Below are 72,089 nucleotides of genomic sequence, written 5' to 3'. Positions count from 1 at the left end.
GATGGCAGAATCCTACTCCTTACCTTGTTTTTCTAGAAGGGCAGTTGGGTACCATCTTCCCTACATCCAGCTCTTTGTGGGGGTTTAAGACTGGCTGGTTTGGTTGTTCCTTAAACTTAAATCTCTGGAAAGACACGGTGGGCAGGTCCCCACATGCAAAGGTGTGCAATTTGTGGCACTGCAAACTGCTTTGTGGCACCAAAACCAGCAAGTGCCTAATGCGAAAACATGCACTGACTTCCGAATTTGCAGTGTGGTGGCAAAATTTGCTACTGGGAAATCCTGGTAGCAAAAAAAAAAGTTCCCGGGGAAAAAGCAGTGCAGAGTACACATCAGTAATGTGCTCTGGAAAAAATGGAGGTCTGGCTGTCCAGAGCAATGCTGCTGGCCAGGCTCCATGATGCCAGTTCTGCAGCCCTGCTGAACCAGAACACCAGTAATAATGCTGAGGCCAGCACAAGTGCTGGCCCCAGCCTCCCCTACCCCTGCCTGGGACAATTTGTTGCATGCTGAAGCACACATGCAGGAGCATGCAATGGGGCACAAAGCAGCGGCACAAATATGTGCTGTGGTTATTTGTGCTTCTACAAGTGCACGCCCCTGAACTTGTAAGTGGATTCAGGGAAGTAAACTGTCTTTCTGCTCATCCTTCTATTCTCCCATTTCATGGCTATAAAGAGAACAAATCAGTGCTCAAATCCTTCTGGTTGTAAGAGATTGGAGATGAGGCTAAGGGATGAAGTCCCATGGCTCTTCCCACCTTATTTTTCAAGGGAAAAGGAAAGGGTGTATGAGAAGAGGGAGGGCCAGAAACAGAACCAGCTTTTGCAATTTGGGGAACTGAGTAAACTTTAAGCTGAGTTTGGGGTCAACAATAAAGAAACCTGAGCAGGTGTGAGATTATATTATAGAAATGTATGTAGTTTCAACCAGACAGAGAACATTGTGAGAATATATCAAAGCAGAAGAAAGTCTCCCATCTGCCTAGCTCTGTGTACTAACAGTTTTTGAAATCTTGGAAAAACTACTTCTGAGAGCTAATGTTGCCCCCAGGTAGCTTTTCCTTGCACAACCAGCACTTACTCAGCAGATCTTCTTAGGTCTTTCAGACCTTGGCAATACTACAGGGGTCACATTTTCACATGGCTGAACTGTTCTTGAACAATTTCTCCAATGAATTAGGTAGAAATGTACTTTCCTTCAACATCAGGTCTTATCTCACCACCTGTTTTTTCCTCCCTCAGCAATAATATTTAATGTACATGGGAATGGGGGCTGGGGTGGTGCAGGCACTAAGCTGCATGCTTGACAGCCCAAAGGTTGCAAGTTTGTAGCCCATAGCAAAAGTGCTCAGGGTCTGGACTATCAGATTCTAACAAATCTGTGAATTTTGCTAAATACCTTGCCGCAAGGACATGAAAAAGGAAAAAATAGCATGGGAAATTCCATTCTCCATTTACGTGCATAATCATGAACCTCCTCTGCCACCTAAGAGGGTTCCTAATTTCAGGGGAAGTTGTTTTTCCTTCCCTTCAGGAATCTTGTTCAACTGCTGTTTCTTCAAAGTAGTATCACTGATAGTGCCATGCTTACCTAATTGTCAAAAGATAAAAATTAATTTTTCTAATTTTGTCAGGTAAGGATACCTTGTGTACTCTTGTCTCATTTATTTTGTGAACATTTACACTCATAGCAGTGTGGCCTTGGAGAGACCAACATCAACTGTAACAGCTCTGAATACACATATGGTCAAATGCTGCTTTGCTTGCTGGAGAGAATAAGGTAGGCAGGGTGCAGTCAGTGATAGGATATTTCTCATTAATTATTATAGTTATTATAATTATTATAATAATGCCACGGAGTTATTTGGAGCTAAGATAATATAGTATTTGCAAGACTAGGCCCAAAGTTTGGAAATCTTGTGATGAGAGGAGAAAATAGCCTTACATTTTCAAGAATTGCTGCTCTCTACTTCCCCATGGAATAAATGAGAGAAACATTTTATGTGCAAGGTGATGCAAAAAGCATGCTTTACACATGAATGCTAATTATGCTCCTTCTCCCAAAGAGAAAGTCAAGAATTCCCAGACCCGTATCTCAAACATTAATTCTCTACAGAAATCAGTGCCCTGTTCTGACCCAAGCTGTTAGGCCTGAACTTTGTTCTGCATGGCCATTGAATCCATCCTGGGCATAAAAAGGTCAAAGGAATAGCGCAATGGTCCCGTGTGAATTAGAAAAGACATGGGAAGCCCTAGACTAGATGTTTTATTTGTATGCTGCATAATCATACTTCATGATTTTGTAACTTTACTCTGCCTTATTTATGTTTAATATTGTTGCATAAATTGCTAGTTTCGTGCCCCTGGAGGCTTAATCCAAATACCTCAAGGAGGGAGTCACATGCTCAGACTGGGTCCATTATAAGTTTATTGATTGCGCAATCGATTGACAAAGGGGTTCAGTAACCCAAAGCAGAGTCGACCCCCAGGCACTGTTTGGGGGTCCTTTTATAGCTTACCTAAACAAAGAACCGTGTTGTGTTATGCAGCTATTGGTTGTTTTACAACTTCTACAAGTTTCTATTATTTCATCTAAGTTTCCGCACGACGTCACAGTTTCCATGGTTATATCTAAGTTTCCATAGGATGTCGAAGTTCAAAGGTGGCTATGCTCAACTTATTATGGGATATGTGGTCGCACCTGTGTGTGTTGCACAGGGGGTACTGCGGTAAACTTGGCCTCTAGTAACCCTCTGTCTTCGTGTAACTCTAGGTCACTTGAGACAGTCTTATATGTTAAGCAGGCCTTAATCTATGTGCGAAAGTTAATGCAGAAGCTATTTGCAAGCCATATTGGATACAGAAGCATGTTGCAAAAATAAAGCATTATGTCTAAATTTAGGCATTGTGTCTAAAATCTAGCGTTTTTGTGCTACAACTACTCCCCCCTCAAGATGCTTTCTATCTCTACAGATTTTGAGAATCCTCAGCGAGGGCTAGCGCCTGATAACGTATAAGCATTTCATGATTGACGACCAAATGAGCAGTTCGTTTCGCAAGGGTTAGGATGCAGGGTAAAATACAGGGAAGCAGACAAAGCCCCAATATTAGTAGACAGAAAGCCATTATACCCCCCTTTAACCATCCAAGCTGGGGAAACCAGGGTGAAAACTAATCAAATTTCCACCTATTCCATTTTTAGACCGGAACGTGTGCTACCTTTTCCATGTCATCTGCCAAGGCTTTTATTAATTCCCCATTATCATCAATTTTGACACAGCAATCGGACAAATTTAACTTCTTGCACACTCCTCCTTCACTGGCCAGTATATAGTCAAGAGCTAACCTGTTTTGTAGTACCGTAGTGCATAGCTGAGTGAGCTGATCGCCGATCAGGTGTAGGGCTGCGGCTGTTTTGTTGGTAACTATCTCTACTATGGCTTGGAGTCTTACGATGCGGTTTGTTAAGTACGTGGGCTCTCTACCAACTACGTTCGGTTCCCAAGTTGCGGGACCATAGTACTTAATAATCCTTTCTGCTGGCCACTCATCGTCACCCCATTTTTGGCTTCCGCCTTTGGCTATATTCTCAAAGGAGTTATCAATGCTGTGTTTAGCGTGGTGAGTATTGGGAGGTATTGTCTTAATACCAGCGGTTGTAGACTGTGTCATCCAAACACCGGGAATCAAAGCTCCTAAATAACAAGTCCCAGTCCAATTGGAGGGAAGTTGTCTATATGCCCACTGCCCGCAAATCCACCATAGCCCACAGGCTTTATTGGTGATACTAGAGTGGGAGGACATTAAATCTAAAGTTAATAAACCTCTTTGGGTACCTTTTCGTAGGGGCACGGAGCAGTTCCGCCAAACAAATGTATGCTTACCCTGAATGGAATATCGGAAATGGTAGTTGAAGAGTGTCCATAGGCAGGCACAATTTTTATATGTATTGAATGAGGTACTACTACATTTCCAGGGGCCCTCTTGAGGGGCCGCTTGTGTAGAAGTCCAAGTATCTTGGCATTTTGATTCCCCTACTTTGAATCCCCCTCCCTTTTGAGAAATACATACAGAGCCCCTACTTTTTACCACTCTAAGTCTTTCTGAACCGTCGTACCGACCGGAGAAATTGAACTGACGGTTAAAGCCCCAATCCGATAGTATACCTGTCTTGTTCAGGGGGATGGGTACAAAGGGGACTCCTTCCTCACTAGAAGTAGGAGTAAGCGCACACAAAATGCAACTGTGATTGCTTAAAGCCCGGGCCGAGTCCCTGAGGAGGGTTACCTAGGAATTTCCCGCCCATGGGTTTATAGGTGGTCCCCCATGTTTTGAAATGGCAATAACTGAGGGGCCACTTATGTTGTTGTGAACAGGCTGGAGACTTGAAGGTTGATATTTGAGGATTGCCCTCCAGAGTGCCTGGTTCATCTTAACACACCTAACCTTGTGGCCTATGGTAACTACGAATTCTATCATAATCTCTTGCTGAGGGCAGCAGTAAGAGATGGGAAATAAGTAGGCTTTAGAAATTAAGGACCTTTTAGCCTGTTCGTAGGCGGTTGTAGAGAAGGGAATAGTGTCGCGGCGTTTCTCACATTTGCAACAGTGAGACACAACCGCTGGGTTTGATGTACCTAAAAGAGACAAGAGTGTCAACCAATAGGTTAAGGTCCACATCTTTGCAAGCGTAATTTTAAGTCCCCTACTGGTTCGCTTTTCCATTGGCTGGCTTCTTGTTCCCGGGTGTCCTCAGCTTCCGGAGTGATTACACCCTGGGAGTTGACGTCCTCTTGACGAAAAGCCTTTATCCTTGAGCAATGAGTCCACTTGTCGTTGTTTGCTAGACAACAGCTGTGTTTGTAGTCAACAACACCTGGAATGGTCCTTCCCACCGTACTGTGAGGGGATCCTTTTTCCACCTCTGTACCAGGACTTGGTCACCTGGTTTAAAGTTGTGGATGGGTGTATCCAGCGGGAGGCTCTGGAAGGGTGCCGCAAACCTGTGTAGGGAAGACAAAACAGACTGCAAGGCAATAACATGTTCCCAAATCTCGGATTTGCTTATTCTATCGTAACTGGTTCCCTCCATCCTGCTGGCAAGACCCTGGGAGGCATACCAAACATCAGTTCAAAAGGTGACAATTTAATCCCCCTACGTGGTGTGCTACGAATACGAGTTAAAGCCAGTGGGAGTGCCTGTGGCCATTTCAAATGAGTCTCAATACAGATTTTTGTTAGCATAACTTTCAGTGTTCTATTCATGCGCTCCACCTAGCCTGAACTCTGGGGTCTCCATGGGGTATGGAGTTTCCACTTGATATCTAAAGCTTTGGACACTTCTTGTACTATTTTCCCCACAAAATGACTACCTTGATCTGACTCAATAGATTCAGGCAACAGAAATCTGAGTATTATTTCGTGAAGTAGCACTCGTGTCACTGTAGATGCAGTAGCTGTTCTGGTGGGGTAAGCTTCCACCCACCCAGTCAATTGATCCACAAGTACCAGTAGGTATTGGTACTGACCGGATCTAGGCAGTTCAGCGAAGTCAATCTGCCAAGCCTGTCCAGGATACTGGGCCCAAGGTCTCCCTCCCATGGGGGCCGGCGTTTTTGCGGACCTCGGATTCACCTTTTGGCAGGTCGGGCACTGAGAGGCCACTCTCTGGGCTTCCAGGTAAAGGCCTGGGGCTACCATCTGACGAGTTAACAAATCTCCCATCGCGGTTCCTCCCATGTGGGTGGAAGAATGCAGCCAGTGGAGTATTTCTCTCAATAGGCCTCGAGGTATTAACACTTTCCCTCTAGGTACGACCCACCATCCCTGCAAATTCTTACTGGCTTTAAGCTCAGCGGCTAGCTTATCTGACCCTGGACCATATTCCACTTTACGATCCTCTAAGAAAAAGGGCACATCATGGACTGACCCCTGAAACGCTGCTTCTCCTCCCATTTGTGCCGCTTCTTTGGCTGCTATATCAGCCTTTGCATTCCCTTTCCTCTGACGCTCGTCTGCAGCGTTGCCGTGGGCCTTCACGTGTACTATGGCCACCTCTTTTGGTAATCGGAGGGTGTCCAACAGCTTCACAATTTGTGGCCCATTGGCAATTCTTTGTCCAGAGGCCGTGATGAACCCACATTCCTTCCACAACAATCCATGGGCATGAACGGTGGCAAATGCATACCGTGAGTCTGTAAAAATGTTCACCCTTTTGTCCTTTCCTAATTCCAATGCACGGGTTAGGGCAGTCAGTTCCGCTGCCTGCGCTGACCAGTTTGCAGGAAGTTTCTCCTTCCACACAGTCTCAGTCAACGTCACCACAGCACATCCCGTGTGTCGCTTACCATGTATCACACTACTTGAGCCATCTACGAAAAACTCCTCCTCTGGGTCCTTGAGGGGGTCATTTGTCAAATCAAGACAAATCAATACTGTTTGTGTCAATGCCTCTAAGCAGTCATGGCATGGAGGTCCCGGTTCTGGTATCAGGGTGGCTGGGTTTAGAGCAGTGGTGTACTTGAAGGTAAGGCCTGGGTTAGATAGGAGAAAGATTTCATATCTGGATTGTCTGGAGGGGTTTAAAAATTTTCCTCCCTGTCCTCCAAGCATCTGGGGAACCCCATGTGGGGTATGTATTTCCATATCAGCTCCCATAACAATCTTTTGGGCCTCCTCCACAAGAGTAGCTGTGGCGGCGACAGCCCTCAAGCATGCAGGCCACCCCTTTGCCACTGGGTCTAGGACCTTGGAATAGTATCCCACAGGCTTCCAAGTTGGGCCTACTGGTTGAGTTAAGACCCCTGAGGCCACCCCTTTATTCTCATGTACATACAGTCTATAGGGCTTGCGTCCATTTGGAATCATCAGAGCGGGTGGTTGTAAAAGGGCAGCCTTCAGTAACTTGAACGCATGCTGATTTTCCTTAGTCCATTTCCAATTGGCGATGCCTTCCTTAGTGAGAGACTCATATAGGGGTCTGGCTTTCCCCCCATAGTCAGGAATCCATAGTCTACAGAACCTGGTTAGGCCCAAAAAGTTTCACAGTTCTTTGGGATTTTTGGGGGCAGGCATATCCTGTATTGCTTGGATTCGATCCTTACTCAAAACCCGAACCCCCTTCTCAATCTCGTATCCCAAAAACGTAACCTTTGGTTGGCAAATTTGAGCTTTCTCCCTTGACACCTTATATCCTTTCTTTCCCAGGGTATTCAGCAAGGATTCTGTTGCCCTTTTTCCGGTTTGTACATCGGGACTTGCTATCAATAAATCGTCAACATATTGTAGCAGCGCCACCTCAGGGTGCTTTTCTTTCCATCGTTCTAAATCTTTTTGCAACACTGTTCCAAAGATATGAGGAGACGAGACAAATCCTTGGGGCAACACTGTCCATAGCAACTGAGTCTTATATGTGTCCGGGTCTTCCCATTCAAAGGCAAATAATTTCTGGCTTTCCTCATGTAGCGGAATAGAGAAGAAAGCATCTTTTAAATCTAGCACCGAAAATACGCTGGCTTTGGCTGGGACTTGGGTTAGAATGGTGTGAGGATTTGGCACCATTGGATGATCCACTAAGACCTTTTTGTTTATTGCTCTCAGGTCTTGTACTAATCTGAAGGAGATGCCATCGGCTTTTGGCACACCCAGGATCGGGGTGTTAAAGGGGGATGATCCCTCTATCAACCACCCACACTGCTTGAATTTTTCAATCAGTGGTCTCAAGCCTGTCCGGGTAGATTTCTTCAGAGGGTATTGTTTTACACATACAGGACCCTCTCCTTCTTTCAGAATAATCTTGACTGGATCTACACATTTTGCCCAGGCAGGGGTCCCATCTGCCCCCACACATGAATCAACATTCTCTAAAATCTCATTTTTTTTTGTTTTGGGTTCTATCTTGACTGTTCGAAGGGCCATTTGGTAATCTGAGCCCTGCTTTACTGGCAACTGTACCACAATCTGATCCTCACGGAAGAAAATTTCAGCTTGCAATTTTGTTAACAAATCTTGCCCCAGAAGATCTACTGGGCAGGCAGGTGATACTACGAAAGCGTGCTCCAACATATTATTCACAATCTTAGTGAGGAGGGGCTTACATACTGGTAATCTGGTTTGTCTTCCCTCTATCCCTTCCACAGTCACCTGCTTTCCTCTTTCCTCAGCTAGAGGGGGTTTCATGGGGATCATGGAAAAGGTTGCTCCAGTATCCACTAGAGCCTGGTATTTTCTGCCACCAACCCTTATTTCTACCATGGGATCCTTTCGGGCATTTGGCCGCAGGGTGGTGGTCTTGGACCCCGGTTCCCTTCAACTAGAGTCTTCCCCTGAGGATTCCACCCGCATCTGGTGAATCAGGGGTTGGGTTTCCTTCTTTTTGTCCTTTCTAGGACAATCCTTCTTCCAATGTCCCTTCTCTCAACAATATGCACATTCATCCGGCTGAAGTCGGCCTTTTCCTCTCTTTTGCCCCCCCTCAGGTGCCTCCTTCCGTCCCCCGCCTGAACTTGGGTTCTTGCTCAAGGCGGCTGCTAGCATTGCCATCTGCTTCTGCGCACGTTTTTCCTCCTTCCTCTCCGCTACCTGATCTCGATTTCCATAAACTTTGTACGCAATTTCTACGAGTTCCGAAAGAGGTTTCCCTGGTCCTCCTTCAGCCTTTTCCAGCTTTTTCCTTATGTCTGGGGCTGCTTGCCCAATAAACAGCATGTTTACCATGCGCTGATTCTCTTGGGCCTCAGGGTCCAAGCTACTAAATTTCTTAAAGGCATCATACAGCCGTTCCAAAAAACGCGAGAGAGATTCATCCTTTCCTTGACAGACCTCATATAATTTAGAGAGGTTTGTTACTCGCGGTACTGCTTTGCCTAAAGCTTCCACTATAATTCCTAAATACCTGCTGTTTCGCTCTCTTCCCTCCGGCGAATTGTTGTCCCAATCGGGACTCTCAGTAGGACAGATATTTCGCATATCTTCTCCATGCTTTATTTGTCCCTCAGCTATCCGATCTGCCGCTCCCAGTACCAATCGCCTCTCCTCAGAGGTCAGAAGGGTATGTAACATCATCTGAACATCAGCTCAGGTGGGACGATGAGTCTGCCCTACTGACCTGAACAAGTTCTGCATTTTCTCAGGGTCCTCTCTAAAAGACGGATTTTGATTCTTCCAGTTGAATAAGTCTGACGTATGGAAGGGCACATAGACAAAGGTGGGTTCTTCTCCCTGAACTGCCACTTGTCTCATCGGACACTGGTATCGGGGTGCCGAATTGTGGGTTGAACGAATGGGTCTACGTCGGGGTGGTACTGGTGGTGGTGGTGCCAGTGTCCACCCAGTAGTCGCGACACCAATCCGGGGGCCAGCAGCCCGATGGCCAAGGATAATCTGGATCGGGATCTGGGTCAGGATCCTGGGGTTTGTCTTTCTCTTTTTGCTCATAAGGAGGAGGGGCTGATGCTAAGAAATTTCTTGGGCTTCCTCCCTCCTCCCTTCTCAAAGTATTAAGGTCTGCTTGAGATGTCCCGGGGGAACTCTCTGAGCTTCCCGGTCCTGGACTACTGGAGGTCGTTGGGGGCGACGCCTGGGAACTCTCCGAGCTTCCCCCTCTCGAAGAGTCGGTGCTGGCCGGAGATGATGCCCTATCCCTATGCCTTGGTCCCTGAGTCAGATCTACCTCACTACCAGAATCGACAAGGACTCGGGGCTTTTTCCCAGTGTCTTTTGCCAGCAACATTTTACACATTTCTCCTTTACATTTTTGGACCCACGGGGCGATGGGAGTCATTATAGATGTAACCCAGGAATCTATATATGGGTATTGATCCCAATGACCATCCCCCGTCACCACCTTTAACACTGCATTAGCTACTTTTACATCAAAAGAACCGGTCTCTGGCCATCCTACTCCGAATGTCGGCCACTCTAACTGACAAAACTTAATCAAGTCATCCTTCGTCATCTTTATCCCATATTCCCCTTTATATTTACTAAAGTTCCTTAACATGCATCCTAATGGGGTTGCAGAGTTTTCTTCTCGGGAGCTACCCGAACCCATTGTGTCAACCAGTATACACACTCACTCAGAGTCCTGTCCGCTGAGTCACGAGGTTCCAGCTGCGCCCCCTTGCGTTTGATGCTGCCTTGCTAGGCAGAATCGGGGCGGCTAGACTCAGCCTTAGTCTCAGACTTGGTCAGCGGCTCATGTCTCTAAAGGAAGTTTTCGGGTCTAATGTCCACTGGGTCATGAGGTTCCAGCTGAGCCCCCTTGCGTTCGACACTACCTTGTCAGGCAGAGTCGGGGCGGCTAGGCTCAGCTTTAGTCTTAGACCTGGTCAGCGGCTCATGTTTCCCATTAACAGAGTCCCCGGGGCTGATGTTCAGACCGACATGCTGAACGCTAACACCAATGTCCGGACTTTCAAAGTTCAAACCCACATGCTGAACGTTAAAGCCGATGTCCGGACTCCTGAGCTCCCCAGCAGACTACCCAAGTGACACAAGAAAACGAATACTTACTCTGCCAACACCCCAGCGCCCTCTCTTCGGACCCACTCAGCTGGGTTGACTCCTCTAAAGGAGAGCCTTTAACCTTCCAGGTGTCCCAACTCACATACCCGGGGACCGTGGCGGACTCCAAAGTGGTCCGGTGGCCACGTCCACGACCCCCTTCGCCGGTCTCGTCGTCCGACCCTCGGAGTGGACCAAAGGCGTCTCCTGGCTGGCTCGCCAAATTGTTGCATAAATTGCTAGTTTCGTGCCCCTGGAGGCTTAATCCAAATACCTCAAGGAGGGAGTCACACGCTCAGGCTGGGTCCATTATAAGTTTATTGATTGCGTAATTGACAAAGGGGTTCAGTAACCCAAAGCAGAGTCGACCCCCAGGCACTGTTTGGGGGTCCTTTTATAGCTTACCTAAACAAAGAACCGTGTTGTGTTATGCAGCTATTGGTTGTTTTACAACTTCTACAAGCTTCTATTATTTCGTCTAAGTTTCCACATGATGTCACAGTTTCCATGGTTATATCTAAGTTTCCATAGGAAGTCGAAGTTCAAAGGTGGCTATGCTCAACTTATTATGGGATATGTGGTCGCACCTGTGTGTGTTGCACAGGGGGTACTGCGGTAAACTTGGCCTCTAGTAACCCTCTGTCTTCGTGTAACTCTAGGTCACTAGAGACAGTCTTATATGTTAAGCAGGCCTTAATCTATGTGCGAAAGTTAATGCAGAAGCTATTTGCAAGCCATATTGGATACAGAAGCATGTTGCAAAAATAAAGCATTATGTCTAAATTTAGGCATTGTGTCTAAAATCTAGCGTATTTGTGCTACAATATTTATACATGTTAACTGGACTAATGAGTAACCCATTTATATTGAGTTGCAGTATCTTATATAACCACTTACTATCACAGTATTTGTTATCAGGATGAAGCCTGCATGAAAATTCTCAAGTGAAAATGTAAGGCTATTTTTTTCCTCACATCACAAGTAGATTTCCAAACTTTGAGCCTAGTTCTGCGCATGCTGTACTATATTAACTCCAAATAACCTCTCTGGCAAGTGCGCCTAAGTAAAGACTGTGAACCCTGTGATGAACCCAGAGGAAGGAGTAATGGGATAGGATATCTCCACAAAGATGATGGTGACTTGCTTCCTCTTGTGGGGTAGAAACTGCATGGGGGTGGGGAGGGGACTCTTCCTAGTGTGTCAAGGCCTAAATTGCTCAAAGGGCAGGGTAAGGGACAAAAGGTGGCCTCCACATTCCCTCTTGCCTGTAGGCACTGAAGTAGGTTTCTTGCCAAATGGAGTTGATTTAGATCACTTGTTCTAAATTCAGCTAAAATCCAAGGCTCTTTTAGGTACCTGAATTCTACCTAAATTTTTAAGGCATATTACAAGGCCTTCAGTGAAAGGCTTTAGGTATGAATTAGATATAATTAAGTTACCCAAAAGGACTAAGAGCAAGTCCTATTTCCACATTCCTGAAATCTACATACATCGCTTTTAGGTATCTACCTGAATCAAAATTGTTCTTAGGCACCTAAATTCTGCATAAGTGTTTTAAGTTACCAGCAAGGTTGACAATTCACAATAAAATATCTAAAATGACCCCACTTAGCAGCTGGAAAACCCCTTAAACATCCCCACTTTGGCCTGAAAAAAATCACACCCAACTAAATGAGGAGGAGAAAACCAGCACATTCTGATCAACAATTTGGTAACTAAAGCACTTCCAAGGAAACAGGAGAACAGGAACATTTCACATTTCATGTTTCTCTTGCTGGCTCCTTGAACTAGTACTTATGCATTGTATATTAGATAGTCATTAATTTTTAAAAAAAGAAATAAAAAAGGAGTAACTTTGGCAGCAGAAACAAAAACTATTGATAGGTTATCTAAACTTTAGGGGCCTGATCCTCAGCTGAAAAAACCCTCAGAGCTTTTCTAATGTCAGTGGGGCCGTGCATGCAACTAGAGGAACTGTCCCTATAGCCTGAATCTTTACCATCCCATGACTGGATGTTGCTGTGGGCCTGTTTCAGTGTTCAACAGTAGTGTATATATAAGAATGCTTAAAACTTTGTATACATTTGCCCCCATATGAAAATTATATAATTTTTTTTTTCCTGAAGACAGGAGTGTGTCTCTTAACTCCTCTGAAATTCAACAACTGAGTAGAATTTGATAAATAATTAGCTAAAATAAAAAAAGTATGCGCCCACTTTAATATCAATAGCTGGTGTTTATAATTGACATTTGCAAAACAGACTTAGACACATCCACTGAAATGGATTTTCTAATGGGTTTCATGATAAAACAGACATATACGCAGGACCAGTCAATGAGCTTGGCAGAAGAATCGAGCATATCTAAACTTTACAAGCTCTTAGCTGTCTCAGATGTTTTCAAATTTTTTTTTTGGAGGTAGTTTTCAGATCATAGCTGTACTAACCATTTTCAATCTGATTTTATAAGCAGTCACTTAAATCAACAGAACCCAGAGATTAAAAATTAAACAAACCAACACCACAACTAATAAAAATAATACCTTTATTGGTGCATGGTCTGCTAATAGTTCCTCTTGTTTGGCTGTCAAGAATACGATTTTCTGCCTCTTAGGTGCTAATTACTTAATAGTGCTGTACTGGAGAGTTTAATTCTGGACAGCAGATTTTTTTCTCTCCCAAGTATGGAGTCCTTCAGTTTTTGTTTGGTGAATATCTGCTGTGCACGTAACTCAGAAATATATTTGTGAAAAAGTTTGAACAAATACAATGTAACTTTATTTCATTCCACAGGATTTAAAAATAATTCCAACATTTTTCAAATCGTTCTGGTGAGAACTGACCAATTACAGTGACATTTAAGCAGGTCATCATAAGCATAACAAAAATATACAACACTGAAATGTTTAGAAATCTTGAAGACCAACTTGATTTCAGCGAACCATAAGAGAGACTCATTGGCCAGCTAGTCACCATATCTTTCCAGGTTTTGAAATTACTTGCTTACAATTATTTTTCAGTTAGCATGTATGGCATAATACAAATCATGTAACTGCACCGTAACCATTTGAAAGGCCATGATGTCAGTGCCTGTAAAGGAGAACTCTCCTAAAACCATGATAAATCAACATTTCCCTATGACAGTATTATATAAACCATCTAGAATACATATTTTCTTCCTTATCTTGACAGAGGTATTCAGTTTACTTTTAACCCCTGATAGCAAGATATTACTGACTTTTAGGACACAATAGCACTTTCCCTATGTCCCAGACTTCACAAGATTAACTTCTTATTGTCTTGAAGGGACATGGCAGGGAAGGGGACACTAGCCTTCTAAAAACAGAAAGGAGTGCTGGATGATGTGGTTCTTTAAGCACTGATCTGAACAGCTTGTGAACCATTACTATCTTGAAGTGTCAGCTAAGATTAGAACAAACATCAAACAAAGAAAATAAACAGCTATTGTATGGGCAGAAATGGATTTTCAGATTCTACAGTAAATAAAATAATGTGCTGTCTTAGTCAGTGCCCCTGTGATGATACAGTTTGCAGAATTTTTACTGGCAGGCTGCCATACTTATTTTCATTTATCTGCCTCAAAGCACCATTTCAAAAAGTGCAAAAGCATGTTGTTGATAGAGTAGATTGTTTATAGCTGAATTGAGTATTTCAGAACAACACACATTGTAATAAAGTGGGGGAGGGGAGAAGGAAGCCTGCACAGCTGCAGTTTCTTGAATCTTTTGTCAAAAATCACTGCCAGAAAGCCAAGGTGCATTTATTTTATCTTAGGAATTGCAAAGAGTAAAGTCTTTCCAACCACAGTAAGTGACAAGTGTTAATATAAGCCATGAAATCCAGTAGGTTTATATTTCCTATAACACCTTTTCAGCAACTTGTGTGCATATTGATGTCCCCCTTTATGAGGCTGAATTTTGTTATGTAGTTTGCTACTCAGGGGTGATTTGGCTGGTAGTAAATCAAGAGTATCCATTGTTCCATGTGTGTCATGTGAATTTTAATGCTTTTGAAGCTAAAAATCTTAAGGAGGAAACACCACTATAAGGCTTTCTGAAATTAGCAATTTTTGTCGTATGAAATTATATTTAAAATAATTATGTAAATGAAATAAATGTGTTTAAACAAAGCTTTGAAATAAAGGTAGAAAGGAACAAACTATTTTATTGTTGCTAGCTGAACTATTACCCAGAGTTAGTGAAAAATCCTGTGCTTTCCATTTTCCATTCAAACTGTATCTGTGGGGAGTGTGGAATTGTTGGAGAATTCACCCTCTTATCCTACTGATGACAGTCATACAGTCCCTCTTAAATGACAAACAGCAACTCTCTGTACTGATTTTGCTTGGGACACTGGATATAAATGAATCTTTGGACCTTTCTCCTCCCTGATTTCCAAAGTGGCCTCCTGTATAGGCCCCACAGAGGTCAGCATGGTAGTCCTCTATATAGAGGCATTCCCAAATGCTCACTCACCTGGCTGGATCCCTAAATGGGGCAGGAGGGCCATCCTGTCAATTTGTTCAGCTTAGCTGAGTGTTTACTGGATACTGAGTAAGGGCTTAATCCTGTCAGGCACCAAGCACTTCTAGGGGATATACTTCAGCTTCCTTTGGAGACAGTGGAGCTTCTGAAGGCACTTGGCAGCCCACAGAAGTGCTTGACACTTTGCCAGTTCAAGCCTGATTTGCTCATTTCCATGCATTTAGGGATGCCATATTTTCTACATTAATATTTAACCCACCAAGTCTTTAAAGGCCGATCTTTCCAAACCTCAAGTTCCCAGATGCTTTTTAATACCATACTCAATGGCACAATAAAAGTCAGATATTTTATTGCTTCCATGAATTATAACCCTAATTTATGATTTGCCAGACTTCTTTAAACTCCACAATCTGTACTGTATTTTCCCCATACCAGAAAATGCTGTGTCCTATACATTTTTCTCTAACAAATTATAACCTAATATTTACATAGATATGACAATGAATATTCTGAAAGGGGCCAGTATCTTTGTCTCATTGCACTCTAATTGCTTTATAGCTTTCCAAATAAAATATAAAGGCTTTCTCCAGAATGAAAAGAATAATCTATAGAGATAACCAGAACACTAAACTCAAAAGCATAGATTATGAATTCTGAGCATTTTCTAGGAGGAGTCACAAAGATACATTAAAAAAACAAAGCTTGGACTTCAGTTATTTAGAAGGCAAGTTTAGAAGCCCCAGAGTGTGTGCAAACTGAACATCTTATATAGCAGACACCAAAGCCAAAGGAAAGTAAGATATTCTAGCCCAAAGTTAATGAAAGTCTATTGACTTCAACAGGCTTTGGATCAGACCTCCAAAAACACCAACTTCCTATTGTCAAGCTGTAGGTTTAACACAATCCAGAGCAACAGGCTGGAGTTTCACTCATAAATCTGTAGCCGGTGAAGGCACACAAATAAAATCTAGCCATTGACTAGGGGTCTTGGAAGTCTGTTTAATATATTCAGTTTGTGCTAACAGGCCCAGCATTCTTAGGCAGGGGTGGGCAATTATTTCAGCTGGAGGGCCGCTTAATGAGTTTTGGTGAGCTATTGAGGGCTGCAATGGCAGCCCCACCCCTTGATATATGCCCTGCCTGTTGCTTGCCATATTAGGACTGGAAGTCCTGCTCCCTAACCCCTGACCTTTGCCACTGGAAGTCCCTTCCCTTGCCCTGGAAGTTTGCCATCTTGGAACTGAAAAAAAACCCAAATCATATACTAAAAGTCAAACATAATAATGCATTTTAATTTTATTTCAAAAATATTTTTGTCCTGATTTATGTGTGTTTCCATAGTATACATAGAAGTAATTGCATAATAATTTAAAAATAAAGTCTTACTTTTGTATATTGTATGTGGGGAGTATGCGGGGTGTGGTTGGGGTGGTGGATGTGTATGAGGGTGCGTGTGTGGGGGGATTTGTGAGGGGGTGTGGCTACATGTGCGGTAGGGCATAGGTAAGTTGGGGTGTGTGGATGTGTGTATATGGGGAGGTAGGGGGTGTGTGGACCATACCACAAGCCCCTGCCCATGACACACAGTCCCTTCCACCAGTAGTAGAAGCATCAGACAGTGGACCCTTGGGGTGTTTGTTGTCTGCACAGGTGCAGCCACCCAGCTGTACATGGCTTCAGCTGGCTCTGGGAGCTGCACAGTGGCAAGGAGCAGAGCCAGGTCAGCCCACCTCTATTGCACGGGGCTCACATGCAGCTCTTGGGACCTGCATGCCACTGTAGGGAAGCTTCACGTGATGGAGCTGGCTGCCTCCTCTTCTCCCTGCTGCCACGTGCAGCTCCTGGAACTCTGCTTGGTAGCTAGAAGCGGGGAAGGCAGCTGGCTCCATCATGTGAGGCTTCCCCCCAGCAGCGTGCAAGTCCCGGGAGCTACACATGAGCCCCGTGTAATAGAGGTGGGCTGGCCTGAATTCACTTCTTGCCATTGCATGCAGATCTCAGAAATGGGTGGACCTGCATGCTGCTAGGTGACTGTGCCTGCATGGGACATGAACACCCTGAGGGCCTAGTGCCTGCTGCTGCTGCTACCACCACCAGAGGTGGGGACTGTTTGCCATGAGGGGGGTCCCTACACACCCCCACCCTCCATCACACCTCACAAACCCCACACATTCATACCCTGCCCACCTTCTCTGTACTTCCACTGCCCTGCTGAGCATGGACCCTGGGCTCTGCAGTCCTTCTAGCTGCATGCTCCATGCTCCCGCCCAGCTACAGCTTCCCTACTGCTGCCTGCTGCAGCAGAGAGACAAGATGGAGCCAGTGGAGGCTGGGGAAGCCAAGCAGGTCCCCTGGTGGCTGCAGCAATGGCAGCAGCAGCCCCGCCTGGAAGCTGTGAATGCTGACCAGGGCTGGGGCCCTCCTACACACAAGTGTGGGAGCAAAGTGCATGGGGTGGGTGGGGTACAATTAATTGGTGGGTGCCCATGGGCCAGATGAAATAGCCTTGTGAGCCAGATCTGGCCTGTGGGCTATATTTTGCCTGCCCCTGCTCAAAGGACTTATCTGTTCAAGGAAAATGATCTGCTACTAACAACAGGTGTGAACAATGGGGTACAGCTTCACTGATGCTGCAGAGGATATTTTATAGGGCTGCGTGAAGCTTTGGGTGGTGATTCAATTCGGAGGAGATTTGGCTTGATTCAGTGGCTGAATCTCCAAATCCAAATTGAATCTGGAGACCAATTTCAAGGTCCAAATTGATTCAAAGCTCTCCAAATTTTTGGCAAAGATTCAGAGAGCTTTGATGATTCAGGCAGTCCCCAGTGGCTGCAGCAGGGAGCTGCAGCTGACTCCAAGCTGGTAAGTACTAGAGGCGGGGGGGGGGGAGGGGGCTGGGAGAGGGGGGAGGGGACCATGGGGGAATCCTTGCCAGCCCCCCCAGGCCCCCCATGCTCCCCAAGACCCCCCCAACCCCCACCCACTCCCCCAGCCCCCCCATGGGTGCCCCCACCTGTCCCAGTTCCTGGTACTTTAAAAAAAAGCCCTGGAACACTGGTTGCTGCTGGGCCGGGGGGTGATCCCCGATACCCCCCACTGCCCCATGCAGCATGAGCCCCCCAACCCTTCCCTTGCTCCCTAAGCCCACCCCATGGGTGCCCCACCAGGGCCAGCTTTGACCCTTTAAGAAAAAAAAGCCAAGAAAAGCCCCAGGACTCACTGCTCCTGGTATGGCCTCAGGGCTTCGGGGGCTCATGCAGAGCCACCCACATGGTGCAGGGCAGCAGCAGGCAGTGGGGATTGCCCCCGCTGGCAGGAGCAGCGAGTCCAGGGGTTTTCTCATTTTTATTCTTTCTTACTTAAAGGGCCGAAGTTGGCCTGGGTGGGGCACCCATGGTGGGGCTGGGGGAATGAAGTGGCGGTCGGGGGCTCATGCAGAGCCCCCCATGCAGCGTGGGGCAGTGGGGGGCAGTGGGGATCGCCTCCCCCACCCAGCAGCACCCGCTGAGTCAAGGCTTTTTTTTTAACAAGTGCCGGGACCTGGGGCGGGTGGGGCAGTCATTGCCGGGCTGGGAGAGGGGCAGGGGATGGGCCTGCCTCATTCAGAGATTCAGCAGCAGCCGAATCGAATCAGGACAGTGAATTGAATCACCAAATCGAATCACTATCCCCCAAATCAGCCAAATCCAAATCCAAAGCGAATACTAGCTGCTTCGCACAGGCCTAATATTTTACTTGTGGCAACATGAATGAAGAAGACCCTGTTTGGCACCAGTCAAAAATCCAATGTTTCATCAGTGTACAATCCATTTTCAGATCTGTAAAAATGAAGAGCCTCCAATTACCAGTCTGATTTTAAGATCTGAAACAGCAGGGACTAAAGTTTCATGAATCTAAGATGGGGAGGGAGGGAAAGGGGGTCTCCTATTTGTGTGCCATTACAAACCAACCAAAGGAAATTCCATGGATCCTTGTTTAGCATTTCAGAGAATCTGGTATTGCTTGGTACCAAAATGACAGGTGGCTTGGTTGACAAAGACAGTGTGGTGTTATCTGCAAGGAGGCATTGCTTTTACTTTTAAGAGGAGCTTGTCATTGCAGTGAGATAGCATGTCATGTAGATGCGCCTGATGAGAATTTGTAATACACAAAGAGGACCTAGATATTCAAATCCTAATGCATTTAAGCTCAGCAGTAATAGAATAGATCAAATCTCTGCTGTGGGCAACAAGTATATGTAGAAAAGAGAATGGATGTCAAATATTTTGAATATAAGAAATTTATGAAGGAAGCTCTCCTTAATGGCAGATGCCTGAGTGGCAGGATTTCTGGCAGTTACTTCTATGGGGAATGGAGCTAACAGCAGTAAAATTCATCCCAAGACTACAGAACTGCTCTGTGGAGGGTACTATACTTCAGTGGTTAGAGGAGGCCTCTATGGAATGTGCATATGTATGTGTGACCGGGGGGCCTGCACAGTGATAGATCATGTAATTCCAACTCTGAGCCCTCCTCTTTTCTGCTGCCAGCTCGCCTCAAGCCATTTTCTGCATTATGCCTCTTGTCCAACAGGATCATGCTGGTTCCCTCTCAGTGGAACCTTTCTCAATCTTTATGTGGGCTGGACTTCCCTGTCATTGCTTGTATCATAACTTATTTGGGAACTTTAAAAAGAATAGTAGTACAAGAGTCTACAGTTAACAAGGAGAGAGTGCTTCTTCCTACAGCAGAATTGACATTGTAGCTATGTTTATCTAAGACTCATGCACAGGCAACCTAAGACTTGTCAGTTTTCAAGTAATCCTGACATTATAGGTAGGGCCAGAACTGAAATTCAACCAGGAATGTATTTTCCTCCAGTTATCATGTGAGATCTTGGCTGATTTTTTTAAACAGCTTCTCTCCTAGGAGATGGTCAGAACTCTGGATTTTGCTGAATTCACAGTCAATGCCTTTGAAACTGGTTTGACAGTGGACAAAGCAAAAATTCCTTCTTCAGCTCATCTAGTAGCATGAGAATCACTGACCTGGAGGAAAAAGAGAACTAACAACCACTTGCCTGACCCTCAGTACAGTGCATTGCAGAGAGGTTTCATTTTTAGTTTGAGGCAGAGAGAACTGATAGGTAAACATTTCCTTCAGTGTTCAGAGGATGCCTATTTTTCAATAGTTCATGTCCTGTGTCACAACCAGTGTTCAGATACTAATGACAGTAAGGCTAGGGACAGAAGTTACACACAAACAGGTTTAAACCTGTAACAGAACAGAAGTTCAGTGCACATAAGCCGCTTTCAAAATGGCTGAAACTGGTTTAAGATAAACCTGGTAGAAGGTAGTATCAGACTTAACTGATTTAGGTCAAACTGGTTTACGGAACTTCTGTCCCAGACCCCTTCCTGATTTAACTCACAGTCTCCCAGCATCCCAGGATGCTTTGCAGCCCTGGGCTGGGCTGGGCTGTGCTTTCTGCTCTAGTGGAGCAGGGTTGGCCCCACCCCTCTCCTCCCTAGCCACAGCACTATCATTGCTCTGGCTAAGAAGGGGGTGGGGGTGGGAAACCCTGCTTTGGAGTGCCAGTAGCCTGAGGGGAGGGGGGGGGGGTTAATCCCCTATCCATCCCCTCTCACACTGGCATGGGACCCTAGCTGGTGTCTGCCTGGCAGAAGGGGTAGCAGCCCTTGCCAGGTGTGCCCAGCCACCCCACCCTGAGTTGCTGCTAAAGCAGCAGGAGTGTGGTGGGGACGGAAATGGACATAGTGATGCAGCTTCTTGGATTCTTCTTTCACTGGCTTTAACAGTTACTCCTTTTGTTGTATCTCTTTAATTAAAGCTTTGCATGTCAATAGTAACCCTTCCAGAGTGATTAATTTCTTTGCCTTTTTATTCATTCAAAGAGACAATCTGAGAGGACCTCTAGTCACAAAAGTGTACAAACACATCTGGTCCACAGAATATATCCTTACTCCAAAAACCTGTAGTTGGTTTTTTTTTCTTATCACCTGCTTTTCTAGTTCCAATAGTTTTTTTCTCACCAATTCTGCCATATCAGGTCAATCCAAAAAGGGGGAAAGCTCCTGAATTCCAGCTTAATCTGTGCTCCCTTCCTTGCAAAACCAGTTTGACAATTTTAAGTGACTGAGCCTCCAAACCCCTGGAACAGATTTTACAATCCTCAACAGCTCTGTCATTCGTTCCCTTTATTTCCAGGAGTTATTTTGATTTGACAGTGTTCACTTACATGGCCTTCCAACAGCTTGACAGATGAAAGGAAACATGATGAAGTCAGTCAGTCAATGGTGCTTGGCAGTGGTGTGGGAGAACAGCCTGATGCATGAGTGGCATGCCTTCCCACAGTGGCTACAGGTCCACTTGTCAGATGGAAGTTGAAGGACACTCTGCTTCCTGGCTCACCTGTGGGCTTCGGCCTGGGCTCTCTGATGGCTCTATGTGGTGACTGAACCAGCTTTGACCTGGATTTTCCAGATTGGCTGTGGGCACAGTTCTCTCAGTTGTTAGTGGGAATATTGAATTTCTTGAGACCTTGTTTGACCTTGTTGCTGTATTGGAGTTTTGGCCTTCCTCTGCATCATGGGTGATTCTTGAGTTGGCTATAGGAACACAGCCTTTGGCAGACAATTGAGGCATGTGCTCCACTTGTCCCAGCCAGTGAAGCTTGCAAACATCCAGTGTAATCTACATAGACTGTGGACTGGTCCTCTCAAGGATCTCATTGTCGGTGATCCATTGATCCCAAGCGACTGCAAGGATTTTTCTGAGACAGCAAAAGTGGAAGCTATTCAATCTCTGCTCCTGCTTGTACTACATGTCCCAGCTTTGACAGCCATAAAGGAAGGTACTGAGATCACAAGCCTGATAGATGAACAGCTTTGTGTTCAGGATTAACAGCTTGTTGTTTCAGACATGTGAGGTAAGTTTGCCAAAGGTGACAGAGGCTTTGTTGATTCTTGTATCAAGTTCTCTATCAAGTGAGCTGGTAAGAGTTAAACCAAGGTAGCAGAAGTGGTCTACACTGTCCACAGCTTCATTATTAACATAGATTTTGGGTGGGATTTTTGTGCCCTGTAACATGACAGCAGTTTTCTTGATACTGATTGCCATGCCAAACTTGATGCATGCATCAGAGAACTTGTTCATCATGATCTCCGGTTCATGAGGTGAGTTAGAGACAAATGCAGCATCATCTGCAAAGAGCAGATCCCAAACAGTGAGCCAGGTGACACGTCTTTTGCTCTGAAATTGTATGCTGCTGGACAAGCTGCCATCTGTCCTCGAGTCAATTAGTACGCCAGATTGATCATTTCCAAAAGCTTACTTAAGAAGGATAGAGGAGAAGATGCCAAAGCTGGTGGGCACTAAAACACAGCTTTGCTTCATGCCACTATCAATGCTAAACTTAGATAATGTTTTATTTTTATATTGGATGGTTGCCGTCATTCTCTCTGTAGCAGGAAGCCCCTTTTCCTGCCTGCTCCCCAGTGTAACAAGGAGCCTCCCCTTCCATCAATAATTCCCCTCTTTGGATATCTCTCTTCTCTTCTATCTTTTCTTCCTTCCTCCTTTCTTATTTTCCCTCTCTCACTACAAGATATAGAATTATTTGGGTATTTTTCTTTCTGGCATAAGGAATTATGTTTTATGAAATTACATAGGTGTTCTACATTTTATATGTGTGCATTTGATATCCCCCCCTTATTGTATTTTGGTATTTTTATCTATTTGTGTGCTATGGCATTTATATTTTATACTCTTGTATTTTATACTCTTTACCCTGTAACAATGCTAACAAGGGCAGGAATCGTACCACCGGCTCCCTGTATCAGGCCGGCTCCTGAATGAGTGAGTGGATCAGTAATTGAATGCCTAACACAGTAGCTAGCTACAGTAACAAGTTAAGGAGGGGCAATTGACACCAACCAAACCTCAGATCAACAAGAGGAAGAAATGAATAGGGGCCAATGTAGCATCCAGGAGCTCCCTGAACCTTCCTTGTTAAAGGGACCAAAGCCCGGTTTGAATTAATCAGAGCTGAAGACCAACTTTTGGGGCTGAATATCACCAAATCGACCTCTCCCAGAGTCCCATTCATGACAACGATAAATTAATCAAAATTCATCAATGGACTCCCAAAACTGCACGTACCCATGGACGTGACCCCTGGGGTTGACAGTTGTCATCCAGTAGCCACCAAGGGGGACATCCCACAAAGGTCAAAGATCCCTGGATTAGGCAAACATGAAAACTGGGGAGTCACCAAAGTCTGCCAAGGACAGATAAAAGGCAGTGAAGAGTGACCCTCAGTGGCACCCTCTTGATCTTCAACTTGACCAGCACCCAACCTGTCCAGCTAGAAGGACCAGCCAGTGACCCCCTTCTGGAAGACAACACCACGTTGGAAGAAGCCTCGACTGGCCACTGAAGGCAGACTCCAACACTTGTGGGATAGGTGTACTTGACTCTGGTGCTTCACAGATATTCATAGCTAGCTACTGTGTGTGTGCGTGTGTGTGTGTGTGCTTGAGGGGATAGGCCCCAAGGTTTATGATTTGATTTCATCGCAACATTTCAATCCATCTAATAAATTAGAATTTTAAGGATCCTGAGTTGGTCATTTGTAGCCAACACCTCATGGAACTCCTTGAATAGGGAGAGCACGTTTTCTGGACAGCCAATTCTCCACAAGAACTTGTAGATGCCATTCCTGCTAACAATGTTGAAGGCCTTTGGTAGGTTGATGAAGGCTAACTAGAGAGATGTTGTTCATGGCTTTTTTCTTGCTACAAGTGCAGTGTGAAGGACAAGCCAGTTGTGGAGCATCCAGCTCTGAACCCACACTGACTCTCAGAGTAGATTCTCTCAGCAAGGACTTGGAGTTTTTTCAGCAGGACCCTTGCAAGCACTTTGCTGACCATGCTTAGCAGAAGTATTCCTCAGTAGTTGTTGCAGTCTGCTGTGTCCCCTTTATTTTGGTATAGAGTAATTATCTTTGCATCTTTCAGATCCTGGGGTATAAGGCTTTCTTCCCAGCAGGCACAGAGAAGTGTGTGGATGTTGCTTGCAAGCTTTCTCCCCTCTGGGAGAAAGATACCTCCTCTGGAGGTATCTGATCATTGCCTGCTACTTGCCCAGGCTCAGTCTCTTTGATAATTTTTGTACATCTTCAAGAGTTGGTATTTGGTCCTGCTCTGCAGTGTTGGAAGCTGGGGAACAGCAGCTAAGACAGTATCACAGATATTGGCATCCTTTGAGTAGAGTTCTTTGTCATGCTCAGTCCATCAGCCAAATTGTTCTTGCATGTCAGTCAGGATGCCTGTCAGTCATCTTGCACTTTTAGGTTTGCAGTCCTTTTACCAGTTGGCCCAAGTGCCTAATTCCATTGTACCATGAAAGTCCCCTCTTTCAAAACATATCTGAATCATTTTGCACAGATCTTGCAAATACTTCTGGGCACATTCTCTGGTGGGTTTTAGCCTTAGCCTCTTTGAACCTGAGATTTCTGGACTTGGTTGGTTGTTGAAGTAGAGTTAGGTGAGCTTGCTTTTTCTTTTCTATGAGAGGGAGCAGCAGATATTCAGACACTGCAAACCAGTCAGGTTGTTTTTTCTTTGTTGTTCCAAAGACATCCTTGGCAGTAGCCACTGTCATGTTCTTGAAATTTTCCCACAAGGTGTCAGAATCAGGGGAATCAAGTTGATCATTTTCAGAAGCGTGTTCAAGTGCACATTGACACTTTACACAGGTGTCAGAATCTTTCATGCTAGTAATGTTTGGCTTCACATGATGGATCTTTTAGTGTTTAATTGGAGCTTGACCCTGACAAGGGCCTGGTCAGTGTCACAATCAGCGGTATATATTGATCAAGTATGCAGTATATGTGCGTGAATGTTTCTGTCATGCATCAGGATGAGGTCAAGCTGATGCCAGTGTCCTGAGCAGGGCTGCTTTTATGCAACCTTGCTGTAGCTACTGCCAGCAAAATTGGTGTTTGAGACTATCAGCTCACAAGAGGCACAAAGCTCAAAGACATACTTACCATTTTTGTTGAGGCTACCTGTGCCATGTTGGCCAATGATGTGTCCCCAGTGCACCCATCTCTTACCCACATGGGCATTGAAATCACCAAGAACAGTGAGTCTGTTCCTTGTGGGGTCATTCTTGACGAATTGTTCCAGCTAGGAATAGAACTCAACATTTTGTTGTTTGGAGTACTTAAGTGTTGGTCCATAGATGAACAGAAGAGCCAGGGTTCCAGAGTTCATGTTCACATCTGGCTGCATGATCCTCTCATTGATAGATACTGGAAAGGTACATGCACTGAGGACAGACTTCTTAACAAACAGCAAATCTAACACTGTGTATCCTTGGTTCATTGTTAGGTTTCCCAGACCAGCAGAAGTGGTAGTTCACTTGGTCTAGTGATCCAGTTTCTGAAAGTCTCATCTCACTGAGGGCTGCAGTATCAACACCCAGTTGATGTAGCTCTCTATCAATTATGGCTGTTTTCCAAAGTTCATGGTCTTTCAGTTCAAGTCCAGTTAATATAATGTGAACATTCCAACAAGCAATGATTAGTTTAGAGCCAGAAAAGAAGAAGTTGGAAGCCCACCTTTTCTACGGTCTTCCCTGGATTAAGGCAAGCAGGCTACCCCTAAATAGGGCTGCATCTGAGCTGCTGCTGAATGCCTGGGTCCTTCCCCACCAGGACGAACAACCATCGAGCACAGACCTTCGACACATACTTCTAGGCAGAACAGAAAAGGAAGGGGTTGCCATGGGCCCTCCACATTCTCTCTCGGCAGGGACTATAGGACTCCCATGGCAGGACTAAGGTCAAAATGATTGTACAGTAGGGACTGTGCAAAATTTTGCTGGCTGTTTCGATTTGACACTGTTTCAACTAATTTCAAGCTCAAAACAGCGAAATCGAATCAAAATGAAGAACTTCAAAACAGCCTCGAAAAAAACAAGGCTGGTAGAAACATTTTGAAAGTTTTGAAATGTTTTGAGTTTCAAAGCAGCCAGCAGCCATGTGATGGGGAGAACCAGGGCTGCGCTCCCATGTGGCTCATCCAGGAGCACAGCCCTGGCTCTCCCCACCTCCCGTGGCTGGGCTGCAGGAAGGTGATCACAGCACAGGGGAAGGGAACTGAGCCTGGGCTCAGTTTTGCTCCCCAGCCCTGTGATCGGGCTGGGGAAGGGAACTGAGCCTGATCAGTCAGTTCCCCTCCCCAGCCCTACAATCAGGTTGGAGAAGGCAACTCAGGCCAGCTGAGCTGAGTTCCCCTCCCCAGCACTAGGATCAGGCTGGGCTGAGTTCCTTTCCCCAGCCCCATCATATTGCTGCGGAGGGGAACTCAGCTCAGTTGAGCTAAATTCCTTTCCCCAGCCCAATCCCGGGAAGGGAGCTGAGCGCTCGGGCTCAGTTCCCTTCCCCAGCTCCCCGGTCCCAGGTGGCAGCACCCGGCTTCCCTCCCTCATCTAGCAGGCAGATTGGGGGCCTGTAGCCCTGGGAAGACTGGCACAGCCCCCCTGGGGTTGTGGGTCCCCATCTGCCTGCCAGATGAGAGAGGCTGTTTCGAGCTTCCCCATTATAGCATGTGGGCAAAACCTTGAAACAGCATTGAAACAGTGTCACTGTTCAATGAAACGAAATGTAACAGCAGTTTTGAATCAAAATGAAATTCAAAATGAAACACTGTTCTGTTGAAACCTTGAAACTCAAGTCGAAATGGAACAGTGCCATTTCACACAGCCCTATTTAACAGGTCTGCTCCAGCTTTTAGCTGGAGCACTGATCTGAGATGAAAGAAGTGCCTGCCTTACTCTGTCTACAACTGCACCTTTTCTGCATGGGTGGTGCCCCAGTACTGTGGGTACCATTGGCCAACAGGATGCTGGCTCATCCAATTTTCTGGGGACATTTCCTTCACCCAGGGGGTTCCATTACCCCAACTTAGGCACTGCTCTGCCTGGAGCCACTGGAGCTTCCCAAGGGGAGACAGGTTTGCTGACCAGTACCTGTCACTCGTCATTGCATTGCTGGCTGTACCATCTATGCATCCAGCAGTGAATCCTGGAGTGGGGACCATCCAGATAGCAATTCTGTTCACTTACAGAATAATAAAATATAACTTCTTCCACAGCAGACGCGTCTGGATGAAATTCAGTGGTCTATGATATAGTAGAAGTCAGGCTAGAAAGTTAAAGTGCTCCCTACTGGCTTGCATATTTGAAGGAGAAGGGCCATTCCAGTTTGGACTCAGTATCTAACTCTCATACCCACAGGCCTCAAGCAGAACTGCCTTTGATAGCTGTGATGATTTTGGGAATCTGTACAGTTTATGGATTCCATATGAGTTTAAAACTTTCTTAACATTTCTTTATCAAGCTGCCAACTCCCTGCTCTTTTGTTTTTTAATGGTCTGTAATCACATGTGCTTTATCTTTTAAGTAAAAGTAATGGTATAGCTAGAAACTCTGTGCAAAGCCTGCTTCTTGAAGGGACAATCTGTAAACCAGGTGAGATTCTATGAAAGGGTGAAGTTCAATTCAAGTAGGAATCTGAGGAGTCAGGATTAGACACTAGGAACATGTATTTTCAGATCTCAGAAGGAACTGCTAGAAGAGTCTTCACCCTTGGAGTACGCTAAAGACAGCTGCATGGAAGGGCAGTGCCTGCATTGTGACTCCAAAAGGAAACATGCCCAGGACTTTAATGGTTGTAATGGCCTTAACACTGGAGAAGCAAGGTCTCCTTTCCTGGCTGCCACCTGGACCCTACCTTGTTATCCCCTCCAGCCTTTCAGTGTTCGCCCACTCTATTATCACTCCTGAATGACTTGATGTTGTGATTTCATAGGGAGGCTGCCCTTAGGAGGCAGAAGTGGGTTTTGGGGTGGTAGGTCCTTGTTTGGGCTGAGACCTCCCCCAGCCTTGGCCCACTTTACTTTAGCTGAGTTTTTCTGCCTGAGGTCCACTGTACCAAGACCCAGGCTCCTGGGCCTCAGCTGTGCCCCTTGTGGGCTCTGGGCCCCTCAGCCCACTGGTATAGCTCCTTGCAGGCTCTAGGCTTGTGCACCCCAGTCTTTGCTGTCAGGTATTTAATCCTCTAATGAGCAACAGTCCTCCTTCTCCAGTATTTGGGCTTCTGTCCTCACACAGCCCACCAGGTTTCAGGCCCTAGAAGTGCTCTGTGTTGGGTGCCCCTGCAGCACCCCTGTGGCTTCCAATCTTCTCCTTACAGCCACACCCCATCCTCTGGTTTAAATGCAAACCAAAACATGAGTGCCCACTCCCAAAAACAAAATGTTCTCCTTCTGGGGTAAATCTTGCCCTGTGATAGTACTATCACAAAGGCTCATGGCATTTATCTATTGTTCCTCAGGGTGCAGGTTTTACTTCCAGCTCCCCTGAAGCACTGAGTCCTTCCTCCGGGCTGGCTCTTTCTTGGAGCTCAGCCTCCTTTGGCTCCTACAGCCAGACTGCCTCTTCTGGGTCAGGTTCTGAGCTTATGAGTCTCTCCCTGAGTCACCTGACCCTCTACTTCTGCCCAAGACCAGTCAATTGCCAGCTGCGCCTGCAATAGTGCCCATTTTATTTAAGGCCCTTTGCTGTTGTAAGTTTGTTCAAGGGTCTGGGGCCAGCCAACTGATCCTTGGCTTCCACTCCTCCTCTGTACAGGTGGGCTGCCCTGGAAGCAGTCTGATGAGTGGCCAACAAGGGGCACTTGTCCAGATGCCGCCAAACATGGTCAACATAAATATTTTTTCATGTCAACTCTCATGTCATTGAGAGTTCCATGGGGTGCTGCTCTGAAGAGCTGTACAATGGTGTAGCTTTGTGTTTTACAAAAACAGTGTGTTTTTAAAAGAAGGAATCAGAGCAGTTTGATTTACATTCACCCCTTGAAAGGAGAGAACATATTGACATATAGCAAGGACTTCATCTGAAGCATAAACCAAACAAGAAATTTAGTTTTTTTTAAGAGACTGGCTAACATCTCTCTCTTCCTTATATAATTTCTCTCTCCTTATTCACTGCTGTGTGAACATCCTTTCACAGCATCTGAACTTCAGCCCACAAAAGCTTATGCTATATATACACACACAGAGACACACACACACACAGAGACACACACACACACACACACACACATACCCAGACATATAGACACACATATATATATAGACATATACACACATACGCAAATGTGGAAATCTACCCTGTCTTCTACTTGTCTTTAGACTAACATGGCTAAATACATCTCTCTAACATCTCTCTATCCCAAGTAACCTCCATGATTTATGCAGGGAGCTGGGACAATGAGGGGAGGAGGGGGAAGGCAGGGGGGTGGCATGAGGGCTACTTCTTGCCTGCTCTTGCCAGGGAGTGCAAGATTCAAAAGAAGGAGGTGGAGGAGAAGCCAGGTCTCACCCTTTTCCCATACAACTGACAGATGACAAGAAACTTGCCTACATTAGGATTTCTCATAAAGTATCATAACATTATATCTTCTGTAATGCAGAAAAGAGAACACCCGAAGTCACTAGCATTTTAACTCTGGCGTTTGCTAAATCTGCCCTGAATAGGAAGATGAAATGGTTAATATGCCAGTCTGTGGCACAAACCACCACTCCTGTAAGGGCACCTGCACCAGTCAAAGAGTAGACCTAGGGCTTTTTAGGCTAGAGCTTTACCTATAAGACTATGACCATGCTATAGGAGCAGAATGTTTTGAAGGGAAAAAATGCTACTTGAACTTTTAAAGGATTGGTGCAGCTTCGTGCACTCTTCCTGATTAACACTGAGTTTGGAGAGGAATTATGCCTAAGGCTGGTGTCACTTTTACTCAAAGCAGATAAAGGTGTAAATTAATACATGCAAATAAATGAAGCAATTGGTAGCATCCAAGAGTGATGTGCAACGTTACTTGTGTGTCCATCATGAGGATAGGCTACAGTCTGAATTAACATGAATCATTAACCACAAAGAGTGTGGATTCAAGGTAGTTCCACTGAAAATCTGTTACTCTTCCATGTTATCCATGTTATTCCATGTACTCCTTTTTGCCCAGAAAAGATTAGCAATTTCTCACACAATTCATGGAGAGAGAATTCGGAGTAACTCAGTTGATTTTAGCCAAAAGAACCATAATATAGACCTCAAAAGTCCTAGGAACCCCTCTGGTTGAGTGCAGTACCAGAGCATGGAGAGAGCAGCTCAAGCATTATTTAACAGTATGGCTGCTCTCAGTCAATCCAGGTTAACTCAAAATCAGTAACATAGGTTAACTCTGCAGTGAAAGCAGCCTTAGTGAACAAATGGAGTATATAGGAATTGATAGTCCAATTACTTGCTACTACAACTTGTTGACAAGATCACCATTCCCGATGAAATAACATTGTCATGCATATACCTCACTGACAGGCATTAATGGCAGACAATGACTTTAATTAACAATTGAACATTAATAAAAATAGACCTTGAAGCTTAACACAATGACACACTTGTACTTAATCGCTGAAGAGTACTTCTCATAAAGAAAACCTTTTCCTTTTGTTCCTAAAAAAGGTCAAAGGCTTCTTTTCTCTACTTGACAGTGAAAAGAACCACACATTTCAGAGCGTATCTAAGCTTCTTTATGTGGGTTAAATTATTTCCATCCATGTGTAAAAATATCCCTTTTTGAAGACATTCAGCAACTTTTTTCTGTAAGATCCACAGCTACTGAAGTTGCTGTTCCTTAAATTATTTGTTTAATAGCTGAATGCAGCCTTCAAGTTTTACTATTAATCTTAAATAGTAATCCTTTCTATTGACTTCCTAGTTAATAAACGTATAGCTCTGAATACCAAACTGCTTTCAGATTTACTTGAGAAATAAGAGTCTGTATCTGTCTATACACATTAAAAACTGTTAATTTCCTTGCTGAATTAGTTTCCCTTGCACTTTTAAACTATGAAGTGATCCAGTTTAATTTCTTGTTCCATACGACTTTATCCTGTTCCCACTGAAATCAATATGCATTTTGCCCTACCTACTCTAATAGAAGCCAGATCAAGCAAACAATTTACTTATAGTTTGATAGTGGATAATTCTCTACTGATTGCTGCACTGAATGAATTTCACTGATACACACAGCAGTTAAGTGGAGATTACTATTTCAGTAGACTGCCCAACTCTGTATTTGACTTAAAACCTCATCAGTCAGTCATCATTGGTTCAGAACTGATAAGCATCCCAAAGGGTTTATTGCTCCATACCTCTAGATGAGGAAATGGCAGGAAAAGGGCATTAGGATGGTGTCACATCAGAGTGACTCAGTACTGACTCTCATGATACGTATTTGAATTCATATAACACACAAACCATTCTTGATTCTCCCCTTACTTATACCAGTACGAATCAAAGGATATCTCTACTGAAGCCTAGCCTGTTACTACATTCTCTCTTACTGATGTAAGATGAGAATCACGCCCATTGTTGGCAGACAGAGTAGGAAGCTTTTAAAAAAAACCCCAAACCAAAAAACAAACTCTTCTCCAAAGGTCCAAGGCCTCTGTCTGGTGATTGGATTGAGCAACTATGTGAGTACAGGTAATATCACTAATCTGTAAATAACTGTGCACTACTCACATATATCTTTTAGTAGAGGGCAGTGCTATGTAAATGCACAAACCAGTACACATTACAACTTGCAAGCTCACTTTTGTGATCAGATTTCGGGTGGGCCTGCTCCCCTCCTTTTCTAACATGTACGACAAGTTTCATGCCCTTAACATTTCCCAGAAATTCAAAGTGACAGAACCGGAGGTATTGCAATCTGGAACTCTTAACTATAGTAAACTGGTGAGAATACTGGAATGTGCATGTTCCTTATTTAAGTACTTCACCAGCTTTTCTTATACTGCTAGGCACAGCCATTCAGGATACATATTAGACAACTAACATCTGGACTGAATATCTATTAGGACCATATGCTTGACTCAGTTACAGAATCGTACTGTAGATGGGGGAAATCGAAACCAAATGGGGATATCAGAACCTTTCAAGGGTCAAAAATAAAGTCATGTTGGTTTTTCCAACCTCAGTGAATAGGAACATAGGACTAGAAGGGGCCTTCTGGACCACTGTGTCCAGTCTTATGTGTGTAGAGGCAAGCATTAATCCAAGGAATACCCATAATTGCCACCTCAAACCCTTGCACTGAATTATAAGGCACACAACATTAAGAACACCTTATGATATGCCATATTTAAGAACAGGGGAGACAAGGGCACTACTAATGCCCTGCTACTGCAATGACAGGGAACTAATTAATTAATATGTTCTCAGAAGATCCTAATAAAGAGACCACACCTCACACTACAGAGGAACACAATTCCTCTCCCCTCGGTCTGGGACAATATGACCCAGGGGAAAAATTCCTCCCTACCCCCATATTTGGTGACCAGTAGGGGTGTACGAAGCGGGTCCTATTCAATTCAGATTTGGATTTGACCTGAACCAGGGACAGTGATTTGATTCATTGATTCGGATCACTGTCCCTGATTCAATTTGGCTGAATCTGAAGATTAAATCCTGATTCAGAAAATCAGCAATTCGAACATAGACACAGCTTTAAAAGTTTTTTCTACATACCCTGAGGTAGCAGGTGCAGCTCATGAATGCTGCAATGCTGGGGCACATGGAGCATCCCACAGGAGTGCGGAGGGGCCCTCCACATGCTCGGCAGCGAACCCGGAAGTGGACCAGAAGTACTTCCAGTCCATTTCTGGGTCTGTTGGGGAGTGTGCAGGGGGCCCCCCCTGTGCCCCCCAGCTCAGCGATTGGCCTCAGGGGGACCCCAGGTGCCCCCCAACCCAGGACGCACCAGTCGTGGAGCTGGGGGGGGTGCAGGGGGGCTCCCCAGTGTGCTCTCCGGTGGACCTGGAAGTGGACTGGAAGTGCTTCTGGTCTACTTCCTAGTCTGCTGCTGAGCGCGCTGGGGAGACCCCTGTGCTTCTGTGGGACACTCCATGCACCCCAGCATTGCAGTACTCATGATCCACCTGCTACCTAGAGGTATGTAGAAAAAACATTTAAACCTGTCTCTATGTTCGAATCTCCAAATCTTTCTGAATCGATTTGGAGGGTTCTGATTTGATTCAGAGAGATTAAAGGGTCCTCTGATTTGATTTCCAGAAGCCAGCAGCATCCATGAAGGGAAAATATTTCTTCCTCTCCCTAATTAGTGACCATCAAATCCCTGAGGCATGAGATTATCAGACATCTGCTACACCACAGGAGCTACTTTATAAACCCAACCTAGGGACTGCAAATTAAACTCCTTAGCATGCCTACCTGCCAAAACCTGACTCCATAGCACATTCACTGATTGGTGAGCCAGAGTTCCCTGTCCATCAAGTCCAATTCAATCTTAATGTGATCCAGGTTCCTTGCCCCTACCACTTTGCTTGGAAGACCATTTGAAAACTTCACTTCTCTGGAAATTAGAATATTTCCAGCAATCCATTTTAATTTATCAATAACCACTTCATAGCCATTATATCTCATGATAGTGTTGAAAGCTCTTCCCTTCCACAATATTCACCCCGTGGATATACTTGTAATAAGTGATCATATCCCCTCTCAATCTCTATTTTGCTAAATTAAATAAGCCAAGTTCCTTTAACCTTTTGTCACAAGAAATGCTTCTTCAACTATCTCTGTGCCCCTTCTTTAAAATTGTTTCAGTTTATCTTTTTTGCACACCATTTTTAAATGAGGTGTTACCAATTCCCTGTAGAAGTATGTTGTGTAACTACCACTTATCACTACCCACCTAATACAATTTAAGATTACGATAGATTTTTTTCACAGCTGCATTGTATTGGCAGCAAAAGGTGATCCTATGATCAACCAATATGTCTAGGTCCTTCTATCAGATGTCTAGAAACTCTGAACTCCCCATCTTATAGGTGAAATTCTTGTTATTGGTCCTTAAGTACATGACTTAGCTTTCATGCTGTGAACTTTCATTGCATTTCTAATGCTTCATTCCTCAAGATTATGTACATTTCTCCTGTATAATAATCTGGTCTTCTTCTGTATTGGCAATGTGCCAGTCATAGAACATCTGTCTGTTTTCTAGTCTCATGAAAAGTCTAATTGTTGAAATAATCTGACTTTTAAAATAAGAAACAAGTTAAGCATCAAGGTTGAAAAAATCCCAGTGAGATTTTCTCCTAGTAAAGGCCTGAGCAAGACAATGCTAAATGTTTCTGTCTTGTAAATGAAAGCCATCAGTAAATGAACTGGCCTTGCTTTCCTCTATGGATGCCCATGGTTGTGTTATCAGTATGGGTATGATAAACTCCAGTTTTCCCCTATAGGATTCTCTTGGTTTACAGCTAAGAAGGATGCATGTACCCTGAGTAGACATGAATAGGAATGTGCAGCTTACAAAAACAGAAGCAAGCATTTAAATGCTATAAAAGCCCCTCAAGGTAGTTGATAGAACACAGCCTAACTCCTGTGTTACTGAGTAATGAATTCAGAGCACATAGAACAGCAAAAACAATTTTGTACATAAAAGGAAGCCAGTGGAAATGTTTTTTTTTTCTAGTTGGCTGTAAAATTGGACCAGAAAGAAATTATTTTTCTGTTTCACAAATGTCTCTGCAGGCAAAATTGCACATGCATCTCAGTGTGATCATAGTGTTTAGACTAAAGACCTAGTCCCAAAAAGCCCAATATTGTTCCTCTAATTAGACATGTCCACTTCCCACATGACCAAATTTCTTGTTGTGAAGGCAGAGGAAACAGTGTTTTGTCTCAGTTCAGAAGCAAGGTGTACACAGTCTGGAAATGAGGCAGATTTTCTTAAACTACCTTGGTTTCAAACTAGTGTCTACTTCAGAGATTCTTAACCTTGACAGATCTGGGGCAACTCTTGACAGACTTGAGGCACCCCTTGGAAAATGCCAGGCCTTAGTTTTCACTGAATTTGACTACAGAAAAATAAGAAAGCAATTCTTCTATTGCCCAGAACTCACTAAAACCACACCCTGAGAATTGCTGGATGAATGCATTCTCAGGGATACTGTATAATGCAAAATGGGCCATCAGTTTTCTCATGCTCTAAATAAAGGAAGAGAGATGTGGCAGTACAAAGGAAACTAATGGGATAATTATTTTCTAGAGCTGGTCAAATATTTCCTATGCAAAATCACTTTCTCCTACCATGCCCCCCAAAACAAATGTAACAGTTGCAAAGTCTTGCTTGGCTGCAAGCTGAGTGGGTGAGCTGTGTCTAAAAACTTTCCATGAAAGGTGGCAAAAAGTTTGCAGAGGGTGCAATAGCTTTTCTAGGCAGGAGGGTATGCTGTGCAGAGTGCATGTTTTTTATTGAAACATCTGAACTGTGACCAGAGCCCCCATTGCAAACTGAGAGCTCTGATTGGGTGCTATTGAGCCATAACAAGCTGAGGTAAGGAAAAGAAGAACAGAGAAACTGGAGGAAAGCAACACCAGCCTGGAGAGAGGGGCAGAGACTCAGGCCCCTCCTTTCCCTTCACCCCTGCCCCGCCCCCCCTTCACCCCCCGTGCTGTGCAAAGGGAATGGAGCTGAGGCTTGGGGAGCAGACATCAGGACAAAGGAGAGACTGAGTCATCCCAGGAGAAGTTGATTCCTCACCTTGGTCAGAGCTGTACAATTAGGGACACAGGTACCCAGGGAAGAGAGGGGAGCTGTTGGTAAACTGGCTGAAGCTGCCTGGTCAGAGCCCTGTGGAGGGAAGTGCTCTGTTTGAGCTGGAAACACTTGTACTTCAGGATCAGAGACCTGTAGAGGGAATCCACTAGCTGCTTGTGGAGGGGATGGGGGAGAGAGACAGCCCAGAGAGGGAGCAAGCTGTGGGAATCCCAAACCTGCATGGGTATATGAGGGGACACTTCATCCCTAGTATTTGCAGGAAGTGTATTTTTCAGAAGGAAACTAAAGAAAAGAAGCCTAGTACCTGCAGTGGCTGATTGGAGACTTGTTTTGCTGAGCTACCAAGGAAGACCAAGTAGTCCATTTTCCTCAGAGCAGCAAAAGCCTCACCTCTGCCATCTAGTGGTAGACCATAGTTAAAGCTACGTTGCCATTTATTGTTATCGGAAGAAGAGTATAAGCAGAGGAAAAGCAACCTGGGTTATGGGGGGGCTGAGGGTGGGGGAAAACTGTTTTAAAGAGTTATAACCAGGTGAATGTAATTATTGAGGTTGTCTGATGCAAGTGGACCACCCAGTGTGTTGGAATTATTCACCTAATGTTGCAGTTGTAAATGTTATTCAAATTGTTGATTTTATTATTAACTATTGTTATTATATATTTTTTCTTCTTTTACTTATTTCTTTTCTGTATATAGTTGTACATAATAAAGAAACCAATCTGTTCATTAGGTTCAGAGTAAATTTCTGAGCAGTGAGGATGAGGAACACATCTCTCCATGGGACACCTCAGTCAGGAGATCTGCCTGAGGTGAGTTCCCAGGACTACTGGCACCCTGAGGATCCGAAATCCAGCACGTGACCCGGCCTAATGTGCTGGCACAGGTTACACAAAAAATATGGTTTTCACTTCTAATGACTTTTATCATAAAGGGAAAAACTTGCAAGAAAAACCCATACTTCAGGAAATTTCTCATGAACATATTATTCTTTTTCTGAAAAGCACTTTTTCAGTCAAAACTTTATTCATTAATCAACACAGCCATGGGAGAAGAGTAAGGAAGACATGTGAAGAGGTAAAAAAGGTAGATTTAACCAGACATAGATGGATCAGAATACTGTGTAGGAAGAATTGGATGATCTTGACAACCAAAGTAATAGAAATGGGATGAAATTCAATAGAACAGTATTAGGTGATGCAGAGAATTCATTAGTTGGAAATGACAGAGCAGGAACAAGACCGGGGTGATTCTAGAATTTCTCTAGGTAACCTGTTCCAATGCTTGACCACCCTCATACTCCTCCTAATCCCCTGCCTAAATTTCCCCTGCTGAAACCATTGCTCCTAGTCCTGTCCCCTGCAGCCACAAAGAAAAGCCTCTCTGTAATCACCTTTTGGGTATTTGAAGGCTTATCATACATCCCCTCAATCTTCTGACTAAATAATGCTAGTTCTTTTAAGCTTTCTTCATGTGTCATGTTTCCGTGGCTGCTAATCAGTTTTGTTGCTCTTTGCTCTTCTCTTTCCAAAATGTCCATTCTTCTTAAATGGTGGGGTCTAAAACTAGACCCAGTACTTCATGTGAGGCTGCACCGGTGCTGAATTAGTAGGGGTGTGTGAAAAGGGCCATATCCGATTCGATTCAGATTCGGCCCAAATCTGGAACAGTGATTAAATTTGTAGATTCGGATCAGTGTCCCCAAATTGATTTGGCTGAATCTGAAGATTCGATGCTGATTTGGAGAATCAGGGATTCAGCCATAGAAACAGCTTTAAATGTTTTTTCTACATACGTCAAGGTACCAGGCACAGCTCATGAATGCTGTGATGGTAGGGCAGATGTAGCGTACCACAGGAGTATTGGGGGTGGGGGGACAGGGACAGGGGACCCGCATGCCCGGCAGTGAACCTGGAAGCATACTGGAAGTACTTCTGGTACACTTCTGGGTCCACCACTGAGCATGCAATCAGCTGTGAGGGAAGGGAGGTGCCCCCCCCAAACCCAGGAGGCACCAGTTGCCGAGCTGGGGGGTAAGGGGTTCCCCCATGCGCTCCCCAGAAGACCTGGAAGTGAACGGGAAGTTTTTCTGGTCCACTTCTGGACCTGCTAGTGAGTGCACTGGGGACCCCCGCCCCTGCGCTCCTGTAGGGTGCTCCGTCCACCCCAGCATCTCGGCATTCACAAGCCACCTGGTACCTTGAGGTATGTAAAAAAGCATTTAAAGCTGTGTCTATGTCCGAATCGTCGAATCTTTCCAAATCAATTCTGAGGCTTCCCATTCGATTCGGAGAGATTAAAGGGTCTCCTGATTTGATTCGGATTCAGAGATTCGGTTACTGAGTTGGGCCAAATCTCCGCCAAATCAAATTAGTGACTGAAGCATCATATAGCCCTACTGAATAGTGCAGAAGAATCATTTCCCTTGATTTGCAAGTTACACTTCTGCTAATACAAGCCAGTATGCTGTTGGCTTTTTTTTTTTTTTTTTACTTTTACTGTCTGTATGGATTGGTTTCCCTAAATAACTTTAATTGACTTTAATGTACTATTTCCTTTGTGGGAAAATGTAACATTTTTAGGCTTCTTCAATTATATCTGTTATGTTTACACAAATTGCAAGTTCTAACATGCTGGCTATGGAGCTTCTAAGATCCTTGAAACAGAAATAGTGGATGCATCTACACATGGGGGAGGGGGCCGCAAAAGACGTGGAGACACTACCCGAGCAAGACAGGTGACACATGCAAGGAGTGCCCGGGTAAGAAACAGGGGTCCAGATAGTCTTCCTAATCAGGGGGTGGCACGTGCAGCTACGCAAAGCCTTAAATGCCTATATACTAATGCTCGTAGTATGGGGAACAAACAGGAGGAACTCGCCCTCAGAATAGCCAGTTCAAACCCAGACATAGTAGGGCTTACAGAAACGTGGTGGGGTTCATCCCATGACTGGGCAGTTAGCATTAGGGACTATAGGCTCTACAGGCGGGACAGAGAAGGAAGTAAGGGAGGGGGTGTGGCGCTCTATGTCAAAGAGCAATACACATCCTCTGCCAGCAAAATGGGGTCGGAGGAGGGGCAAGCTGAAGTGCTCTGGGTCAAGATACAAGGGGGTCATGGGGAGAGGGATTTAGCAGTGGGGGTCTACTACAGACCCCCCAACCAAGGGGAGGAGCTGGACCAGGAATTTTTGGGCCAGCTTGCAGAGGCACTTAAGGCAAGGGATGTAGTTGTCATGGGTGATCTAAATTACCCAGACATCTGCTGGGAGGAGCAGCTAGCCAGGTCGGACCATTCCAGGAGGTTCCTGGCCGAGATACAGGACCTCCACTTAACCCAGGAGGTGCACAGTTCCACCAGAGAAAATGCCCTGTTGGACCTGGTCCTGGCCACAGGCGATGATCTGGTAAGGGGGCTCCAGGTCCTTGACCACCTGGGTGATAGCGATCATCGCTTGCTGGAATTCATCATCCAGCACAGGGTGCCAAAGGCCTGCAGCAAGGCGGTAGCCCTAGATTTCAAGAGGGCCAACTTCAGCGAGTTGAGGAGAATGGTGGGACAGATGCTGGGGTTCTCGAGGGCAGGGGAACTCAGTGCCCAAGAAGAGTGGTTGTTCCTTAAGGAGACAATACTCAGGGCCCAAGGGGTTATGATCCCAACAAGAAGCAAGGGGGGCAAGAGTGCCCAAAAGCCTCCCTGGCTCACCAAGGATGTCCGGGAATGCCTGGTTGCCAAAAAGGCAGCGTACACCTGATGGAAGGGGGGGGGGGGGGGGGGGCATCTCCAAAGAAGAGTATACCTCCACTGCTCGGGCCTGTAGGGGGGCTGTTAGGAAAGCTAAGGCAGACATAGAGCTAGGACTAGAGTCCAAGGTCAAGGATAATAAAAAGTCCTTTTTCAAATATATAGGGAGGATGAAGAAGGCACTGGGAAATGTGGGGCCCCTGCAAGATATGCTGGGCAATTTGGTGGTTGTGCCAGAGGAGAAGGCAGCCCTCTTTAACAAATTCTTCACGTCCATTTTCTTGTGCAGGGACCGGGACTCCTCCACCATGATTCAAGATGGACTCGAGGGGAACGCCTCCAGACCTAAGTTTGAGGAGGACTGGGTTAGAGTGCTTCTGGAGGGGCTGGACGTGTTCAAATCAGCAGGTCCAGATGCTCTCCACCCCAGGGTGTTGAGGGAGTTAGCAGGGGTTATTGCAGGGCCCTTGGCACAGCTTTACGAGTGCTCATGGTGCTCGGGCCAGGTGCCAGATGATTGGAAGATAGCCAACGTGGTCCCCAACTTTAAAAAAGGGAGGAGGGAGGACCCGGGCAACTATAGGCCTGTCAGTCTTACCTCAATCCTGGGGAAACTCTTTGAGAAGATCATCAAGGAGCACATCTGTGATGGGCCGGCATCGGGGATGATGCTCAACGGCAACCAGCATGGTTTCATTGGATTCAGGTCATGTCAGACCAACCTGATTGCCTTCTATGATCAGGTCACAAAAGCATTGGATGCAGGTGTTGCCATGGATGTAGTCTTCCTGGACTTCAGCAAGGCCTTTGAAAATGTCGACCACCCCATCCTCATTAAAAAACTAGGCAACTGTGGCATTGATGCCTACACGGTCAGATGGATTGCAAATTGGCTGAAGGGTCATACTCAGAGGGTGGTGGTGAATGGGTTATATTTGACCTGGGGGGAAGTGGGCAGTGGAGTCCCCCAGGGCTCAGTCCTTGGGCCCGCACTGTTCAATTTCTTTATCAGCGATTTGGACGACGGGGTGAAAAGCAACCTGTTTAAATTTGCTGATGATACCAAAATTTGGAGTGAGGTGGGCACGCTAGTAGAGAGGGAAAGACTGCAGCAAGACCTGGATAGGTTGCAGGGGTGGGTTAACAAAAACAGGATGCGTTTCAATACTGACAAGTGCAGGGTGCTGCACTTGGGCAGTTGTAACCAGCAGCACACTTATAAGATGGGAAACTCCCTTCTTGAGAGCATGGAGGCAGAAAGGGATCTTGGAATCATCATTGACTCTAAGATGAACATGGGCCGACAATGCGAGGTCACGGTCGGCAGGGCTAACTGGACCTTATCGTGCATCCACAGGTGCATTTCAAGTAGGGCCAAGGAGGTGATCCTCCCCCTCTATGCAACACTTGTCAGGCCACAGCTGGAGTACTGTGTCCAGTTCTGGGCACCCCACTTCAAGAGGGATGTGGACAACATTGAGAGGGTCCAGAGGATGGCCACCCGCATGATCCGGGGACAGCAGGGCAGACCCTACAATGAGAGGCTCTGGGACCTGAACCTGTTCAGCCTTCACAAGAGAAGGCTGAGGGGGGACCTGGTGACTATCTATAAACTCACTAGGGGGGACCAGAAGGGTTTGGGGGAGACCTTGTTTCTACCAGCGCACCCCGGGATAACAAGGAATAACAGCCACACGTTGTTGGAGAGTAGGTTTAGATTAGACATCCGTAAGAACTACTTCACAGTTAAGCCGGCTAGGATCTGGAACCAACTTCCAAGGGAAGTGGTGCTGGCTCCTACCCTGGGGGTCTTTAAGAAGGAGCTTGATGCCTACCTGACTGGGGTCATTTGAGCCCAGTTTTCCTCCTGCCCAGGCAGGAGGTCGGACTTGAAGATCGTCAAGGTCCCTTCCGACCCTACTTCTATGATTCTATGCCCCTATGGCGCCTTTATTACTGCACCGTCATTTAGTACTTCCTTCTGCAAGTACTAAATAACAGTGCAGTAACACCCCGTACTGTCCTGTGCTGGGGGCACACTGTTATTTTTAACCCCTACATCACTGTATCAATGTGTTATAATGAGGGAGTGCATTGTTATGGTGACATAGCTGCGGTGTCATGGTTTGTGCCTGCCAATGCTACCTTCGTCATAGCATATTACTGTAGCAATGTAGCATCATGTGGAGACACTCCCAATGTTTTTTATACAAGTGCCAAGTGAATGTAAAATGCTTCTCAGTCAAAATAGAAGTTTTTGGCATATACATATTGCACAACTGGCTATACAAAGTGCAGGATAATGCAGAAAGGAGGATGTATACTTTACAGTCTCCCTGATACCTGCCTTCTTCCCCTCCCAATTAATTTCAAACAAAGCAGCAAAACTCATTATTTGGAAAATGTACTTCCCCTCTCCCATGTGCTTCCTAGTATATAAAATTAAAGGACCTATGTAGTTCTAACCTGGCGAGTGTCTTTGATCTGACCACTACCAATGGTATAAACCTCACTGTCCCGTCATTTATTTCTCCCACCCACTTCTTTGTGTACTTGTGCAATTCCCAAAACATGGAACATCCTTCCAGTTTCCATGCTCCTACCCTCATCACATTAAAACCCCTCTGTATATCACTGCTTCCTGGAGAATATGACCCAAATAATTGAAAATGTATGAGCTTAAAGTGAAGGAACAAGATGAAACAAGATCTTCATACTTCTTAGCATTTCTCTTCTATATTTTTAATTGTCTGAATTGTTTTGATAGATATGAAACATATATTTCATATTTAAAATTTAACAAATCATAATAGCTTTGCTAGCAGGGTTTAACTCTATAGGATTCATGGCAAAGTGTACAGCTCCAAAAGTAAGCTCTAACCTCACAAAAACTAGTCAAATCTGCTAGTTCATAATAACCAGTAATAAAAGAGATGTAGGGTTTCTATATCAAGACATTTTTACATGTGATATTGTCCCCCCTAAAAAAACCCAGATATTAAATGATAACACCTCTCATTTTTAAAACTCCCATATTTTCAGCTTTGTTTCATTTAACACTTATTTGCTCTTTGGTTGGAGACTGTTTATGCATTTTGACAATGGAGGTGCTGCAATATGTGTTAGGGGAAAGGGATTTTTTGAGGAAATTTTGTCAAATTCTGATTCACGGTAGACATGAAATTTCATCCTTAAGCAGGAGGTCAAGAGTCTGCTGACATAATACTACAGTTCCATATAGTTTCATTACTAACACCTCTTCCTACACTGACAATAGAGTCAGAAGACACTGAAGTCTTTATGTGGTAAGCTGGGAATAAAACTGACCTACCTCTAAATACATTTCCTTTAGGACCTCTTACATTTCATCAGATGGATTTTCTCTTTCCCTGATCAGGATTGGATGGGAATCATGATCTCAGTGATGAAAAGCCAGTAATTCACTTCACTCGTCAGCTTGCTATCTACTATATTCATTTATTAAATTAAATTCCAGCTGTTGCCTGCTATTTATATATTCTCCCTTTTGCACACACACACACACATACTGCCCCCACTCACACACACAGAGTAATCCACATAAATAAGGTTGTACCCTTTAGGATTCCTCCCTAATAGCCAGGTTATTAAATATAATTTTCAGTGTAAAATAGAAAACTGTAAAATCAACATTGGATAAAGATAGAAGAACACTGGGCTCGATCCTCAGCTGATTAAATTGACATAGCTGCTTTCAGCTTACTAGAGCTATGCTGATTTATGTCAGTTAAAGGTCTGACCCAAAAGCTGCTGTGATTGTCACTGTTACTCCAACATTTATAAAGATTAAATGTATGCAGTGGAGGATTTTGCATGATGAAATCCTGACATGAATATATATATAGGACTGCACTGGGTATGTTTATAAGATACAAGACAGGAACGTGTGGAGCTACTTCTGGGCATGCTAACTCCTGATCAGAAGCAGCATGAGGCATTAGTGCAGCACTGTATGAAGGCTGTTAAGCTTTGCTTCTTACCAGCTATGTGTTTGTTGTGTCCTTTCCTTTTAGAAAGTTTTCTTCTGATAGCTTCAAGGAGTGAACTGCATTAAGACCTACACCACACATACTCTCAAAATGTAGTTCTGCTTGTAAATGGGCCCTGCTACACAGGCTTTTCATTGTAGTGGTTCATAGCTCGGTGCATTCTCTTGCCATTAGAACTCGCTACTTGCCAAAACACATGAACATTGTTAGGTTAGCAATTTTATGACCTTTGGTGAGGTGTGGTATACATGGTATTATAGTGTTCAGCAACATGACATTTTGGCCTCCATCCTGCATGCTGCCCTGCCATGATGTCAGTGATTTCTCTGGAGGATGCAATGATCTGTCTTGCCCTGTGGGACAGCTTACTAGATCAGTGTCTTAGTGTGCAGGGCCAGCTCACTGGCTAGTGTAAAGTGGCATAGCTCTATTAACTTCAGGATAACCTTGCACAATATATGTCAGCTGAGGAACTGACCATCAATATTGTGTCTGAAGTTATATATAATGTTAGGAGCTCTGGTAATTTTGGAGTGATTGTGGAGGAGCACAGGGTGCTCCTGCCACTTTAAGGGCCTGGAGCTGGCAGCCTCCAGGTGCCTGATTGCGGCAGCCATTTTGAGGCTTATATAAACTAGGCAGTTGGGCTGCAGGAAGTTAGGCAGCAACATTGCTTGGCTGTAGGGTTGCTGTGTATAACCCGGAGGTAAGGGGGAGCTGCAAGGGGTTGGCAAGGAGGCTCCTGGTCCTGGGCATGACCTGAAACTGCACCCTGCTGGGAGTGGGTGGTCTGGTGGGGCTCTCAGTGGTGTGGGAGCCCCCAGGAAATGCCAGGCCAGTGATCACCCTGGTGAAAGGTGGGTTGGGGCGCCTTAACCCCTAGCTCCCACCACCACTGGGTGGGTGACCCCTGAGTTGGATGAGGGCTGAGAGGGCCAGGGTTGTGAGGGGCCCAGAGAGGGCGGACCCCGAGAGTGGGAGTAAGGTGGGTGAGGTGCCGCGGTTGCTCCTAGGAGGAAGGGAGTAGTGGCACAGTGAGGCCCATTGTTAGTGAGTGGCTAGAGAGACCCAGCCCGAAGGGGAGAGTCCCCTCGACTGGCCCATGCTGGGGCCAGGACCAATGAGGGTCAAAAGGGCCAGGGGCCCACCACGGGGGATGCCCAAGAGCCGGGGGCCTGGGGTCCTGACTGGCCTTGAGGTGGGCCAGGGCTAGGTAGCCAAAAGTTCCGGGGAAACCACACCTGAGAGGGGAACAAGGCTTCGGGGGGGTGAGGTAGCCCAGATGATGGCGGAGTGGCCGCCTGAGTAGAGAAGACCATAGTGGGGTCGTGCATAGAAGATTCTGGGGCCCAGTGCGGGGGCCAGTGAGGAAGAACACTGTGATGCCATCAGCGAGGCTTGGGCTGCGGTATTAGGGGAGGTCGGAGCCGCAGAGCGCCCCTTTGGCATTGGGGCAGTACGAAGGGCAGCCTCCCGCTTAATTAACATCTTAATTGAACTCATTATCATCAAAGGCGTGGCAGACGAGATAAGCGGGCGGTTGCCCAGAGACAGGTGGGCGGGCCATGAAGAGCTCGGCCCTGAGTAGGCCTGCTGTCACGGTGACAGGCGGGCGGGCCACAGAGTTCGGCCCCGGCAGGCCCCCCTGTCACAGTGATAAAAGCAGTCAAACTAGAATTTCTAAAACTTGCTGCAGTACAAATATAGCAATGTGCTTTGTAGTTTATGAAGTACTTGTGGCATATGTTATCTAGGTTATTAGGCAACCACCTATGCTACAGATGGATAATGGCTAAATGCAGAATTCCATATTGAACTGAAACATTATCCATTTTGAGATAAAGTTCTCCAGAGTGAAGAAAAAAAAACCTAGCCTCAAAAATGAGGGAACTGCATGGCTACATGTAAGAGTAGACTTCAGTAAGGTGAGATGAGTGTTTGTGGGAAGAGATTCTGGTCCAGTATTAAATGGCACATGCAATTCAATGTAGATAAGTGTAAAGTGATCCACCTGGGCAAAAATAACTTGAAGTATACCTACAGTATGATAAGTCTACATCGTCTATCACTAGACAAGAAAGGGATCTGGGAGTCACTGTGGACAGTTTGCTAAAAACATTGGCTCAGTGCTCAGCAGCTGTCAAAAAGGCAAACAAAATGTTAGGAATCATTAAATAGGAAATTGTGAACAAAACCAAAAGTGTCATTATGCCCCTTTATAAATCCATGCTGCATCCATACCTTGAAGGTTGTACCCAGTTCTGGTCCCTTTACCTCAAAAAAATATAGAAGAACTAGAGAAGGTACAGAAAAGGGCAACAAGGATGACTACTGGTATGGAGGGGCTTCCTTATGAGGAGAGACTAAAGAGGCTAGGCCTGTTCTGTTTGGAAAACATGCTTGAGGAGGAACATAACGGTTTTCAAAATACTAAATAGCAAAAAGAAATTAAATGGGGATTTATTATTTAGTATCTCTGACAATGCAAGAACTAGGGGTCACAAAATGAAACTTGCTAGTTTTGAACTTACTACGTACTAAAGGAAGTTCTTTTTGACACAGCTTGTAACTAAAGCGTGGAACTCATTGACACCAGATGCTGTGGAAGCTGACAGTTTAGCTAGAGTCAAAAAGAGTGGACAAATTTTTGGGAGGAAAAAGGCATCAGTAGGGAGACAGCCTCTGAACTACAACTTCCTAGATTTTTAAATGCTGGAGGCTGCAAGTGAGAGAGGAACAGTGGGGCATGGGTGAATTCTGGTCTGATCCAATTTACTCTCCCTTTCAGTATCCACTTCTCCACTGTGAGACACAGGAAACAGGACAAGATGAACCTATGGTCTGACCCAGTAAATGCCAATTCTTATGTTCAAGTGTTCTCTTAAAGTAACGCATCAAATCATTTTCTTCCATGACCAATTGACATTTTTAAAGCTGAAATATTTCACTTACCGTAAAGCAAGCCCTTCCCTCTTCTACCATACACATGCACTCTGAATTCAGCCCAATATATGCCCTTCTTTAAATGTTTTAGTGTGCAGTTTAATTATTAGTGTGTTTTTTCACTGAAGGGAATAGAAGTGGAAATGATAGTTTTATTTCAGTGTTATATAGAAGCAAGTGTGTTAAATTATTTTTTCTTATAAATGATTTGCAAGTTGAGGATTTTTAACTTTTAGAAACTTTACGAACCTTGCTTTTGGCATCTTGAGCATCATAAAATCCCAGTGTGTTTGTTCTGCTTGATGTCAGACAATCTACATCGTTGTCAGGTTAATCATCTTACATACAAATAATTTCCCAGACAATGCAAATGTTGAAGGACACAAAGCATGTGAGAATGTGTTATTCTCTAACTGATGAGGTTGAATTTAGCTGCGATTAGGATTATTAAATTGTGGCTGTATTCTATTTTCATCATGTAGTGCTTCTTACCTGAATAGTGCAGATTACACCCAAATTTCTTGTTCCCTCTGTGGGACTTGTACCAATTATACCAGGGCACAGTGAAATGTCATTATGACAGCAATTTTGAAACCGAGCAGCCAAACCTGAGTTAGGTATTATAAAAAAACCATCAGCTGTTACTCGACTGTCAGGGCAGGAGAACAAGCCTTTTAAACAGTCTTAAAAAATCTGAATTAAACTACGTGGTCTCCTGTGTTTTACTGTTATACTTCTATAGTGTGCCAACCTGCTACCTCAAACATCCATAATCAACAGTATCAAGATTGAGTGCATTTGTAAGAGTGGGTGAGTGAAAAGAAGGATTGTGTGAGCAGAATTAAATTTGTGGTGAGTGATGGTTTTTCATGCTCACATGACACAACATAATACTAAGCAGAGAAACCTCAAGCTATCTGAGGACATGGTAGCTCAAATACCACAGTCTAAATGATGCCAGGCAGTACCATACCAAAATACTAAAGCTGGCTCTGCATGCATTAGTTCTGAAACCAGAAGTGGTATTAGCAGCACTGTGCCTGGCTAATAAGACCTGCTTCACAGTAGAACTATTGGACAAGTACAATATCACATCAAAACTGCTAAACTGCTTTTGATTCCAGAGCTATTGTGTAGACTCAGCTATCTGGTGGAGAGGCAAATTTTTTTTTTTTTTTTTTTTTTTTTTTTTGCAGTAATATCTTCTACTGGACCCACTACATAGTTGGGAGAGATTTTTGGACATGTTTTGGGGCACAAAGCACTCTTCTAAAGAAGCCTGAAAGCTTGTCCAAGAACTCTCCCAACTACACAATTGGTCCAATAAAAGATATCATGAAAAATCCGTGCCTTTCCTGGACCATCACAGCTACAACACTCCAACCCATATATATCATATGACACTACTAGAGCATAAGAGGTTTCTTCTAGTATTTTAAATGGCACTTAAGAAATTAGGTTCCAAGCCTATTAACACTGACATATATGTTTAAACTTTGCCCTAGTGCAATGCACAAGGTATAGGACATAGGTTCCACTGGTCAAAAACTTAACATGCAGGGGTTATTTTATGCCTTCCCCTTCCAGCCCAGGAATTGGGATAGGGGCCATGGAAGCAGCCTTGACAGTTACTTACAAGTTGGAAGGGACATGACTGTTCACAACTCCTCTAAGTATTCTGCATAAAGAACATTTACCCTGGCTTTGTGCATGGCCTGAATTTCACAGAAGTTTTGACAGTCATAACATTTCAGATGGAAAACATTTATGTTAGGGGTTGATCACTCTTTCTATTTATAATGAACACTAACATTTTTTTATTAAAGTTGTTTAGCTAACTTTAGCCATATATTTCTGATCAAGATAGGGAATAAGTACAGGAGAAAGAGAGCAATTTCAAAAGCAATTGCAACATATTGGTTTTACATCTAAGATTTCCCCCGGTCATACTAAATTGTTTGAAAAACATTATGAAATCTTTGCAGCCTACAATATTTTTTTTCTTGAAGCCAAAAGAGGCAAATATGTAAAACCTGTGCTTCTAATAATTAATACATTTTTGTGAACTGAGAACATGTATCAGATTTACAAATCATTTCCCTAACATTGCTTTTCATTCATTCTAAGGCAAGGACATTAATGGGAAAATGTCCCAATATGCTATTATTTTCTATTATATCACACAATAATATTAAAGAAGTCATGAACCTGATGACTAATATGAAATCAGTATCTCTCAGCAAGAGGAAATGGCACTATAGAATATCACGTTAATCCTGTCATGGCCCAACTTTCTTTTCCCCCCTCTGCCTCACTTGACATTTACTTTCTGTTAGACAGTAACAGGTATATTCTGCTGCACATTATCAACACAACAAAGATGAACCAAGTAAATAGTTGCACAAAGTTAATATTAATATAACATAACAACAATGACCTTCTCACTGGTTAGGGACAGAAATTCAAATAGCATTTAACTTAAGGTTACCAAGCATTCCTTGTATTTAATAAAGCGCCAAATTCTCTACCATATTTACTGAAATCCAAGATGATTTTTTTTTCCATTTAAAGTGTGGGGAAAGCAGCTCATCTTGGATTTGAGTACAAGCATAGTGGGGGTACAAGTATAGGGAGTACCAAACCACCTTAAAGGATGGCTTTGGCCCTAACTCTGACCCCCCAAGTCAGGAGTCAGAGCCATAACTATTGTGCCCCCCCTCCAATCTGCCCTCATAGCTTCTGTTCCCCTCCCATCTCTGCTCCTTGTCACTCCCCCCCACAACATGAACACCAATGCTTACATTCCCATTGCAGCTCTGGCTCTAATTGGGGTCCCACTGTGGCCCATGGCAGGGAGCATGGAGCACTGGCTGCCTTCAGCTCCTGCCTAGCTACATAGCAACATCATGAGGAGCAGGCAGTGGGGGAACAGGGGTGGGGTGAAGAAGGCAAAGCAAGTGTAGCAACTGCTGGGAGGGACAGGGAGAGGCAGAAAGGTGTGGGACAAGTAGTGAGGAAGACAGGCAACAAGAGGCAGGGGTCAGGGCCATTTGGCTCCCCTGTTGCCTGCCCCCACCACTGCTTGTCCCCTTAGGTTGGGGAGGGGGGAAGGAGGAATGAGTTTAAAACAAAATTAGTTTCTATCCATGGAAAATTATAACAAATTTATAAATTTTCTGTGTCTAGAATATCATTATTGGGGAGTTGTCTTAAATTCAATCTTTTCTTGCATTTGGGTAAATACAGTATTTATACTGAGGTACAAAAAGTTCTCCCACTCTCAGTGTCATAGAGGTATTATTTGTAATGCAAGCATTAAAACAGAATCTTGAAATCCTAATTTATAGGACTCTTCTATTCTAACCCCAAATTCTGTGGCGTGATTGATTTGTTTATAAATAGGTATACATAAAATTAAGTAATGAGAAGACATTTTTCCTCACAGAATTTGGAAACCACTAGATTAAAGATGTTTATTTGCTACTTAATCAAAAGTTACATATGTTTTAAATTTTCCCCAGTGTCTTGTGATTAAGTTCCACCCACACATTCTCAACAGTAGTACTGTAGTTTTCCAGAACTCCATGTTTCACACAGAAAAGCAGCTTTTGGCACTCTAAGCAGGGCATTTCCTATGCTCAAGAGACCCATTTTGAAAGCATTGAAAGAAATGGTGGGAAAGTATGGTACTAACTTAAGAGTGAGACTCAGGGAGAGGGGAAGAAGAAGAAGATAAGGAGATCAGGTGATAGGAAGAGGAGGAGATGGTATCCCAAGGACATGAAGAACATTTTGCTTGCTTCTCTTGCTGTGACCAGATGCAATCTAGCCCCATGCATGGGTTCCTGAAAAATCTCGTCCTAATTCCCTTCAGCATTTCTGCATGATGGTCAGATAAGAATGGGCATAACACAGACATGTGATTGTTATTTTGGTTAGGGACTGTTCATGTCTCTATTTCCAAGTGTATGTTTCATTTACATGTAATGCTAGCACCTAATTTTCTGGATTTCTAAGGCTTGGCTTTTATATCTATTTTTATATCTAATTTATATTTTGTAGGACTTTTTTATTGAAAAGCTACTGGTGTGAGACTTTTAAATCCTTCTTTCCAATCAAAAGGGTTTTTTTCCCCTTTTTTTGTCTAGGATGTGACACAGAAATGCTAAGATTCGCTCTCATAAATATGAACCAACATCAGAATCCTTTTAAAAAACATGTCAGTAATTTACCAATGGAAATTGACACCCACTTACTTTTTCACTTCTTGGATTGTGATAAATCCTTTTTTCTAGCGATGTTTGTGCTACAGCAGGAAAAGGTGACGAACCAGAAAGAAATATTTATTTCTTCATTACCAGTACCAAAGAGGGAGGCAGTTTCATGATGTAAGCAAACTTGTATTAAGTTCACCAAAGTTGCCACTCTGACTAATTTGGAAGATATAGTCTGGCTGGGCAGCTCTGTCCCTCGAAGAGAAAGCATCCAAATTAAAGCAACAGAGAGGATGAAGAGGATGTGGTTTGATGTCAACCTGAGTCAAAGGCACATTTGAATTAAAGTTTCAATTTTGGGAGGAAAAAAATTCACTTGCAAGCATTTGGTTTTGGGTTGTCCAGTTTGGCAATGAAAAGTAAACATTTTCCATGGAATGCAGATATTTCACCAAAATTGTTGTATAGTCAAAAACCCAATTTTTAATTTAAAATATTTTGGTGGACAATTTTCAACCAGCTCTGATAGTAACCCCAAGGATTATCCAAAGACAGGGAGCTCAGCCTAATTTTCCCTTTAGTGAAATGGCTGAATGTTCTCCAGTCCCAATAGGAACACTAGGATCCCTACACATTGATAGTGGCAGATGTGTATTTCCTTAATGCTGTTCAAAACACAACATTAAAAATTATCTAATTTTTAAAAAGGTTTAAATTTAATGGTCTTAAATAACTATAAAGGTTTTTTTCCCCAGGAAAAAGGAAGAAATGAATGAAAGTTTGCAAAAATCTAGTTCTAGTTCAGAAAGGATATTTGTCTTCCATGTGAAATAATTAAAGGTCAACTGAGAAACTAGAATGAGGGGAAACAGATCTATACATTGGCAACTCCATGTAGTCCCTCAGCTCTGCTGGATGCCAACAAATCCATTACTGCAAATATATTCACACCAGGAGAGTCCCACTCCTGGATTTAAGAGCTTAATAGAGTAAGCTTGAGCTGGAAGGAGAAGAAAATTCCACCTCTTTTCACTGTGTCCAGTGGAGAAGAATTTTTCCCAAGTGAAAACTAAATTGCTGAAAATATGCAATCAAATTATTAAAATTGCTGGTGTCCTCTCCACAAAAATTCCCAGTAAAATCAGTATCACAAGACTTTATTCAATCAACAGTTTCCACTTCTGGAGTCTTAACTATTCAGCACATGGAGGAGTCTTTAACAGTCTTCTACGTTTTATGAAAGATAGGCATAACTACAGGATTAAACCACGAAAAATCTTCTGTAGTTTCATTGACCATGGACAATGCTATTTTCCTTCTTTACATCTTTGAAAACCTGTGCCAGATAGACAGAATAGCCAGCCAGACAATGCTCAGAATACTTTTAAAGCTGAGAATATTTATAAAGTAATTTTGGTATAAGGATCTAAAGGGATGTTACACAGAAGAGAGGGATAAATGTTCATTAATAAGCACAGAAACAACGATTTTAAATTAGAAATTAGGTTCGTTAACACAAAAGAACACTTTCCCAAACAGGGAATAGAATCATCTCTCCAAAGTGGCAGTGGAATTAAACACTAGTAGCAAACCTTAAAGACAGCTATTAGAGATATATGCAATAACAATATTAGAGCATCACCACCTATACAAAGGGTTGAACTGTATTAACTACCAACATTCTCTTCCAGTAGTAAAAATATTTGATTATGTGAATGAAATCAAGTTTCATTGTGTTTCAGCATCTATACTACCTATTACAATAGCGGGCAGTAGGATGGGATGATACATAGGTAGCTGGACAGAGAAAAAATAAATGAGGATTTTATTTTCAGCTCCTCCACTGATTGTCTGCAAAATCTTAGATAAATCCTTCTGTGCCTTTGTTTCCCTTCCCACCTTTTTTTCCTATCTTCCATGTTTAGGTTGCACACCCTTTGGGACTGGGATTGTCTGTCTGGAAACTGCTTGACATAACAGAGCCTGGATTGCAGTTGGAATTAGAGCTGGTTCAAACATTGTTATCAAGATTGTTGCTTTGATAGAAAGTTGGATTCATAACAAATTGAGAATTTGTCTCAAAAGCTACTTCTTTCTGTGGAAAATTTCCTCGTCTCTGAAAAACCCCAAGTGCTCTAAAACAAGGGTTGGCAACTTATGACCCATGGCTGGACCTGTCCCACAGTGCCTTTATATCCAGCCCACAGAGCTGCAGGGCATCTGCAGTATTTTTTTAGTTTTTTTGCGGAGTGGGGGGGGGGGGGGGGAGGGATGGGACAGCATCATTTCATTGTGACAGTTCAGGGGCATAGATCTTTTCCACTGAAAAACAGCTTTTGAACAACTAGAAAAAAATGACCAGTCCTACAAACAACCTACCCTGGAAAAGGCCTGCTGCTAACCCTTTCCCATGTTAAATCACAAGTTCTTTGCTCAAGGGCTTCATTTGAATTCACCAGGTTCAGAAGGTAGGCAGTTTCTAAGGGTCACAAGGACTCCTCATTACTTCTTCCAATTGTTTTCCCCAGCCTACCATCTGACCTCAATCATGTCCCAACCAGCAAACCCATGCTCAAGTCTCAAAATCAGTTCAGCAGCTGTGTGTGCATGAGACTCCCATTTCAGGGCAGGACTTGGCCTTAAAAATTATTTAGGATGCAAAAATAGGCTTGTATCACAAAGCAAAAGAAATATTTTCCAACACCACAATGAAATATTTATGAATACCAGACACTAAATAATCTAGTACAGACTTGTTCACCAGAGTACAGATTTTAGTGGGAGCCTCTGAGAACTGAAGCCTATTTAATTGTAATAAATAATAGCACAGATTTCCTGTAGTTTGGCTTATATCTTGTGAAAAGCATCAGCAAGTAAACATGGATATTCCCACACTGTGAATAGTTAGTTGAGTCCCATTATTATGTTTCTTGTTCTGAATATTACCAAATGAATTATTAAATTGCAGCCAATTTTCATAAGGATGTATTTTTTGTTTACAGAACATCAGCAATGCTTTTCCTTCACCTGAAGGTACAAAGATTACATATGGAAACAACTAATGGGAAATGTATCCTTGAAATTAAAGATTAAAAATGCTTAGTAGACCAAAACCAGTGACATCCATTATATTGAAGCATATCTGTTAATGGATTGAAAAGGGTAAGGAATTTTACTAAATGGCTTATTATTATTAAACTGTATGAACAGTAGGGCTGTGCAAAACACCATCTTTTCATTTTGACATCTGTTTAGCCATTTCAAAGGGACAGTGTTTTATTTCATCAGTTTGTTTCATTTCAAAGCAAATGATTCCTCCTGGGGGTGTGTGAGCCCAGATCTGCACCCCAGATGACAGGAGGCTGCCCTGTCACCTGGGACTGGTGCTGAGCATAGGCTGCGCCCAGCACTGGAGAAAATTGCTGATGCCACCTGTCCCAGGAAGCAGCAGCAGCCTCCCCTCATGTGGCACACAGATCTGGGGGCTCGCATCCCTGGTAGGAGTCTGGCACAGCCTGACAGCCCTTCCAGGGATGCAAGCCCCTAGATCTATGCACTGGATGAAAGGAGACTCAGGCTGTGGCAGCAGCTATCTTGTCCAGTGCTGGGCACACCCCGCACCCAGCACCAGTCCCAGGGGGGAGAGGCAGCCTCAGCCTCCTCTCATCTGGGACACAGATCTGGGGGCTCACACCCCTGGGAGGGCTGCCGGGCTGTGCCGGACTCCTCCCGGGAGTGTGGGCCCCTGGATCTGTGCCAGATGACAGGAAGCTGCTGCTGCTGCTGCTGCTTGGGACCTGTACTGGGCGCAGTCTGCACCCAGCACTGGGCTCTACAGAGCTCATTCCAGTGGTGGGAGTCACCTCTGTTCTGATCGGCTGTGCCAGCCCCATAGATCTCCTCCCTGTGGTGGGAGGTGAAGTGGAGCTCTGCCTGCCTCCTGCCACCAGGCTGCACTCCGTGGGGCTGATGGAGCTGATCAGAGCACAGCTCAGTGGCAGGAGGTGGGGAGAGCCAGCGTTGCACTCTGATCGCTCTGCCAGCCCCATGGAGTGCAGCCCGGTGGCAGGAGGTGGGCAGAGCGGGGCTGCGCTCCATGGGGCTGGCAGAGCTGATTGGAGGACAGCACCAGTTCTGCCCACCTCTCACCACCAGGCTGCATTCCATAGGGCTGGAGGAGCCAATTGGAGCACAGCCCGGCAGCAGGAGCTGCCCACCACCCACCGCCTCCCACCACCGGGCTGCTTCAAAACTTGAAAGGTTTCTAAACTTTCAAAACATTTCAAGTGCCCTCATTTTGTTTCGAAGCTCTTTTGATGCTTTTTGTTTCATTTTGATTTTGCTGTTTCAAGCTCAAAACGCATCAAAACAGCTTTGAAATGAAACACTTTCACTCGATGAAATTAAGCACAGCCCTAATGAACAGATCTTGGCTTGGCTCACTTACTGCCCTAGGATTTCTTACATTTAATTACATATGATGTCCCTGCCTGCCTACAGCAAAAATGTCACATCACAAATACAGGCCAGCAGGAGTAATACAAAAGAATCAGACATCACATTATTGTATATCTTGGGTTGTAAAAGTAATGTGAAAGGAGAGGCAGTGGAGTTTAGTGACTATGACAGTGAACTGGAGCTAGGATGCCTGGCTTGTCTCTAGGTCTGTACTGGACAAATCACTTAGCTCTTTTACCTTTCCCATCCTATATATGTTTAGATTGCAGATTCTTTAGGGTAGTTATTCTTTTACAGTTTCCCTGTATAAATACTAACAAAATGATTGGGGCCTCTTTAAATACATATTTGAGCCATTGTATTCTGTGAAAATCACGTGTGTGTGTGTCACATTAGCAAGCCCAGATGATTAGCCAGAAAATAGACCTTTGCAATTGAATTCTGAGGGGAAACATTTGAAATTCTCTAACAAAAACATAATCTACAGTAAATATCATAATTATGCACACACAATGAACATGTTTAAAAGTGCATAAGAATAATTAATGTAATCACTGTTTTGCATAGCATTAACACTAGCAATTTACATTTTTTGCTTTTAAAACTATTTTTACATTTGTCATTCAAGCCTAATGGAAATGCCTCTTATTCCACTAGTGAGGAAATTTTTTGATGTGGAGACTATGGAGAAAAGGAAAACAAACATGTGGCAGTGGCTGCAATTTCACCATGCTAGGCTAACTGCACAGGCCTGTGGGTATGTATTGATGTTGCTGAGTAGTCAAGCCTTTACTGCCATGGCTTGCAGGGCAATTTACATAGCATGGCTCATAGTGTTTTATGATGAAAATTGTGTTTTATGTTTAAAAATAATACTGTTTGGTAGGGACTAACTTATTTAACTACTTCACTGCTGAATAGGTTGCTAGATATGGTCAGAATATATATACTTTCAAAGAGGATAGACAGATCATATCTATTCTAATGTCCTGCCTGCTCTAAACCCACAGTGAACAATACTATGACGTATGTGAAAAAATGGAGAAGGATCTGATTAGATAGCAGTTCATATTTTCCTTCCTTCTAAAACATAACATTTCGTGCTCGCTTTTGTATGCTTGCATTTAAAAGGCATTTAACTAGCTATTGGGTCAGATCATAATACCTTATTCATGTTGAGTAGTACATCACCCTGAATCTAATCCCATGAATGGTGTTGGAATCTGCATTTGTGTAGAGGACTGTGCAATTAGCATAGGAAAGGGTGAAGTTGCAACTATTTATTGTACACAGCTGTCAAAAATGAGCCAGATTCTGATACTTATGTGTGTTGAATAGTATTTTCCTTTGTGAGTTGTACCATTGGCTCCACTGACAATACTTGTAGAATAAGGTTCTACTGAGTGTGAGTAAAGGTATTAGATTCTGGCCCACAGGTTTGTGCATTGCATGGTTTTATATTGTGGGAGGAGATGCAGAGATCAAAACTGAAATAAGACCATTTGCCAGAATTTACACAAAGCATTTTCTGCAATACAACAGTTTTTCCTATGTTTAGAAAATGAATTGCCATGATAGCTGTGTGAAATGAGTTACAAAGGTTGGCTCGTTTATGGCAACCACTCTTGCCAGTCACTAATTAACTTAAGTAACCAGTCTTTTTTGTTGGTGGTGGTATTATATTTTAGCTTAATAAACTGTGGGCATGTCTACACATTCATTATTAATATGCCATAGTTACTGAGCATCAAGTTTAGTACTTGGATAACCAAGTACTAAATAAATGAGCAGTAACTTGCACTACTGCACAGTAGTGCTGGCACATGGGTCATTAATGGCACTTATTGTGCAGTAGCCTAATACTACGGTGTAGTACCATATTAACATGATTTTTGCCTGGCATGCTACTGAGTAGTGTTATTATTAGGCTACGGCACAGTTAGTGTCTTGTGTAGATGCAGCCTGTAACAATATTGCTTTTTATTTATTTTAATCAAGTTAATTTCTGAGATGAAGCTAAGCAGATTTTAAAAACCCAAGGTATATATTTATGGCATTTTGGATAGTTTCAAAATTATACATTCATTAGATTGTTGTATGCACAAGTAAAGGATAGGCATTAGTATTCAGATCTACAGAAGTGCCCCCTCCCCCACCTGTACTCCTGGAGGAGGCTCCTGCAGGCTGCCCGCTGCACACAGAGCACAGGTGTGGGGGGTGGTACACAGGCCCCCTGAGGCCTCCACTGAGCAGCAGGTGCTCCCTTTTGCCGTGCGCCCCTGGGTCATGGAGACTTCCAGACCTGGCCAGGCTGGGGCCAGAGGCCACATTCCTCTAGCTGCTGGGTGGGCACAGCTCAGTGCAGCAGCACAGAAGTGGGGTAGGGCTCCAGCCTGGCCAGGTTTAGGATTCTCCATGGCCCAGGGGCACGTGGGGGGACTTCCCACTGCTGGGCACAGCCTGGAGTTGGGATGACCTGGCTGCTGCTGCGGGCTGATTGCTGCTCCCCAAGCACAGTTGAGGGGGGGGACCAAGGGCCCCTGGGGCCTCCACTGGGCTGCACCAAGCAGCAGGAGCCCCCCCATGAGTCCCTGGATGACTAAATTTTCCCAGACCTGGCTGGGCCGGGGTTGCCCCCACACAGTCCCACACGTGTCCAGCTGCAGCGGGTCTCCAGGCACAGCAGCAGCTGCTTCTGCCACCTCTTCCCCCACAGAGTTGGGGAGGGAGTCCCCACACCCCTGTTCCCCTGGAGGAGCCCCCTGGGCTCCAATCCTCCCATCACTTGGCTGGACTGGGGTCCTACTTACCTTCCCTTGCTTCTGGCTGGGCTGCATGGTCAGTCTCTCACTGCAAAGACCTCAATCTGGCCCCCATCTCTTCCCTCCCCCACAGATTGACCTGCTGGGGCTGGGGGCAGTGGATGTGCACATGCACACATGCCCATCTGTCCCCCCAGCCCACAGTTAATCTGTGCCAGGATCTACTTTTTCTTCCCAACCCTTGTCAGCCCCTCGATCCTGAAGTGGCCCCAGACCTAGCCATCAATATGGGTCATTACTTTACCTGGAGAACTGTGATTCTACCAATAGAAACATTTGTTTGCACCCTGGGTCATCAAAGATTTTGTTGTGCTGTTATTAATCTATTCGGAATCTTTCAGGATCTGTTACTAGAGAACCTATGGAGGACATTCATATCTACACAATGTGGAGGAGTAGACTGACTGACTTCCTCCAAAAACCTGGAAGTACCAACCAACTGCATGAAAAGACTTTGGCAGAACAAAGAACAAACATCACTGAGCTATCCTTTTTTCCCCAAGTACTGCAGAAGATTGAGAGGAAGTAAAGGAGATGACCTCAGGGTGTAAGAAGAGGGGAGGAGTTATGAGGAGAATGTACCTCTTAGAAACTCTGGCATGAGTTGGTTGAAACTCATTGTTATGTTATTCAAAGGATTATGTAATGCAGCTCCAATCAGTTAGAACTCAGATACCAAATGAAGTAGCATGTTGTACTAAGGGTAGAATTAACTAAGAAAATATCTTCAAAAGAAAAAAACAGTTAAAATCCTTTCCAGTACCAAATATAGAAGACAACTGGAGAAGGCTTTAACATCATACCACTCTGTCTGCAAGCAAAGGATGTAGGCAAAAGAAAAACAGCCTTATTTCTGATAATAGATGCTTTTTATGCACTAGGTATGCTTAATAGTTTTTCAGTCAAATCAACCACAGTGCACTAACTATGAAGCTGTGGGCACATCTACACATGCACTTAATGTGCAATAGCCTATTTTACTGAGCATTAAAGCATCACGTATAAAGCCATACAATTATACTAATGCACAGTAAAATAGACTACTGCACATTAAGTGTCACTTTAAAACTATGTGCATACATTACTGTGCATGAAGGCAGCCTAATGTGCATTTCTTTAGTACCTAGATTGGAAGTACTAAATTTAATGCACATTAGAAAAAGCGCCTTAACACATGTGTAGACATACGTTTTACATAAATTTGAAGCATACTGAACTAATTTTAAAAATTAAATGTGAGAGAGATTCTTTTAATTAGAGAATGCACAAGAAAGGTGAAACTACAGAAGAATTTGGGACAGATCTATAGCTGAAGGGTCGGTTTTACAGTTGTAGGGGGCTTATCTTCAGATGGTCTCTGATAACAGTCCAAATTGTGATTGGGAATAGAGACAAAATTCCAGAGAGAGACTATCAGAAGACCCAGAATTAACCCTTGACAAGACAATTAAAATTAGCCAACCAGAAGAAATCCACTCCAAACTGCAGCACAGGGTGGATGAACAGCACTCTGACATCAAGGACACGATAAGAAATACAATATACAAATGAAAACATTGCAGCATTCAAAGCCAGAGTCCACAAAAAGAAGAATATCGACCTGAATATGCTGTGACAAACAAGATAAACCCAGACAGTGCCTATCAGATGAAACTTTGGCTTTGTACAGCCATTCAAAAATGCCTGAGTTGAAATCAATCTAAGTAACACGGTTGTCTGTAAATGATATATTTTAGTAAGCAGCATGTTAGCAAACACAGCACACATCTATCCTTGGTGGGGTGGGGAAGGGAGAGGGGCAAAAATCTTAGATCAGGTGTCATCATTTTTAAACCAAGTTTACGTGTACTGAATTTCTGTTCTATTATGGGTATAGACCAGTTTTGTGTTTCTGATCACTTATACCAGTAAAAGTATAAAGTCTGTACGTGGCCTTTATGGATTGCATGCCATGAACAAAGAGGGTGGCAACAGTGTCACAAGCAGTGTTCTGTCTCTCCAGAGCACTCCATAGGACTAGTCAATGACATTTCGACAAAAGATGATGATTGGATTATCAACCAGAAAGTAAGTTGGACATCTATTAATTTTCAGTTCACAAGATAATTTGGTGATAGAAACAGAGAGATTAGAATTAAAACATGAGATCGCTACTATGTAACTAAGTCCTGTGGACATCAGATACAAATTTTAATGAAGAGTTTGAGAAACTGGAGGAGTTCATTTAATAGACCCAAATAGGCCCAAGATACCATATGTGCACTGTATAAATAGTTCACCGACATTTCCAAGGAGAGTACTGATACAATCATAATTGATAGATTTACTGTTGCGTGACAAAATGCATGGCTAATTATCAGCCCTGGTCTGTTAAAAGGTTCCTGAGTTTTGATGAATCTTTTGCAAAACTTAGATGGAGTTTTATATACTTCCAACTTAAATTTAAAAGCTTAATAAATCTGGTTGGAAAACAGAAAACCCCTTTTGAAGGTAATATTGACATTCTGAAATTTGAGCAAGTTCCAAATCAAAAGTTAGTATTTTCAAATTTACTGCACAACAGAAATCCCAACTCTTGGCTTCAATAGTACTGAAGCATTATAGTATGATATAAAATTTCAATTTTAAGCATATGATTTATGATATGATATAATATAATATGATACAATACAATAGTCAAAACAAAGTTGTCAAAATGAAACAAGAAATTCAAAAGACTAATATAAGTATTTTTCCATTGAAGATTTCATCAAATGTTCCCTACAAAAATTATGATTTCAAGAGACTTGCGTAGTGTGATAGATCTGTCAAAATGCTTCAGCCATTTCTAGTGCCAGATCTGAGCATTGTTGTTCCTCCTCAGTAGCATTTTCATCTGTGAGTGGTCTGATTGATTTCAATGGGAGTACTCATGAAGTAAAGTACTATTAGTAAAGTACTATTCAGGCTATAGTCCTTAGTGACTAATGAGGTCATATGTGCAAGAAGGAATTTTTAATGGAAAATCCTACCATTTTCTTATAAAAGCAGGTTTAGAAATGTACCAGTAGGTTTTTTTTAAACATTTTAGTGGTCATGAGGGTATTTTTTCCTCTCACCACATGAATTACCAAGTATACTTACAAGCAGAAATCCTAAATAAAAGTTTAAAACAAACCACTAACTATTTAGAAACCATGAGAAAAAAAATCTCAAAAACAAAAACGCTATACTGGGAAACCAATCCTTTTAGGACAGTGTTCCAGTAAGATGGCAGGGATGGGTCACTAAGTTGTCTTATTGGAATAACCACCCTTTATGTTTTCACAGTAAAATACACAAGGGTAGGGGTAGCCAAAAGAATTAGAACAGGGCTCAGATTTTAACACAAACAAAGGGTAATCTGGTCTGGTAGAGTCTGGTCACTGCAGCAGTGTATCTGAAGGTTAGGTTTTATGTTTATTAGCATCATCCAGATGGCGTTTTATGTCCTTAATAACTTTGTCCCTGACTAAGCCATGAACCTACTGTTTGACAAACAGTGTAGAAAATATCCATCAGCAGAAAAGCCGTTTTGTACTAAGAAGTATAGCCAGTATATTTAAGGTGCCTACACTTTATTTCTGTGTACTGTCACCCTTTCTTGTGTACACTGAGCACTGTAAAGCACTTTAAGCAATGTCCTTAAGCTAAGGACCAAGACAAATTGGCAGTGGACAGTTTATTCAGCTGGAGAGGATTCTCACCTTGTTCCAGAAACCCTGTAAGGCCATCAAAGAATGGCAGAAGTGGGCTCCCCACCAAAGGTCACTTCCTTCCTTGTCTGGTATGTAACACAAATTGGCATATGCTATCAGTGTTATAACTGTATGTAGCACAAATTGGCATATGCTATCAGTGTTATAACTGTTCATCTCTAGCACTAGGTCCCAGGGAAGGGAAGGTGTGCTTGAGATTAAGGTGTGGCATTTAAGAAATAGCACAACAGGGTTCCACAAATAGGGGTATGTACAAACATTTAAATCATCCTAACCAAGCTTAAGGTGATTTAGATGACTGAGTGTGCAAGTGTTCACGCTTAAGTTGCCTTAAAAATGGCCCACCCAGTCTAAAGTTAGTGTCTTGTTACATCTTACCCTGTGAGCTGCACAAACGTTGATCAGTGCTAGTGCTAGCTCAAGCTTGGAGCAGTTACACTGCAGGCCAGTAAGGGCCTGGAGGACCATAAGGTAACAATCCATCCCCTCCCATTCCACGCTTCCCCCAGCCCCCAGGCTTCCCCCGGTTTCCCCCTGCCTCCTCCTGCTTCCTGGGGCGTTACTGTCTTGTGGTTGCGTATGCTGTCTGTCTCACAGGAGCAGGTAGGGAAAAATTCCTCTGTTTGCCTGGCCAGAGCTTCTGCCCAGTGCTCCCAGACCCCTGGTTTACTTACCTCTGGCTGCCCATGCAAATGTCTGCATGCAGCAGAACCTGACTCAAGTGTAGGTGGCTCAAAGTAAACTGCTTATCCTGAGTCAGGTAATTTGAATGTTTGCATATTATCTACCATGTATAGATATTCATTTCACTTTAAACCTGGATTATATCTAACTTGCATAGGCACATTTTTGAGCACCAACTAAACTGATAATCAGTTTTAGACTAGTGCAAGAGGGTCACTGAATAAAATCATAATAGTTTAAATGAACAAGTTTAATTTAAATCATTACATCATCTGTATTTAAGAAGCCCCAGAGTGAACGTTAACACCATTTTCTCAGTTTATTGCACTCTTCAGAATTTAGAGAAACCTTAATGTGGTTTACTTTCTTGCTTGTTAACAACAAGAGAAGAATTTCACTTTCCCTGGCACAGCTTGACAGTACTCACACTACAGCCACCAAACGTGAGGATTTTCACAAGTGCTCCATGTTGGTCTTACTCTGCTCCCATTGACATCAAACTCCTGTTGATCAGGATTAGTATATTTTTTCAAACTGATCAAAATTCTCTTCAGGTAGACTAGTATTTCAACATATCCATATTCCAACAATAGGCACAGTTTATCTAAGCTGTCAGTCAATTGGTTGCTGCACATTAGAAGCTTACCTCTTCATTATTAACATCCCAGCTATAATTATAAGTTTTTATTTTATCACATGTTGCAGAGCTTCTGCAACTGGCACTAAACACTGGTATTAAAGTAATTGACTATCAACAGCAGGCAGCTTCTACTCAGCATGAACTAAAACTCCTGGAGCAGAAGTCTAGCTCTGTTAAAGCTAATACTGTAGTACTTTTGCCATTGACTTCAGTGGGACTAGGATTTTAGATGCACTGTTCTAGCATGCTGCCCAGAACAGAATTTGGTCCCTTAGGGGCACTGTAAATTCTGGAAGTTCTAAATTCCTGCCTTGGGAATATAGAGGGTTCGTCTGGGGTTTTTTGGGGGGGGTTGGTTTTTTCCCCCTTAGAACATCATATCCTGGCCAACTAGTGTGGGGAGCAATTAACAATTTACTGATTTACTATACCTGGGATTGGTTCCACTTGAATCAAGTTATGGACTGAAAAGAGCCAGCTCTTAAGTGAATTCAAAGATGACATTTATAAAAGAATTTCTCATTGTGAAGGAGAAAGGGAAAATCATAAATTATAGCTTTTCCATATCAGTGCCCCACAACTCTTCTAAACTTCTTCCCAGCTATTTGTTAATCAATAACCATATCTGACTTCACCACCAGATGAAAGTTAACACAGTCTTTGGCTACCTCTTTCCAATGTCACCCAAAAGAGAATATCAATTACAATAGAGGGAGTGCTAGGATTATGTATTATACACTGTCCTAGAAGAGAAGCCTGGGTTCCAACAAGGAGTTCCATGATAAAACAGAGTACATTTATTTTACATTTGTAATTTGAAAGATGAAAGAGTATGAAACACCATTGGCTTGTTATTAGGAAATGCTGCGTTAGCCACTTTCTTTTGAAATCATTCAGTGCAGCTAGTAGGAAAGCCATTTCCCCGCAGGAACCAATTCTTTTAAGATCATTTTTTTCCCTGGTTCCCAGCAATTTCTGTTTTCAGATGTAATGAAGACCAGTGTGGTTCTCTTCTACACCATTTCCGTGCATTTACATTTTTGAAAATAATTGATCATATCTCTGTAATTTTATACTTTTATGTTAAAACACAGGATATGTATAGTCACTGCTCAGCATGTCCAGTGAATTATGGCTTATTTGGGATTTTAAATACAAAGATTATAAAAGAGCTGGTTAAAGTGCTGCCAAGTGAACTAAACTTAGTGCTCATGGTATCTGGCTAAATATATGTTTTTTAAGTAATAAGAGGGAGTTGCTATTGAAACTGCAATCATCTTTCACAATAAATACTGTTTTTCTTGAAGACTTCTATACAATAAAGTTATATCAGTACTTGGATGCAGTGTACTTATAATTAACACAAATATAGGGGACAAGCATAAAAAATCTTTTTAAAAACTGTATTTCTTTTGTTTATGAAATAATTTAAATAATAACTTGGTACTCACCCTGTCTTAATAAAGACTCTGCCAGATAATTAAATAAAAAGTCCTCTCTAAGAGATTATCAGTTTGGACAGCTATATGTAGATGCATTATCCTATGAGATCAATTCATTAGATTTTTTACATCTACATCTCACCAGTATGTTTTGTATTAGAGATAAACCAAGCAGGTAGTGTTTAGGTTGGGATTAGCTTTAGGCAGACAGTTGGGGACCAAGTATCAGTTACAATTTTGTTTGGCTTCAGATTCAAGGAAATATACTTATGAGATTTTGACCTCACCTCAGGGTAATCTCCTATGATTGCATCTGATTTCAGACCAGGTGAAAATCTTACCTGAGACATTATCTCAGCCATTATCCTGACATAGCCAGCCACACACAAACTCAATGGGAAAAAAAAGGTTTCATCTGGCTTTGGAAAAGACCTGGAACCAGAAGCCATGGGGGTTATATGGTATTTAAAATTCCAAGTCCTGAACTTTTAACTAAAGATCTCATTTCTGCTTATCTATAACTAACCTCCACAACCCTGAAAGACAAAAAATTTTTACAGTTTTTAGATCCTTTTTACTCAGGTCATAAAGCACATATTGTACCCATTTTGTTGCGGAGTCAAAAATATAAGAACCATAAAGGAAAAATATTGGGCAGAATGTTTGGGTCTGAGAGATTGTTTGTTTTCTCTGCAGGTGATAAGAAACTGTAGATGTGTGATTTGTGTCACCAAAACTTAGACTATTTTTACAAAACATCCTAGTAGCTTTGATTCTGCAAAAATATATTGTGTTGACTGTTAAGTGGCGAGTACTAACTTATAACAGTTTAAGTTAAGCACATAAATAAATTCACAATCAGGGTCTAAATATTGCTTATTCCACTAATTTGTTTGTGTTTGCGGAGTTGTTCATTCTTTTTTTCTATTTTTGTTAATGCAGCAAAGTAATTGCTTTATCAATTATTTCCTCTTCCTCTCTCACACATGCTCACACTTAAAAAATCTCATATAAGGAGAAGAGTATTCTGCAGTATTTTAAATGGATTCTCTTTTCTTTTTCAGTAGCTCTTCAGGACTCAAGATGCGTCAGTGTTCTGAGGGGCAATGAGCAGAACTCGCACTCCTCTCCCCCTTCATGTCTTGGGAAAACTTTGCTTCTTTAGAGCTACCCAGATGATGGCTACCATCTGTCTCTAGATGATGAAGTGAGGATTTAGGAGACAAGAGCATGGCAAGCAGGAACTGTCTAAGGACTGTCTTTGGAGGTGGAACAGCAGCATCTTCTGGGGAAGAAGAAATTTCTCATTCAAGGCACCCAATCTGCCTCCTCCCTTTCAAACATGGGCAGATCCAGGATTTTGTAAGGGGGGTGAAGGAACACTGACGGGAGTTAGAGGTACTGGCTGTACCTGCCCTGGACCTCCCAGCTCCCCCTCCCCAGCCCCCCACTGCCTCCCACTGGAACAAGCAGACCATGCCATAGGAGTACGAGCCAGAGACTTTAAGATCCTGAATCAGGTAAGACTCTCTGCCCTGTCTACTCTTGGCACCCACTCGATTCCCCTCCATGTTCAGCAGTGCTCCTTCCCATCCTATTTGCCCCCTCCCATGCCCACCACTGCCACTGTCCCCAGCTATCCCAGGGGTGACAGGAGCTCCCTAGCTGCTCCTACCCAGGGAGGCAGTTAGACAGGCCAAGCTACCATGGAGCTGAGGATGGCAACCCAAGTAAAAGACAACAAGAAATTGTTTTTTAGATATATAGGGAGTAAAAGGAAGGCCCAGGGAGGAATACGACCCCTGCTAAATGGGCAGAAACAATTGGTGACAGACAGGGGGGACAAGGCTGAACTCCTCAACGAGTTCTTTGCCTCAGTGTTCCTAAGTGAGGGGTACGACAAGTCTCTCACTGGGGTTGTAGAGAGGCAGCAGCAAGGTGCCAGACTTCCATGCGTAGACCCTGAGACGGTGCAGAGTCACTTGGAAGAGCTGGATGCCTTTAAGTCGGCAGGCCCGGATGAGCTCCATCCGAGGGTGCTGAAGGCACTGGCCGACATCATTGCAGAGCCACTGGTGGGAATATTTGAACGCTCGTGGCGCACGGGCAAAGTCCCGGAGGACTGGAAAAGGGCCAACGTGGTCCCCATTTTCAAAAAGGGGAGGAAGGAGGACCCGGGCAACTATAGGCCAGTCAGTCTCACCTCCATCCTTGGCAAAGTCTTTGAAAAAATTATCAAGGCTCACATTTGTGAGAGCCCGGCAGGACAAATTATGCTGAGGAGAAATCAGCACGGGTTCATGGTAGGCAGATCGTGCCTGACCAATCTAGTTTCTTTTCATGCCCAGGTTACGAAACGCCTGGACACAGGAGGAGGGGTGGATGTCGTATACTTAGACTTCAGGAAGGCCTTCAATACAGTATCCCACCCCATACTGGTGAACAAGTTAAGAGGCTGTGACTTGGATGACTACACAGTCCAGTGGGTGGCGAATTGGCTGGAGGGTCATACCCAGAGAGTCGTGGTGGATGGATCGGTCTCGACCTGGAAGGGTGTGGGCAGTGGGGTCCCGCAGGGTTCGGTCCTTGGACCGATACTCTTTAATGTCTTCATCAGTGACTTGGACGAGGGAGTCAAATGTACTCTGTCCAAGTTTGCAGATGACACAAAGCTATGGGGAGAAGTGGACACGCCGGAGGGCAGGGAACAGCTGCAAGCAGACCTGGACAGGTTGGACAAGTGGGCAGAAAACAACAGAATGCAGTTCAACAAGGAGAAATGCAAAGTGCTGCACCTAGGGAGGAAAAATGTCCGGCACACCTACAGCCTAGGGAATGACCTGCTGGGTGGCACGGAAGTGGAAAGGGACCTTGGAGTCCTAGTGGACTCCAAGATGAACATGAGTCGGCAGTGTGACGAAGCCATCAGAAAAGCCAATGGCACTTTATCGTGCATCAGCAGATGCATGACGAATAGATCCAAGGAGGTGATACTTCCCCTCTATCGGGCGCTGGTCAGACCGCAGTTGGAGTACTGCATGCAATTCTGGGCGCCACACTTCAAGAGGGATGCGGATAACCTGGAGAGAGTCCAGAGAAGGGCCACTCGTATGGTTAAGGGCTTGCAGACCAAGCCCTACGAGGCAAGACTAGAGAACCTGGACCTTTTCAGCCTCCTCAAGAGAAGGTTGAGAGGCGACCTTGTGGCTGCCTACAAGTTCATCACGGGGCCACAGAAGGGAATTGGGGAGGATTTATTCACCAAGGCGCCCCCACGGGTTACAAGAAATAATGGCCACAAGCTAGCAGAGAGCAGATTTAGATTGGACATTAGGAAGAACTTCTTCACAGTTCGAGTGGCCAAGGTCTGAAACGGGCTCCCAAGGGAGGTGGTGCTCTCCCCTACCCTGGGGGTCTTCAAGAGGAGGTTAGATGAGCATCTAGCTGGGGTCATCTAGACCCAGCACTCTTTCCTGCTTATGCAGGGGGTCGGACTCGATGATCTATTGAGGTCCCTTCCGACCCTAACATCTAACATCTATGAATCTACCCCACTTCAGCCAGGCTATGCAGGGATCTAGGCTCAGCCCAGAACAGCAGTGGTGGTGGCAAGTAGCTTCTTCCTCCCTGAGTCTGTTCCTGGGCTCATGGAGCACACCCAGGGAGGATCAGGCAGGGAGGAGGAACCCATCTGCTGCTGCTGCTATCACTGTCTCTGACTAAACCCAGCTTCCCACATGGCCCAGCTGGAGTAGGGCAGGAGCAGCTTTAAAACTCTCCCTGCCACTGGAGCAGTTGGAGATGGTAGAGATAGAGGTAGCAGCAGGCAGGAAAGAGGACAACTTGGAAGGAAGCGGTGGAGACACATACTACTTAGCATGGAGAGGAAGGGAGGGAGGAATTTTGGACCTTAAAAAACTCCCTGGACATTGCTTCCACAGGGTTCTGAAAAGAGGGTGCGACCATGCCACTGTACCTACCACCTTTGGATCCATCCCTGCTTCCAAAAGTTTATTTGGTCCTTTTCCTCCCCAACCTAATGCAGGTAAGAAGGATAGTCTTTCACTCCTGCCATCTCCCAGGGGTAGAAGGAATGGCTAGAAGACAGGAAAGTAAATCAGAAAACACAGACTTCTTTGTATTTGTTCTAGATTTTGCAACAACTAAATTCTTTTAAAACGTATGAAATAGCATCTGGTATTGCAGACCTTTCCAAATAAAATTCCCTAGGATCCTTTATAATGAAAAAGCATAAATATCCATAAACACACTTCTTTCTGCAAAAGTTCAAATGAGTATTCATAGAAAATGGGTGTGGAACATCAGCTCTGCACATTGTGTGCCTTGTATGCTCCCATACACACTTGCTCAGCTGGCTATTGACCTGCTTGGAAACAGTAATTCCTTTGAAATACATGTGCTTTCGTGTCCCTGTTTCCTCTTGCTGTCTTTTGTCACCTCAAGATAATGCACTGTTGACATCTCCATGCAGCAGAGAAAGAGAGCTGTGAAGCCAGACTCCAAAGCTAGGATAGTTCTTGTCTTCTGCTGTACACTAACAATTGGACAAATATAATTTTCCCTGTGGATGTTAAAAGAAAAAGACCTAGGAACTATACTATAACCACCTGCTAAACCAGGTTGGTTTAACAGCATCCAGACTGTAGTGTCAATAAGTACTTGTGCTTCAGAGGGATGGTTAACACTTTTCAATCATCAAGTTTCCCCACTGGAAACAAAGGTTTTCAAACTTGAAATTTTGGATGGAAAAATTCATGACTGGGTAATCAAAGTGAAAAACCTTATTTCAAATAAAAATACTTCTTTCAAATCAAAAAAAGGAAATATTTTGTTTCAGTTGAAAACACATTTTTTTCCCACTCTAACATTCCCAATACCAATCTTTTAGAATGTTTTGCATTGTGAAATTTTCTATGTTTTGATATTGTGTTTGGATTAGAAATGGAAAGATGTTTCAAAATGTTGGAATTTTTCTGAATGAAATTCTTCAAGCCTTACACAGGTGATAAATGCCAATATGTACATGGAGAATGATTTGCTTTCTTGGACCTCACACCTGTAACTGAGTATAGTAGAAGAATTTTATCCACATGTCACATCCATATGATGTCTCATCATGCAATAATAGAAAAGTCACATATCTGCATTGAGCTATATTTTCTCTCTAAAATCCACAAACTTTCCAGAAATATTAAATATCAAAATGTAATCTACCCCCCAACACAAATCTTTTTTGTAGAAAATGATACGCTCGCTCACTAGAAATCAACCTTTTTGGCAGCCGTGCCACACATTCAACCCACACACTTCTTAGTCCTGCACTTTCCCCAGTGCCATTCCAGTTCCCTTCCCCTGCTCAATCTGATGCTCTGCTTTCTGCTACCTGTCCTGTACTCCCAGCTCAATTTGCAGCTCTGTTTTCCCTTTTTGCCCTATCTGTCATTGCACTGCCTGTTCCCTCCCCAATCGGCTATGTGCCACATGCAAAGGCTGCCTGTGCCGCTAGCTGATGCAACTAAAAAAATTCAAACCTTTAAGTAAGATGATTAAACACAAGAGACTCCATTACATGTTCTAGGTATAAAATAAAAGCAATGATATACTTTATAAAAAATGCATAATATTTTTAAAAACATGCTGAGAATTAAATTAAATTTAGGTGGTGGAAATTAAGCTTTTAACTGTTTATTTTTTCTAGCTAAATTTACAAAAAATATTGGCTAAAAGAAACACTAATTTCTGATTTTGATTATGTGAAAATAAGGGTTTTTTTGTAAAATTGTAATTATGTATACACTGTCTGCATCAAATTAATTTCAACTGTATTTTCAACAGTAAACATAAGATGTAGTAGCTCTAATATCCTTACAATTCAAATGGTTGAAAAGGTACATTTACTATAGTATTGCAATATTATGTAGACGTACTGTATTGTATCTTCTAGGAAGCATTACATAACATGGATTTGTCATATTCTCTAATGAATAAGCCCTTTGAATGGAATACAATATCTTCAGTATTTCACAAACTGTTCTTCCACAGTAAAAATAGCACTGCCTTCGCATCTTTGAATTAAGCTGATTCTTAATGTAGAAATTCTTTTTGCTATCATCAATAGAGACATCTTACTTGTTTCTTAGAAAGCAATTATATTTTAAGAATTATCTGTAAATTCAGGTAAATAAAAGTCATCTATGAAAATCCTTACCTCCCAGTGAAGAAAATAATTATATAAAGAACATTTCACTTAAAAAAATCATTTTAGTTTAAAGTTTGGCAAAAAATCAGCTGAAATGCTTAGAAATTTACATTTTTTGTCACTCCATAAATCAAAAGTTACTTTACATATTAGAACAATTTTTGAGCATTTTGGATCTGAGCTGATAACCTTTTGCCAAGTTTTAATGAAATGCAAACTGAAACATCTGAGATATTAAACAGACAATCAAAGTTCGTGGTTACATCATAAGATTATTGCCCAGTAACATGCTTCCTAAGGCCCTGATTCTAAAAGTAACATGTGCCTGTTTACATAAACAATTAGTCCTGGTGAATGCAATACAGGATAAGAAGGTATTGAGATAATCCCATTGTACCAGAAACATGATGGTATGGTAGTAATATCAACAGTTTATATGTAAACTCTTTTGTTGCATGTCTTTCTTCTGAAAGCTGTAGGAGGGCACATGGATATGTATGCAGAAGGGCAACTAACTGTGACAGAAATGATAATGATAGACAATAATACTAATGACAGGACGATAATTCATATTTAAAAGAGGTAATGCTTTTAGTTGAGTGGCTATAGAAAATGTGTAGGGCTTAGGTCCTCACGGGATAAGTTGGGCTGGGTCCAATGAAGTGCATGGATTTATACCATCTGAAGATCTGACCCATCTCTTTAAAATGTCATACAGATGCAGAAACAAACAAGCAAACATTGACTGATAAATAATGAAGTACAGGTGTGTTTCTGCTAAGCAGTGCCATCATCTCCTTCTACAGCCTGTGCTGTATGTGGTAAACCATTATAAGATCCTGGTCTAGTGATGTGTTAGTCTTAGTAGCTTTAAATTAATCTATGCTAAAAACACTGGTTTGCTGGAAAGCTATTGCATATTTCCTTTAAATTACACTCCTTTCACAGTGCCAGGCATTAAAAATGTTCCAGCATTGACACTGCAATTTGACAGTATCACAGTGAGTATGAACTTCCCCTACCTTGTAGAGAGAAAATTGAGGAATTGTTAGTCTGTCTAGAAGTTTCAAGAGAACCTACTAGAAAAGGTACCAAAATCCTATTGAGTTTAGGGTTCTGCTTAATTCTTTAGTCTCCTTTGAAAATACAGATTCAGGTTTTTGAGGACCTAGTGGTTACAGTTTTAAATTGATTGGTTTTATTAATTAAAAACAGAATATTTCATACAGTAACAAGGATCCCATTTGAAAGTGGCAGCTTCACATACTGTAAGCTAGCACTGTACTCTCCTAGAGATGTATGTATTAGGTCAGGTGGATGGATTAAAGTGGCATAGAACTGTTGTAGTTAAGGGACTGTCCATATACACTAGCTGAGAGAAAGAGCATGGGAGGCTGGAGACGGAGTGAGGGAATTCACAGTATATTTACCACAGGA

The 72,089-nt window shown here is 43.5% G+C and overlaps 1 long non-coding RNA gene across 2 annotated transcripts; it reads left to right on the top strand.

Moving 5' to 3' along the window:
- The first annotated feature begins 44,126 nt into the window (after nucleotides 1-44,126).
- On the top strand, nucleotides 44,127-70,162 carry LOC132250378 (uncharacterized). Of its 2 annotated transcripts, XR_009462075.1 has the most exons (5): nucleotides 44,127-44,198; nucleotides 53,652-53,811; nucleotides 55,765-55,864; nucleotides 65,497-65,952; nucleotides 68,374-70,162. It is a non-coding gene; the product is annotated as an uncharacterized LOC132250378 (long non-coding RNA). The 2 variants fall into 2 exon arrangements; XR_009462074.1 differs by lacking the exons at nucleotides 65,497-65,952; nucleotides 68,374-70,162 and adding an exon at nucleotides 58,271-60,561.
- Nucleotides 70,163-72,089: the final 1,927 nt, after the last annotated feature.

This window comes from Alligator mississippiensis, chromosome 4 (assembly GCF_030867095.1).
Source record: "Alligator mississippiensis isolate rAllMis1 chromosome 4, rAllMis1, whole genome shotgun sequence".
Classification (NCBI taxonomy): Eukaryota; Metazoa; Chordata; order Crocodylia; family Alligatoridae; genus Alligator; species Alligator mississippiensis.
The sequence above is the reverse complement of the archived record's forward strand: the minus strand, read 5'-3'. Positions and strand labels throughout refer to the sequence as shown.